Here is a 65,934-nt window from a genome sequence, read left to right on the forward strand (position 1 = left end):
CTCTGTGGTATCTCTTCGTGAAACACCTTTCAATCGACGATCAGATGTCGATAAGAAGAGACTGAAAGACATGGGACCCAAACGTCCGGATTTAAAAATGCAGCAGCAGAGCATCGACCGCGGGAGGACGTACACCCGTAGCTTCTCCTCAAGCCTGTATGCTAACCGGAGCTGGTTAGCTGGTTGTTCAGTGAGTGATGCGTTTTTTTGTTTCCCCTGCCTGTTGTTCCAAAGTCCTGGGACTGAAACAATCTGGACTGCAACGGGGATGAAGGATCTAAAGCACTTCAACGATAAATGTAAGAAGCACGAATCTTGCCGCAGCCATCTAACTAACAGCCTGAAGCTAAGCCTCTTTGGAAGACTGAGTATAGCAAAGCAGCTCGACGCAGGGTACCGAATTGGCATTCGAAAACACAATGAAGAAGTAAGGAAAAACAGACACATTCTCTCAAGAATAATAGACTGGGAAGTTCTGTGGTGCATTTGAGTTGGCCCTGCGTGGTCATGATGAGAGCAAGAACTCGGATAACCCAGGGATATTCCGTGGCTTGGTGGACGTCGTTGCCTCACTTGACAGTGCACTGAAAGAGCATCTATGTTTAAGGGAACATCCAAAACAGTCCAGAATGAACTTGACTGTATGCTGGTTGTTGTGAGGGAAAAGTTATTGAGAGATTTGCCAACTTGAAAGAGAGGAGGGCTAAATTTCTTTATAAGTAGTGGGGCCTACTCTTGTCAAACACCCAATGTAAAATGTGATATCTCTTTCTGAATCTCTTGTGCTCTAAACCTCTTTCATGTGAGGGTTTAGCGTCTGCTAAATGACTAAATGTAAATGAGGGTGTGGGCACCTGTTTTATTCTGTAAACCTCTGAAACCATTCTGCTCTGAACCTCTCATGCCCAAAGTTACAGTTTGTTGATGGTTGTTATTGGATAGTGTTGAGCACTGTGTGTTGTTGAAATTAAGCTTTTTTTTTTTTTTAAATATTCTACTCAAACTCTTTTCTTTTCATTGTGGAGTGCTATTTTAAAAGCGCCGCCCAACTGCGCCCCCCCAAGAAAAAAATTCACCAGCCGCCACTGCTTCCTACGGGATCCGGTAAAAGTTTAATGTAGCCTATCAGCTGGCCCGATGGTCATACTACGTTGCTCTGATTGGTTCTAGGTATATCCAATTGAGCGAAGAGGCATTTTTGTTTCCTGGTTCGGTTGAAACACGCCCCATAATCACAGCCCAATGGAGCAGTATCAGACTCATATTCTGACTAGAATTATGAGTATGACATCGTCAGGCTATAGGAGTGCAGCTCTATACATGCAAAACAGAAACACTTGCGCAGAAGTAGAAAAAAGAACTGCAAAAAAAAACTTTATCATGCATGCATTCAGACATGCACAATACAGTATTTTAGATTTCCTTGTGTGACTGGTTGGGGCCTACCAGTGGCCAAACCTCTCAAAAACAACAACAACAAAAAGGCAACCACAGCTTTAAGCCATAAGGAAGGTAATTAAATAGAGTCCATTGAAGTACCTGTTTGCCATTAATGTGTGGTGATCATCACACTGCCAAGGCTTGTTTACTTTGTCACTTCACCTCAGTGGCAAATATGACAGATTTTTTTAATGCTTTCCACTAGAAATTCATATATGTGATTATTTTAGATTAATTCATGCCAAATCGTGCAATTAGATCATTTTTTAATTGCTTGCCAACCTTAGTATTTCTATAGCCATCATGAACGACACAGGCCTGCATGAATAGTGGATATAGGTTTTGATTTCACATTATTTTCTTTTTCAAATAATGTACCTATTCCTATTATCTTTGGGGTCAATTTGACCCCATTCAATGTTTAACGTCTCTAAATAAATGCTTGACATCATTTTTCTGGCCTCATATTTAATGACTTTTCCTAATTGAATGGGGACAACTGGATAAACATAAAATGAACAGGATGATATGATTTCAATATCCTGTACACATGCTGTATGCATCGGTGTTCCTTGGGGTCAATTTGATTGTATAAAATATATAAGAAATATAAACATTTTAGACACATTGGGCCTCATTCTCGAACCTTTTCTTAAGTTTTTCTGAAATGTTTTCTTATGGACTTCGGAAGACCAATGTTAGAAAAAGATCTCTGCCTAATTCGTATACGCCTGAAAATGTGTTCTTACGCTGCCAAAGTGTTCTCAGCTGTGCTCCCCCGAGGATTCTTAAATTGAACGCGCTTTCTAGTGCACGTGCATACATACACGCCCCATCAGCTCCTCATAAGAGCACGCAACTGTAGTGACGTGTGCAGTCAGAATCGACCGAATCCACGTGTAAGTAACTCGAGGGCGAGTCATGTCAAAGCGGAAAGCGCACACTGGTTGAGTAAACGCAGATCTAACTTCACCGGCGCAGAGGTGGAGGTACTGTTGCAGGATGTAGATGTGTCCATTCTATTCCACTGTGCTTATTAATTTATTCACTTACATTTGCAGTGTTCGTGAAGTGCTTTCATTTATTTTAGGACGTCAAAATACCTCGTAGAGTGGCGACGCCAGAGATTTTTTTCTGCAGGTGCTATGGGGGTGCTCAGCGTTTTACCGAGGGTGCAATGAAATTAGGGTGATAGCATATGTGTCACATGGTTCTCTACTACAACACCTCTCCACCATATCGTCACATCTGTTTACATGTTTGCTCTCTGAAGCGTCTTTGTGGTCCATGAAAAGCGCCATACAAATCGATCGTATTATTATTATCATTAGGGCTGAAACACACCAAACGCGTTTTTAAAAAACGGGACGCTAGCAAATGCATTGTTTCCTATGGTACGGTGCGCCTTGCGTGTGCGCCCTTTTTTCCGCCACGCGTTGCGTCTTTCTAGCGTTTTTTAGATGCGCTTAATAGTTGAACTATTCTCAATTCTAAACCTGCGCTTAATTCAGCTCGAACCGCTTAACTTAGAAACTTCGTTCAACTTTGGCGTGTAGGTCTTGTAAAGGACAATTATGCTATGTATTTTTCACTTTTCTAAACTGTATACTTTTTAAGATATTAAAGAAAAACTAATACAAATGTTCCCATTGACTTACATTGGGCCATTATGACATCATAATAGGGTCATTAAACTGGTTTGCACCTGTGCTTCGCTGACACCTGCGCCAAGGTTCCAAAGCTCCTCTTCTCTCTGTCCCTCTCCATTCAACTGTATAACTAGGAATATTAAGAGACACCTTCCATACTCTACTTATTTTTCTCTCCATCTCTCTCTGTATCTATCTCAGTCTACTTTCTCTCACACTCCATCTCTCTGCTTCACTCCATTTTTCTCTCCTTCTTTCAATATTTTCCTTCTTCACTCTCTCTTTATCTCCTGTTCACTTTTCTTTCCTTTCTTTCAATTACACTGTCCATCAATTCCTACTCTTTTTTCAACTTTTTTGTCAGCCTTCTTTGACTACTTCCCTCTATCCTCCCTTCCATTTCCTTTACTTCCTCCATGCCATGTCTATGTCTTCCACTCAGTGTTAGAAAGTAGAAATACTTCGTTACTGTACTTAAGTCGTTTTTTTGGATATCTGTACTTTACTTTACTACTTATATTTATACTACTTATATTTCTGTTTACTTTTACTTTTACTTCTCTACATTTAGCAAAGAAAACTGATACTTTTACTCCGATACATTTCCCCTGAAACCTTCGTTACAAAATCAAATCATCTTTAGAAAAAAAAAGAATCATGAGAGTGACGAGACCAACGTCGGGGACTGTGGTAGAACACAGACTGCAAGCAGGTTTGGCGACTCAGTGGTCCTAGCGCACGTTAATGCGCTATTGACCGTTCACAAAAGCCCCGTCCCCTTAGTTACTGTTGCTACGTCTTTTGAACTCGTTCATGCACTATACTGTCTGTCAGTGTCAGTGATTCTTTTTGGAGTAATATCTCCGCAATATCCTCCAGATCAAGGCAAAATGGACTGCAATATGCAGTGGAAGGATATATCCAAAACATTAAGATCAACAACGAAGAGGACACAACAATAATCGAAGCAAAAGCACACAGGTCTCAATCAAAAAATGAGAAACCCAACGACCTCTTCATTAAATGCCACCAGCACAACCTTGTAGACTAGTCATGTTCTTTAACCGCTGTGTAAGATCTGTATATAATATTTCAAGCTAGCTAATAACCTACAAAGATTATTTATTCCATCTCTGGCGAGGTATCTAGCTAGCTAGCTAGCTAGGATGGTGTCAATATACAGTACAGTAGCGTAGCAGTGTGGAGCAAAATAGCTGCTAGTAACGTTATTATTCAAGGGATGTGTGTGCATGTTGCTGAAAGTATTTCACAGTCACTGTACCGATAACTTGCTTGTAAAACTGATGATCCTGATGTAATGCTATGGCTTTGTATCAGATCGCCAGGTTTATGGCTCTCAGGTTGTGCCTTGGGATACTCAGCAGCCCATTCACAAAATGTTACAAAGATTAAAATTAAAAAAATTCATAATGGCTTTTTGGGACGTTTTGTTTGAAGATGAACACATTTTTTTTCAGTTTCAAGTAATGACTGGGTTGTTACTTTCGGTGCTGCTTTGGTATTGCCTATTGTGTTAAAATTGTGTTCAAATAAGGCCCAGTTTATAAGTATGCTCATTCTAGTCGGAATAAACTTCATAATTCTCAAAATGCTGACCCTTTGTTTTTTTATTAACAGCATTTACTTGTACTTTTACTTTCAATACTTAAGTACATTTAATATCAGAAGTACAGTAAAGATCAGAAACTTTAAGACTTTTACTCAAGTAGTATTCTAAAAGTTTACTTTTACTTTTACTTGAGTCATTTTCCAGTAAGGTATCTTTACTTTTACTCAAGTATGGCTTTTGGGTACTTTATACACCACTGCTTCCACTTTATCTATAGATCATTCTAACATCTCCTTCCTCCAGTCCATCCTCTTTCCTATTTTCACTCAGTCCCTCTCTCTATAGAACCTCAATCCACTTGTTTTTTTCTATCCCTCTATAACTCCTCTTTCTTACACTCAATTTTCTCTTCTTCTTTCAGTATTTTCCCTCTTAACTCTCTCTTTACTGTCTTTATCCATAGCCACTCTTGTTCAGTCTTCTTTGCTTTCTTCTTCCTTTCTTAACTTTGGATTTCATGCACTGGTATTTCCTTCAGGAAATGCATTTTCTAGTATTAGTTATAATTAGTCCATAAATCTAAACAAAAAATGTCCTCCTTCAGTTGAAAACATATAATCATATAACATTATGAATCTGCAGTGGTTTAAGTGGTCACCGTGAAATGTATTAAATGATATTCATTCACTATTGCCTGTAGGTTCTCACTTAGCCATGGTTGACCACACATACTGTAAGATGTGGCTCTGCAACAAAGGATGCATTAGTCAACCCCACTGCTAACGCTGAGGCCTTTGGATTGAGTATCACGCTCAGTATCTACTACATACATCTCTCATGGACACTATCCTCTACAATTACACAACCATAAATGTATCCAAACACAACGCTTGTTCGTGAAGGAAATACCAGTGCATGAAATGCAAAAGTTAAGAAAGAAAGAAGAAAAGAAAGAAGAGTGAAAGAAGGAAAGAAGAGTGGACGAAGGAAAGAAGAAAGGAAAGAAGAGTGGAAGAAGGAAAGAAGAGTGAAAGAAGGAAAGATATATTAAAGAAAAACTAATACAATTTCTCCCATTGACTTACATTGGGCCATTATGACATCATAATAGGGTCTTTAAAGTGGCTTGCACCTGTGCTTCACTGCACTGTTCTTCTTTCCTTTTTCCACTCTTCTTTCTTTTCTTCTTTCCTTCTTCCACTCTTCTTTCCTTCTTTCACTCTTCTTTCTTCTTTCATTCTTCTTTCTTTTCTTCTTTCCTTCTTCCACTCTTCTTTCCTTCTTCCACTCTTCTTTCCTTTCTTCACTCTTCTTTCTTTTCTTCTTTACTTCTTCCACTCTTCTTTCCTTCTTTCATTCTTCTTTCTTCTTTCCTTCTTCCACTCTTCTTTCCTTCTTTCACTCTTCTTTCTTCTTTCCTTCTTTCACTCTTCTTTCTTTTCTTCTTTCCTTCTTCCACTCTTCTTTCTTTTCTTCTTTCCTTCTTTCACTCTTCTTTCTTTTCTTCTTCCTTTCTTAACTTTTGCATTTCATGCACTGGTATTTCCTTCAGGAAATGCATTTTCTAGTTATTATTACAATTATTTAAATCTGAGGATGTCTGTAGAGTTGATGCGAATGCCATCACCAACGATTTCTCACAAATTCAGCCCTTAACCCTTTTAACACGGAGCAGCCCTGTGGGGCATCCAGTGTTTGGAATTGCATTTAAGAAAACTCTGGGCGATTTACGACTGCTATTTCGTGTTCTGAAATTCTTCTGAAGAAAAAACTTTCATGAATGCTAAATAACATCGTAAGTGAAATTCAGAAGAAATTCCTTCTTAAATTCTTCTTAACTGGGTTCGAGAATGAGGTCCATTGTTACTATTCTTGATAACAGAAATCGTTTTGTTCCCCAAATATTATAGATAACAACAATATGTATTTAGAAATAATATAAAGCCATGAAAACAGCAAAAATATATCTCTTTCCAATTTTAGGTCAATCAGTGAGATTTTATGGTGATCTGCATATTTCTCGATAGACGCGTAACAGGTATTCTGGATGTATATTTATTTATTTATTTAAAGGGCTATTAAGGTAGTCAACAAACAAACATAAAGTACCTGACACATAAACTTGGGTACATTTTTTTATTATAATAATTTTCTGGAGGTTTAAATTGCTGGGGTCAAATTGACCCCAAGGGTAAAAGATGTTAGTAAATTTGAAGGTAATAGGAGGGTTAAGCATTTAGTCTATGTTATATGCATAATATGATTAACAATCTGTTCTTGGGAAATATATCTTTATTTGCTGGAGCATGCCCAGGCAGTAAACGTGCTCACAAGAGAGCAGTTCCACCAAGTGATATAGTATACTGTGAAAAAGCTGTGTAATCCTAACCCGGTGTGATTATAATCTGCCATTAAACACGTAATGCCAATTTACCAAACCACTAACAGAGTTCCCAGGAGACGGCACCAGATTGATTGAAGACAGATGCTATTCAGAGGGCTCCAGGGGTGGTAGAGTAGGGGCAGTACGGTGGTGATGGGTGCATATGGGCCGAGGGTTTCTGCAGGTAGATCGGGTGGAGAGACTATAGCGAAGATTGTCTAGACTAGGGGAGGAAGAAAGAGACAGAGTGAGTGAGTACAGTTTGGCTGTCAATATGATGATATAATATTAGTTTTGAATAGATACCACTTTTTTTCAAACCGATACGAGTACGAGTATTTTTATTTGTGTACTTGCCGATACCGAATACCGATACTGATACTTCTTAGATTTGGTCTCCATGAAAGTGCAATTAATTTGGAGGCAGATTTTATTTTATCCTATTTTATCCAAGCCTATAGTACAAAATGAACAGAAAGCTATCCCAAGCCAAAAATTAACAGAGCTTTCTGGTTTTAAGAAACAACAACAAAAAGCCTTCAAAGAGACAATGTCATCACATTAGACAAAATGCAAATATAACCAGATGAAGGCAATTCAATTTGCTACATAGTTAACAACACAGTCTGCTTAACAAGAAGTGAACCGAACAATTACTGGACTAGCACATTAGCACATTTCAGTTACAAAGGGATGAAAAGAGTCTCCTGCTCAAGTACACAAACAATAATTTAACCTATGTGGCACTATTTCTCTCTACCTCTCTCTCTCTGTGTGTGTGTTTGTGTGTGTGTGCATGGGTTTTTTTCTTTTGCAAGACGTCAGTTAAGATTGGTTGCTTCGGTCTTGCGCCACTAGCATTAGTGAACTCTGTGTACTTAGCACTATGGTGCTTCTTCAGATGTTTAATCAAATTGCTTGTGTTAAACGAAGTACTTTCCTTTCCGCCCCTCGACACCGTAGCAATGCAGATCTTACACTGTGCCTTACTCCTGTCGTCGCCATTTATCTTAAAATGAGCCCAAATTGCCGTTAAAGCAGCACAACGGAATTGCTAATCGCTAACGAGATGCCAGCGGCTAAACCTAGCGAAACCTGTTGAAATTTGCTTACTTTGACACTATGACAAACTAGTGAGTCAACAACTTTCCTAACACAGTCAAACATCAAGCAAGTGCAACACAAGACAAAGCAATACGGCAAATAAGCTACTTACTAGTCTTTGAAGTCAGGCAGGACAACAAATCACATTGCGTGTCCGCATAGCGCGACCAGTTTGATGTAGTGAAATACTGTTGAGTGGTATGGTGCTTGGTATCGACAATTCAAAAATGAGTATGAGTATTTTAACGAAGTATCGGCCCGATACCCGATACTGGTATCGGTATTGGTGCATCCCTAGTTTTGACTATAATTCCAACCATAAGTAACAGAATGTATGACTGATTTGGTTATGGTTTTCATACAATTTTTGGAATAAAACATCTAAACTCAAAAATCCTGGAAAAGAATCTTATCAAATGGGGATCCTCCCTTGTCTAATTTGTGGCAGTTTAAGGGTCCTTGATATACAAGAGTTTGAGAACCGCTGTGCTAAATAATATTTGAACATAGCAATTACAGTGCTGTTTTTTTTTTAAGTGTATTCACCTTGAACTTAAAATAAAACTGACATAAACAAATAGTGAAAGCTGGTTTCCACAATTAAACAAATGGCACTAACACAATAGACAGGGTCTGGAGGAGTTTACCTTTGATATTAACAGATGAAGCGCTAACATTATCCACGCTGCTCTTGCTTGCTTGAGATTCATAAACGTTATTGTCACTCCGTAGCGCTCAAAAACGTGACATTCCTGCAAAGTTCTTGCATGCTATATGGACAAATGTTTCTGCATAATGGTAGTATTTTCCCCCTTTCACGAAATAGACATTTTGCAAGCGTTGCATATGGCCCTGTGGTAATTTTTTTCGCCTGAAAGATAACTACACTTTTAATAACTACAACTACGCCTCTGCCTAGACTCCATGTTGGCTGCAGTTAAAACAAAATTAGCCTGCGTGCGCATGACGTCATTGCACATGCGCAAATGGCACTGACATCGATAGCGGAATTGTTAAGGACTTTGGCTAACGATTCCAAGGAATCGACCACTGGGAACCGGTTCTTAACAAGAACCGGTTCTCGATTCCCATCCCTACAGTTCACTGCAATTTATACAAAGAGGCCATGACTGCCTATAACAAAGCAATACGTCTGGCAAGAAAGGATTACTTTTCCAAGGTTATGACAGAGAATACTGGAAATTCTACAATATTATGCTCCACTGTCGACCAGCTACTCCACACTGCCCCTACAGTCCTCCGAATCAAAATGTTACGAACTCCCACTCTTCTTCAATAACAAGATAACTTCAATTCAATGTTAATTTACTCCTTGAAAAGCCTTCATTTGCGTTTGAACTTTTGACATTATTTGTCTGTGAGTAGATATTTTGTGTTCTCTGGCATTGTGCTACCTTTATGCCAGATTATTTGACGTGAAATGTATGTATCTCTTTATTTCTGTCTGTTCCAGACAGTTTTACAAAATCAAACGTCCTGTATAAATAATTGCATGCTGATAACTTCAGTAAACTCAAGAAAAACAAGACTTCACTTGAAAATTCATCATCTTTATTCTGCAAAGAAAAATGTTTCTCAATTACGCCCGAAAGTGTTAACTAGCTGTCTAATCCTGCAAGGTAGCAAACGCAGTTCAAGGACAGCGTAGAGAAAGAGAGGGCATAGGGCCAGACAGCAATTTATGTGTGTCCCCCCCCCCAAGAATTACTCTATGAAAATGTACTATGTATTGTCCCCCCCTACAAAGAAATGGGATCTCCGCCCCTGCCTGTACATACAGCATTTTTAAGCGGGTGCTTGACAGGGTTTCAAGTCATGTCCTAAAGATTATAAATACATCTCTTCAAACAGAAAACAGCTGTTGTAAAACCCTTACTAAAGAAACCCAACCTAGATGGTAATGCACTGACCAGCTTTACGCCAATATCAACTCTTCCATTCATTAGTAGAATACTTGAAAAGATTGTTTCAGTGCAAATAAACTCCTTTCTTAAAGAAAACAATATCGTAGAGGAATTTCAATCAGGCTTCAGAACATGCCACAGCAAAGTAATCAGCGACCTCAGACTAAATTTGAATGCAAATAAGGTCTCAATCCTTGTCCTCTTAGACCTAAGCGCAGCATTTGATATGATTGATCATAACATCCTAGTCAATCGTCTTTGAAAAGTTAGTTGGACTTTCTGACTCTGTGTTAAACTGGTTTAGAACATACATCAAAGGGTGACATTTTTACGTCAGGCTTTGAGATCATGTGTCTAAGAAACATCTGCTTTGGGTTGCACAAGAGATCGCCTTGGTTCATTATTATTTTCATTTTACATGCTGCCACTTGGAGACATCATTAGAGGACACAATGTATGTTTCCATAGTTATGCGGATGACACGGAACTGTACATCTCTGCTGAACCAAATGATGCTGCAGCTATAAACTCTATTACTACTTGTCTTTTAGCGATAAATAAGTGGATGAGCAATACTTTCTTAAAGTTAAACGAGGACAAAACTGAGATCCTACTAGTCGGCCCTAAAACCAAAAGAGAAATGCTATTTAATAATCTGGGGAAATTAATTCCCTGGATTAAATCTGAGGTTACAAGTCTTGGTGTTATCCTTGATTCAGATCTAATCTACAAGTCCCACGTTAACAAGGTGACGAAAACATTGTTTTTCCACCTTAGAAACATACTACTAACATTTATAAATCAAAAATATGCTGAAAAACTGATTCATGCCTCAATGGGCTAGGACCAAGTTACATTGCAAACTCCCTAGTCAATTACTTGCCCCCAAGAACACTGTGGTCATCTAATGCTGGTCTATTGGAGGTTCCCAGCAACAGCCATAAGAAAATCGGGGATGCAGCCTTTCTCAATTACGCCCGAAAGCTATGGAACACACTGTGCTCGTCTAATGAGCGTAGTTTAGAACTGCCGTCTGTGCAAGTACGGCAATCCAGACTATTCTCATTTGTAGTTCTACGTTGGTGGACAAACTGCCTATAGCACTACCAGAGCAGGGCCGTCCCTCTCTACCTTTAAGAAGCTCTTGAAGACCCTACTCTTCAGAGAGCACCTCCATTCCCAACTTGCACTTCGAATAGTACTTAACTTGCACTTACAGCAGTTACATTCCTGCACTTCTTTTTTCTATTTCTTTTGTAAAGTAGGTCTTTATTGCTCGTAGCTTGACTGTGACTGTTCTCTCCCTTGTATGAGGCTTTGGACAAACACGTCTGCTAAATGACTAAATGTAAATATAAATGTAACGGCACTTAGCCTATAACTTCTCCAGATGCGTCCGTAGCGGAAAAATATCACCCACGTCCCGGCACTGCAGCCATTGGCTCAGAACTCAGAGTGGGGCGGGGTTGTGTGGAGAGTGTGAGGGAGAAGATGAGGGGAGCAAACACTGGCAGCTTTATGTAATGACATCAAACTATATCGATATGAAAGGCATTGCCTCATCCTATATCTCTTTTGAAAAATGTATCAGTGTACCTATATGCTGATATATTACCCAGCCTTACCTCATCTTGAACTTCCAGTCCCAATGCTGTCAAGCTCGAGTCCAAGTCTGTCACAAGACCTGAAACTTTCTATGAAGCCTGCCTCTATAAGGCCCTATAAGGGCATTAATAATGTCTTATAAAGTAGCTATAAGTCATTTTATCTCTCATTATAACTATGTATAATATCTAAACAATGACTCATAACCACCTTTATGATACATTATATCAGTTATTTATAAATGGTTATAATTTAAAACAGAATAAAGCCATCACTATGGATGAGTGTGCTCTGACTGTCATGCCAACAAGCCTAGCTCCTTGGCATTGCGAGCAAGGTGCAAGTTTGGTACCCCATAATCCTGGGTTCAAGGTGGGATGACTGCTCTTTGCTACAATGCGTTTTCCACAGTTTCTATGCCTTTTTTATTTTATTTCACTGATTTAAACTTCACCAAAATTATCAAACACAAATGTACTCAAAATTGTACAAATAAATTCCAACAAGAAATGTATAAATGTGAAAACATACTGTACATCGAAATATTTTTTATATATTTTTTAATTATAGTTTTAAAACACTTTTCAGACAGAATCTTTTTGACTGAATCTTTTCAATCCTTTTGTTATTGACTATCTGGCCTGGCGGTTGGCATGTACCGGTCAACATCTGGTATGAAAATGTCTGACTTGAAACGATGAAAGACTACCAAGAACTTCAGGGCATGATGTGGTTCTTGGCAGATCTAATTGATGATAGTCCTACACATGAAATACCATGTTAGCATTTGATTACATTTTGATCATTGAAGGCTTTGAGGGAATGTTAGCTTGGATTTGAAGCTTTGATTACAATACAAGACAGCGTTGCCTCACTTTTATAACAAATGCGAAACCATGACTTGTTGGTGGTACCCATGGAGTCTCCCTACAAGAAAATATATTTGATGTGCCATTTGTGCACAGATCAAGATTAGTCTTTTCAAAGAAAAAGTAATTTAATAGAAAATGGTCCAGGACAACAGGCAATAATAATAATAATAATAATAATACAAAAATTCCAGAAACAGCAGAGTAATTGAAACCAAATGAAAAACTGTTGGAAAACGAAGCCAGGAAAAGGAAAATGGCAGGAAATTAACAAATGACAGGAAGTAAACCAATTAAGGTGAGGGATGGAGTCAAGGGCACATGGCAGGGAAAACAAAAACAAAACCATAGCAACATCCAAGCAACCAGTGCTATGTTAGCCAATTAGCACTATGTTAGCCAAAAACAACAACCCATGCAAAACATAAAACAAGTGAAACCATGCCATGCCTTTCTTGCTGATGTTACACATGGAGTTCCCCTACAAGCAAATATATTTGATGTGCATGTCATGGCATTTAAGTGTTAAGTTATGGTTGTGTATCATTTCAAACCAACTCATCTTTCTTTATATCTGTGGTCCCTAGCCAGAGCCGCGTCATGCAGGGTTTTTCTTTTTTCATTTTCACAGTAACGTCAAACCTGATCTGACTAGTTGATGATGAGATGAAAAATGAGTGACCGAAAGAATCCACCAGATGATGTGGCCTTACACCTGGCCAGTGAAGATGAAAATCATCCGTCTGGAACCCACTCAGAATGTTCACCTGCCACAAACACCTCTAACAGGTAATGTGACCACATCTGTAAAGTAGTGCACTGTAATGTAATGTAACATCTGTAATGTAACATCTCAATCCAGTAGTTTAGTTGCATTCATGTTTACTGTGCACACCTGGTTCCGGTGCATACTGTCAACATTTATCCTAGTCTGGATATGGACTACTGAGGTTGCCCCCAAAAGAAGGTTTTGCAATATGCAGATCATTATGTAATCATTATGTCATCATCATGGGTCATGCCAAAATTCAGATTTGCCTTTTCTTTATTGGCCAGCACTATACCCATATGGGAACTATTTATCAGCAGAGCCAATTGGACATTACCATGTCCGAGACTATGTTTTCCAAGAAACCTATTACATAAGACTCATACCAAAGTTATTCCTGTTTCATGATCAAACCCACTAATGACCTAATCAAGTACTTTTCAAGAGTCCGAGAAGGTCACAGATCATTCTGTGTGTGTACAACAGTGCGCCTATAATGTGTGTGTGTGTAAAAGAAAGGGAATGGAGGCTGTGTGCGTGTGTGAGGGTTCCCATACCAAGCTAAAATGATTGCTTACCACTGATGTCCTACAGTAACTCATGTTGCCAAGCAGCTACTTTACACTGATTAAAACTATAAAACAACCGTAAGTTTGTTAAGAAAAGAAAGTTCCCTCACAAAAGCAAGCGAGCGAGGTGCGTCCTGTTCCTGTTCCAGCTTCAATGAAAAACAATTGTCATCGTCCCAGTAAGATTTTAACGATTTTAAACGATTATCGTTGTCACTTGACAGAAGTAAAGAAATATTTTAAAACAGGAACCTACCTCTATAGCAGGACCGTATCAAAAGAGACAGATAGGTCAAAAGTTGAGGAGTCCCTAATGTTGGAACCAACTTACACCACCCCTGCCCCTGCTCTACTGTCTTGCCAGATGTAGGGAGGTGTAGGAAAATAGACTGTAGGTTATTGTCATTTCAACCATATAAAACTAATACAGTATACAGTGATACAAAACAACATTCCTCCAGGGCCATGGTGCTACATACAAAGACCTAACTAGGACTACACAGAATGTGAAAACTTTAAGACAGCAGGTGGGTGAAGAGTTTGCTCAAGGTCACCAAAAATGCTGGTGGCTTTGTGGATGTAAATGTACGTGATGGTGGGAAGAGACTCGGATGATGATCTCGGCTGTCTTCAATATCCGCTGCAGTATCTTGCACAATTTTCAGGCTGTGATACTTTTGATGGTCCCTCTGTAAAATGTCATGAGGATCAGGGGAGGGAGTTGGGCTTTCCTCAGCTTTCTCAGAAAATAGAGCCCCTTTCTTTACAACCTCAGGCCTCAGGTAGGTGGGCGTGTTAACAAGGAGGCTAAAACCCATGGCTGCTAGCGACTCTTAAGGTGTTGCGGCAGTATTTTGTCTAACAGTAGCAAAATAACTACCCCGAAAAACCTGCAGACACAAGCAGCAGAACAGTTGTCACTGAAAAAAGCTTGCTAGCATGTTGCATGATGTGTTTTTGTGATCTAGTTATAGGTCATAGGTTACTGAGAGAGCATTTTCTTACATGTTTTGCTCCATCCCAGCCCTGTTCTAAGCGATAACAGTTCTACAGTAAAGTACTGCACCTTTATTTATTACAAGAACAAGAGTGCAGGGATAGTACTTTTACAGCATACCACTTGGGGAGGGAGCGGGGCATTTTGTTACATTTAATTTAGGTAATTACTATGCATTGTGGGATTATTTGCTATTGTGTTAAATGGGTGTTTGTGTGATAAAATTGACAAGTTATTTGGCATACATTTCCTGAAGGGATTAATTGTGTTAATAGTCAGTGTTGTGGAGACTATGTTGTCTGGTAAGAAATGCTTAGAAGCCACTGTGGTGCATCTGATTAAAATGCCTGAGATGATGTACAATCCAAACTTGAGGTTTATTGCAAAGTTGAGATGAATGGAATGGAATTCAACATAGATGTATTTTGTATGTGTGTTATATTAACGTGTGTGTGTGTGTGTGTGGTTCTGCAAAGAAACAATACAACAGAGATACTTAGCAATCATACTAGTAGGCATCTCACAATATAATGCTAGTCATAACCTCACATTAATAATAGCAATATTCTCACATATTACTGAAGTGACACTACTTCCTACATAACTCACGTAGTCTATCACATTCTAGCTGCTAAACAGCACAGGTAATTGTTAAACATGTCACTAGTTAACTAACAAAGATTATGTCCATGTTTATAATGTAACCGCGACACCGGCATCAATTAAATATACACCCGCGATCATACAACGCATTTAAAACATCAATGCCCTGTCTAACACACACAGACTGATAACAGTATAAACTAAACATAACCAAGGAGCATTATAAATACTTACAGGTATCTGAACGCACACGATTCCAACACTCTCTCACTCTAATCTTTAAACTGAAATCTCAACACCATACTTCTGTCTCGTCAGTCCACTGATCTGCTATTCCCGCCACTGGGTACCGTCAGCGCAAGCATCCCCAGACTACACTCTGATTGGCTGTACAAGTGCAGCCATAAGGGGTGCATGCACTAACGGAATGACCCAGCAGCAGCCAAAGGGCTGTTCACGTGCACAGTCTAAACCATCAGTCCTTTGTAACAGCCGCCCCCAAAGTTGGTCCGCCAAGTTTGCCATCATCAGAAGGGCTGGATGGTTCTGAGTCCATCTCCGGGATGGCGGGAAGGGTGATGAGGCGGGCAACTGGTCTGAGGTAGTGTCTGTCCTTGACCTTGACCACCGCTGACCTGATACGACCGTCGACTCCAGGGTTCACCTTGGTGACTCGGCCCACAGGCCAGAGTGCTCTGGGTAGGAGATGATCCATCACCATGACGATGTCATCAGGTTGCAGGGCTGGCGTGTCCTTATGCCACTTTGAGCGGGTTTGTAGAGTGGGGAGGTAATGCCTGATAAAATGCATCCAGAACTGGTCTGCAAGGATCTGTGAGTGCTTCCACCGTCTTCGGCTCAGAAGCTCTGACTCTTCATAAACTGTTTGTGGAAGTGATGGGTCCAGCCGCCCCATCAACAACAGATTTGGGGTTACTGAATCTGGATCAGCCACATCACTGGACACATATCCAAGTGGCTTGGAATTAAGTATGCCTTCCACCTCAATCAAAACAGTTCGCAACACCTCTTCTTGTATTGCATGAGGTTGCACAGTGGCATACAGGGCCGCCTTCACAGACCTGATTTCTCTCTCCCAAATGCCCCCAAAATGAGGTGCATTAGGAGGGTTGAACTTGAAGCTAATCTGGTGCACAGATAGCTCCTCCTTCAGGCCAGGATGCAACGCCTGGAAAGCTTCACGGAGTTCTCTCTCTCCACCCTTGAAATTCGTGCCCTGGTCAGACAACAATTCTGCTGGTTTCCCTCTTCTCGCGATGAATCTGCGCAGGGCCATCAAAAAGGAATCAGTGTCCAGGCTTGTCAGGATATCTATGTGCACTGCACGTGTCGTCAGACACTTGAACAGTATCCCCCATCTTTTTTCATTGCGACGTCCAATCTTGATTGTGAACGGCCCAAAACAGTCCACTCCTGTGGAGAAGAAGGGGGGCTTGAACAAGCGGAGCCGCGCTTGGGGAAGGTCTGCCATTTTGGGCACCAATGGCTTGGCTCTCCACCGCTTGCAGTCCGGGCAGGAGTGTTGATGCCGTTTAACGGCCTCACGTCCATGTAAGATCCAAAACCTCCTCCGGATCTCTGCAAAGAGGCGCTCAGAGCCTGGGTGCCTCAGGTCTTTATCCACATCATGGATGAGAAGTTTTGTGACTTTGTGAGCTGGATCTAAGACAACAGGATGGATAGACTCTGCTTCCATGTGTTCGCTGCGGCGAAGGCGTCCTCCAACTCTGATTAACCTGGTGGCCTGATCGTACTCAGGGGCAAGAGTAATCAGCCTACTAGTGGTTGTAACTGGCTTGCCAGCAGCTAGGTGGGCGTAGTCTTCTGCAAAGCTATCCTGCTGAGCTTGTCGCATGATGTCCAATTCTATTTCCCTGTAGTCCTCAGCAGTTGAACCACTTTGGCTGGCGGCCGCCCCATGCCTGGAAAGTGCAATGGCATGCACCATGTCTCTTAATGAGGAGAACTGTTCTGGATCTGGAAGTGAGGCGTGTGCCACTGTTGTGGCATAGCTGCAGAAAGTGGGCTTACGCACTTCAGCCTCTTCCTCCACTTCACCCACAGTTGGCTTTGTGGGCCAGAACTCCGGTGGTTGTAATAGGAATGCTGGTCCATTTTTCCATCGGCCATCCACAGCGATCTCCAGCAGGGTTTTACCGCTCATGATGTCCTCCTTTGGTAGGTGGCTGATTGTCTCTGGAGTGTTGCTGAGCAGTGTGAGGACAGCCTCCTTTGCTGCTTGCAGCTTTGGCATGTTCTTGACTCTCAGCAACGGGGTGGCATATCGCTGAATCCCATCTACATCCATGCGCATCGTTCTCTCCTCTAGCAGGTCGATGGCATCTTTGTCCTGCCGGGAGCGGGACACCAACTTCTCGCTTCTGTGAGGCAGAACATCCAGCTGCCAGGGCTTCTCGACATGCTGGAGCAACTCTGTGGATGGTGAGAATGTGGACACATGCAGACACTGTCGTGGCTGGAGCTGCTGTTGCACAAACCTGGTTGGCCCCTGCAGAGTCCAGCCCAGCTGGGTCTTCACTGCGGCGGGTCCACCAGGGGGCCCCAGTCGCACTGGCTCGATCGGGGTGATCAGATGTGGGTAATCTGAACCGATCAGAAGGACAGGGTGGACCTGACTTAATGCTTGTAGTGGCAGCCCCTTTAAGTGGTTGTATTTCCTCTGCAGCATCTTCAGTGGATAAGAGTGTTCTGCCAGGCCTAGTTCATCTGCAGTGAATGCTCCACTGATCTTGAAGATCCTGTGTGGCTGGCAGGCAGGAGATATGGAGAATGACACACATGACCCATGAATGACTCTCATATCCTGACGCACGGTCCTCAGAGCGAGATCTTCTGGTTCTCCCTGAAGTTTCAGGGTCTGTGCAGCAGTAGCAAGCAGGATCGTGCGCACAGAGCCATCATCTAATATGGCGTATGTCTCCATGCTACGCTTACCATTGCGCAGGATCACCTTGCTCACCTTCAACATCACTGGACTGCAACCCGACCGTCGGTCCAGGTAATACACATCATTCGACTTACTGACAGGGCTTGAACTGTTCTCGGGGGCTGGCTTGGCATTAACATCATGGAGGGCTTCCAGGTGCTTCCCTTTACATTTCTTGCAGGTGGTCTTGAGTCGACACTGTGCAGCCTGGTGGGCGCGTCCACAGCGCCAACACTTCCTGTTTGTTTTCACCCACGCAGTCTTCTGCTCAGTGCTCAGCTGACTGAAGTTGGAGCACTGATTGAAGTAGTGCTGATCATTTGAGCAGTATGGGCAATATGCTTGTCTCTCACCTGGCTTACTGCTGGATGACGGGGGTGTCTCGCTGACAGTCGTACTTTCAGGCTGATCTGTTCCATGGAGAATGCTGGTAGGACGGTTGGACTTAAAATCCCTACGTTTCTCCATCTTTGTGTCTCCATCTGCTTTGTCACTCCCACTGAGAGTCTCAACAAACACAGTCTCCTGCATCTTCAGCTCGTACTCTAGCCACTCAGCAAAGTGCAGCAGAGTCGGGATGCGGATACGTTGAGGGAACAGGTACCTCTTAAATTCTGCTCTCATGTCCTGTGGGAGCTTCTGCAGCAATCTGGTCACATGTGACCCACACTGCAGCTCGATGTTGCCACTATCACCAAGCTGGTCGAGCATCCCCACCAGCGCCCGCACTCGCAGCGCAAACTTCTTGAAGGCACCAGCTTCATTGGTGCGGATGTTTGAGACTTCCATCAGTTCTGCGATGCGTCTCAGAGCCAGTTGGTGTGGTTGCCCATAGTGTTCAGTGAGGGTCGCCATAGTATCCGAATATGGCTGCCTTGAGTTAGTGTAGGAGTCGGCAATCAAGAGAGCCTCTTCAAACTTCAAATTATCCACTAATATTTGATATTTAAAGCGCTCTGTTACATCAGCAGGCAATAGGTTTTCCAGGGCTATCTTTAGCCGGGCGAACTCTCTTGGGTCAGCTTTCGTGAAGTGGGGAATATTGGGCTTAGGTCCACGATACACTCGCTCTTGCTGATAACCTCTGAAGTTCTGTTGGAGGGCCACTGACTCTCTGCGTGTGGCAGGGATGCTGAAGACAGAATTACTTTCAGAACCTTCATATGGCTCGCAGTACTCGGCTGTGGGCACTCCATGGCCATGTGGTGTTTTTCTCATCCTCTTCATGTGCTCTGTGAGCTCCTCCACCATGTTACTGTGTGCCACTGCAGCAGGTGCTGGCCTCTGCACCACATACTCTGGTGGAGGTGGCGGTGGTGGGAAGTAATCCTGTTCTTCCTTTGGCTGGCCATACTGAGGACTGGAACGCTGCAGCAGTGGTGGTGGTGGAGGTGGTGGCGGTGGCCAATCATCCTCCTCCTTTAGCACGTGATACTGCATACTTGAGTGCTGCAGCGGTGGTGGTGGTAGCAAAGGGCTTCTGTCCCTTGTGGGTGGCCTTGGTGGTGCAGAATGATGCAACACTGGTCCTGGAGCACTGGTGCTGAGCTGTCTCTGCATCTGTATGACTGTGAAGTGCAGTCTCTGGTTGTCCTCCTGGAGCTGCTTGATAGCCTCCAATATGACTGATGTGGCCTCTGGTGCTGGTGCACTAGTGGTGGCAGGAGAACTTTGATACTGTGGTCTGAATGGCACAGGCTGACTTGGATTCCTTAATGCGGCACTGGCATCTTCAGCCCACTGCTGTATAGGCGATTGTAGGGCAAGAGGGACCATCCCGGCTGACCTCTCCGCACCGTAATCCCTCTCCTGGGTTCCCACTAGGTAAGGCACTGATTGAGCAGGTGGAGGATGCTGATTGTAATTGGGGTGTGAGACAGTATAATCTGCAAACCAGGCAGGTGGCCTTCTCTCACGGCTGGGCCGGGCATCGGCGGCGTGGCTTGACTGGTCGGCGTACATCATTGTGTTATCCCAACAGCAACTTCTCTTCCCTGGTTTCGGCACCAATTTGTTGTGGAGACTATGTTGTCTGGTAAGAAATGCTTAGAAGCCACTGTGGTGCATCTGATTAAAATGCCTGAGATGATGTACAATCCAAACTTGAGGTTTATTGCAAAGTTGAGATGAATGGAATGGAATTCAACATAGATGTATTTTGTATGTGTGTTATATTAACGTGTGTGTGTGTGGTTCTGCAAAGAAACAATACAACAGAGATACTTAGCAATCATACTAGTAGGCATCTCACAATATAATGCTAGTCATAACCTCACATTAATAATAGCAATATTCTCACATATTACTGAAGTGACACTACTTCCTACATAACTCACGTAGTCTATCACATTCTAGCTGCTAAACAGCACAGGTAATTGTTAAACATGTCACTAGTTAACTAACAAAGATTATGTCCATGTTTATAATGTAACCGCGACACCGGCATCAATTAAATATACACCCGCGATCATACAACGCATTTAAAACATCAATGCCCTGTCTAACACACACAGACTGATAACAGTATAAACTAAACATAACCAAGGAGCATTATAAATACTTACAGGTATCTGAACGCACACGATTCCAACACTCTCTCACTCTAATCTTTAAACTGAAATCTCAACACCATACTTCTGTCTCGTCAGTCCACTGATCTGCTATTCCCGCCACTGGGTACCGTCAGCGCAAGCATCCCCAGACTACACTCTGATTGGCTGTACAAGTGCAGCCATAAGGGGTGCATGCACTAACGGAATGACCCAGCAGCAGCCAAAGGGCTGTTCGCGTGCACAGTCTAAACCATCAGTCCTTTGTAACAGTCAGTAATATGTATTATGCTCCCCTTTTTTCATGGTTCAGCCCTTTTAGGCCAATTTGTGCTAATAGGTAGGCCTTTTAAAGAGGGTATCTCAGTTCCCTTGTGAGAGAAGGATAGCTCTCCTGCTGTGAGGTAGAGTTGTTTCTCTAAGTAAATACGGTTACGCTACATTTTGAGATTTAATCTTGATTTTGGTTCAAAGTATTTTTGTTTTGTTATTATTATTGCTATTGCTAAATCCTGCAACTTGGACAGAGAATACATATTTTTACATTGTTTGAGTGCTCCTGCATAATCTTTCCCAGCTCCCTCACCAAGCCCACATCAGACTTGTGGTATTTCTTAAAAGTAGCATGGCCATCTATGCACGTGCATGTGCTCAAGTGAATGAGCTGGAACCGGCTAAAATAATTGCAGTCTTGGGCCGCGTTCACATTTGACTTCTTTTTTAGAAAAAAGCGCTGCCTTCAGCGCTGCCTTCAGCGCTGCCTTCAGCGCTGCCTTCAGCGCTGCCTTCAGCGCTGCCTTCAGCGCCTTTTCAGCGCCTTTTGGGCGCTTCAGAATTCATGGATACCATGTGACGTCACTGTGTTTAAGCGCCGCCATATTTGTGTCCGACACAGACACATTATGGTCAAAACCTATGGTCACAACCCACAGAAAGTTCAAAACGCTAGGGGATATGTTGTGCTGTTGAATGCGCCAACCCAGATATACAATTGTATTCTATTCCTAAAGATTTAGGGAATGACTGACCTGTTAAATGAAATGCAGCACGTTGATACAATCGTGAATAATTGCTTTGTCTTAGCACTCTACTGAGCAAGCTAGAGTGCTAATAGCTAGCGAGCTGTTTAGCCCTTTAGCTAGGGCTTTAGCTACAACTCGTTAGCCCATATTGGCACTCTTGCCTGCTCAGGAGAGTTTCTGGAGAGTTTCTGTACTCTCCGGTTTATGGGGATGGATTATGTACAAGATAAATGTAAATGTTGGGAAAAGAAAGTTGGGGCAGATGCTTTGCAAAAACACAGAGGAATTGCTAATCACTAATGGCTAGTAGCATGCTAACATTAGCTAGGTAGCTCAGACACCTCGCAAATCCTCTTACACGTAGTTTTCAGTTACAATAATGGGTTTTTTATATTGTACGGTGTCTATTTCTCGGTAACTTTCAAAAAATCTAAGCAAAAAAAAGTCAAACTAAAAACTTCTAGGTACAAATACGATGAACTACGGAGTTTGGTCCGCCATTTTTTTTAAACTAAGGCAGTAGGTTACTAGGGAAGGTACGCTGGTACCTACTCTCCTCGTCCTGATTGGTCAGCTGTCAAAAAGGCGCTTGACGTCACCCAGCGCTTTTCTGAAAAGTTGAGAAAATTGATCTCAAAAAGGCGTCGGGAGGTGCGCTTTTTTAGAAGCTTTTAAAAGGCGGCCGCTTTTTAAAAAGGCGTCCGCCTTTTGCCTTTTCCCATAGGGTTGCATGTAAAAAAGGCGCTGGCAGCTGAAAAAAGAAGTCAAGTGTGAACGCGGCCTTGTGCGTGTCTTTCAGGGGGAAAAAACATGACTATATCAGTGTTAATTTCGTTGACGAAAACTATGACGAAAAATATGCGTCAATGACCTTTTTCCCATGACTAAGACGAGACGAGACGAAAATGTTGGTGGTTGACTAAGTCACAATTATTTTTTTCTAAACTTGTATGCACATCATTGGTTGAATGTTGCCCGGTCCTGTATCTATCCATCCTCCACTCCCTGAGATGCCCAGACATGCAAGTGACGCCCTAACAAACGTTATATGATTGCTCAAGTTCAAGCACTCGGTACTGGAAGAAAAATCAGAATAGATATCTGGACAGTCTTTAATTATAACTTGACAGAAAATAAAACACAATGCACCGCAATAACGGGAGAGAAACCTTGTGGCTTCAAAATAGGTGGGAAGAACACAACAAGAGGCACCTGAAAGCGCACAAGACAACCCTGCCATTTATGCCAAGGTAAATTAGCTAGTAACTGTCAATGATAATTAGCTAATGTTAACTAGTTATTAGAATATATTAGCCAACGTTAAGTTAACTTCAAAGGGGCAGTCCGAGTGTATAGGTCAGGGGTACATAGGGTAATTAGAAACCCAAAAGGTCCACTCGCCAAATTTCCATTCAGTCCAGGGTCCGGAACAGTGACGGTCAAAATCCAAAAACATAACTCCAACAAAAACGTTCAAACTACCGTATGCACAAAAGGTTATGTGGTCTGGCCTTATTTGTGTGAAAGGTGACACTTTTTTGTGGTTTAAACTTGGCATAAAAGGTGTGATGGCCAGGCGGAGGCACTGATGTAAGTGTTCATTGGGTGTGCTTCTGTATTTGTTTTTCACCATATTCATGGTTGAAAAGGCAGACTCACAACAGTATCTCTATCCTAAACTGTTGTGTTATACTGCATATTTTCAGTTTAAGTACATTGAGAGCAACTAAACCCAGAACAAATTCCTTGTATATGAAAATGTACTTGGCCAATAAACATGATTCTGATTCTGATTCTGATGTATGTTGAGGTATGCACGCTCTTGTTGTGTGGCTGATCTAACTATTACACTGCATGTTGCTTGGTATGATTGCAGATGGTTTATTTTTCTGCCCCTTACCTCAGAGTTCTGCGGGTATTTTTGTTCGAAGTGTGCATGCTTTGTTTCATAGTGACGTTTCACGTTACCACTTTTGACAAGGGGAACCGTCTCGTTACAGATTAAACACATCGGTTTTGTGCTCCCCACAGGCAGCACAAATGCATACTTGTCAGTCCACTCTGTCTTAAATTCGCGATTTTTGGAATCAACTTTTCTCTTTTTGTCGGGTTTAAAGCACGCCATGATTTTCGTTTGCCCAGAAAAAAATACCGTTCGCATATCTATCTGCCGGCATTGTTGCCATTGACACACACAACCTGCGTGACCCACAGAGCTCGCGGCCAACATTGAGTAAGTGAGTGAGTTGTCATAGTGATGTTGTTATATTACAGCTCCTGATTGGACCTCTGGATTGGACACGGAAGATAGAAACCACATCGAGTAGGAAAAAAATATATAACGCGAAATCACGCACCAATGAAACCTCGCTTGATCATGATTAAATTAGAAAGTTGATTTTGGCTTCGGTCCAAATTTGATTGCGTCTGGGTCCGGATCCGGACCACGGTCCGCCTATTGAGTACCCCTGGTATAGGTTGTGTCAGCTTGGATAACTAGCTAGTAATTTTCGATTGAAACCTCCCGTTTGGCTTGGCAAATGAGTTCCAAAACTTTTAGCTAGCTAACATTAGCTAACTATGAGGTAGCATAGCTAAGTTATACTAGCTATCAATATGCCACGCATGACATTAATCAAGAAAAAATAAATGAATATGTGATTGGTTTACACATCCTTGTCTATATATGCAATTGTTATTATCATTGGCACCACTTTCTTCAACTCTCAAAACTATCCGTCTAGCTAAATCTGTTAGTCATCAGATTGCACAGAAATTCATATGGAGGATATGTGGTTGATTTAACTAAGGCCAGGTAGGCAGAGTAGTTGTATTGTGCGATCACATCATTTCAAAATCTAGACTTGATATTCTCTTATATTTTAATGATAATACTGTTAATTAAGTATGGCCTTAAAAGGATTATTTACATTGAATTAATTGGAATTCAGCTGTAGGCATATACTAGGAGATCTGTATCTTAGAGACTAATTGCATCCACAATTTAAGTACTGCAAGCTTGACTATTATGCAGTTGTAGACACAACACAAGGGGTCCCTGGGCCTGAGAAAGGAAGTAAAGGAGTTTAATGTGGCTATAAGATGGACTTTTAAATGTGACTAAAACTAGACTAAAATGTAATGATACTTTGTCGACTAAAACTAGACTAAAATGTTTTGAGTTTTCGTCGACGAAAACTAGACTAAAACTAAGGAGGATAAAAATGACTAAATGTGTCTAAAACTAATATGCATTTTCGTCTAAAGACTAAGACTAAATCTAAAATAGCTGCCAAAATTATCACTGGACTATATAGAGCAATGTGTAACCTGTATTGTATAGAAAAGCACATTCCACACCAGACTCGAACTCGCAACCTCAGGCATGGGAGGCAGGCATATTAACAAGGAGGCTAATGCAGTATCATATAAAGGTGCTAAGTTTGACCCCTGGGGGACACCACAGGTCATGGATGTTGATGTAAAGCTTTAGTTTACAACGGCAAAAAAAGTCAGTTGATTGTCTGTGAGAGTTCACCGTTTAGCTCCAGCAAAGGTTATTATCTCGGAGGGGTTCACACAGCAGACATCATAAAAAACACAATGCTGTTTCGAGGTGAAAGAGTTTTGATAGTATTTAAAGCAGCACATGGATTTTATGGTAATTTTTTATCTTTGAAAAGGATGTCTTGTTGAGTGTTTTGGAGGCCTGTGGATAATAACTGACCAAATATGAGCAGAACATTTAAAGCAGTGGTAAGGAGTTTTGTTTGAAATCAGTAAGCTATCAAGTAAGCTATCTGAAAGGCAAACACTAACAACAACAACACATGAATAAGAACACTATTCAGCTTGAAGCACAAGTTCTTGAAGCAAAAAGTAGAAAATACGTGTGTTAAACAGGCTTTCTGCTTGTGTAGATTCCTATGGAACATGATGGATACCCAAATAAAAACTGCCTGTCTACATGAATTTATAAAATAAGATAGACAAAACCTTTTAGCCATGACATGCCCTTCTGTACTGTTCCCTACTCATGTTGAACAACAACATGGGTTAAGGAAATGAAGCACAATATTGATCTAGAAAATGGTCTCTACCTTAAAATATATTTAGATTTCTAGGATTGCGTGCTATAAATCACTTAATCAATTGATTTAATCATTTTGACCCTGGCTGTGTAATGTAGTGGTTGATACATGACATTTTCTCTGGAAGTTGACTTAATGTAAAAGTCCAAAGAGTGTTTTAAAGATGAAATGGAATACCATTATACTGTATTAGTTCTGTAATGAAATGAAATCACCAGGTCATACATGATGGGATTAAATCAGCTGTCAATTCACCGACCTTTAACTTCACTACTTCACATTTCCAGGACACATCTGTCGAGACATCAGAACCTCTTGGATTCTCCACATCTGGAGAGAGACCAGCCACAGGACTTCTCAAATGAGTTGGCTTTGCAGCGATACCAGCTGCTAGACGTCTCAAATTCCGAAGGTCTTCAGATACATCAGGCACAGAATCGCTCAAACAGTTCTGCTTTTCCCAGTCACCAGATTCACAATCCCTTATATCCTCACATTCGACCAGACCTCTCAAATACTTTACTGCTACAGGGACACCCGCTGCAGGGACTTACACATAGCCCAGCTTTACCAAAAGATCAGCGACAGGACTTCTCAACTTCTCAAGGTCTACAGATACATCAGGCACAGAGTGACCGATATGACCCTGCATTGCACAGTTACAAGGTACATAATGTGTCACATTCTACAGTTCTGCAGAGAAAAAAACTACAAGACCTCTTGGATTCTCCAGGTCTGCAAAGAAACCAGCAACAGGGCCTCTCAATTACTCCATATGTGCAACACAATCAGGATAAGAATTTCTCAAATGTTCCAAGTCAACAGAGAGACTATCTGAAATACACCTCAGACCAACCAGGTCTAAAGAAAAACCAGCCACCGCACCTCCCAAATGATTTGGCTTTGCAGCGACACCAGCAGCTGCACCTCTCAAATACTCAGAGTATTGCCTCTACTGTGCCTCTACCGATGCATCGGGCACAGAGTGCCGCAAATTACCATGCATTGCACAGTTACCAGATACACAATGTCTCACATTCTACAGGATGGCAGAGAGAAGAACTGCAGAACCTCTTGGATTCTCCAGGTCTGACAGAACAAGATAAGAACCTCTTGGATTTTACAGGTCTGGAGACAGACCAGGGACATGGCCTCTCACAAACACCAGTGCTACCGATTGACCCGAAAGAGAACCTAATACATAAGCCATCTGTACCACAAAAACACATAGAAGATGTCAAAAATGCTCTAAGTTCTGATTGTCACCAGCTGCCTGACCTCTCAAATTCCCCACATCTAGAGAGACAACAACAGGACTTCTTACATTCTCCAGGTCTGGAGGGAGATCAGCAACAGGACTTCTCAAGTACTCAAGGCCTACAGATACATCAGGCACAGAGTGGCCGATATAACCCTGCATTGCACCCATACACGGTACATAATGTGTCACATTCTACAGTTCTGCAGAGAGAACAACTACAAGACCTCTTGGATTCTCCAGGTCTGCAAAGAAACCAGCAACAGGGCCTCTCAAATACTCCATATGTGCAACACCATCAGGATCAGAATTTCTCAAATGTTCCAAGTCAACAGAGAGACTATCTGAAATACACCTCAGACCAACCAGGTCTTCAGAGAAACCAGCCACCTGACCTCTCAAATGTTTTGGCTTTGCAGCGACACCAGCTGCTGCACCTCTCAAATACTCAGAGTATTGCCTCTACTGTGCCTCTACAGATGCATCAGGCACAGAGTGCCGCAAATAACCATGCATTGCACAGTTACCAGATACACAATGTCTCACATTCTACATTACCACAGAGAGAAGAACTGCAGAACCTCTTGGATTCTCCAGGTCTGACAGAACAAGATAAGAACCTCTTGGATTCTCCAGGTCTGGAGACAGACCAGGGACATGGCCTCTCACAAACACCAGTGCTACCGATTGACCCGAAAGAGAACCTAATACATAAGCCATCTGTACCACAAAAACACATAGAAGATGTCAAAAATGCTCTAAGTTCTGATTGTCACCAGCTGCCTGACCTCTCAAATTCCCCACATCTAGAGAGACAACAACAGGACTTCTTACATTCTCCAGGTCTGGAGGGAGATCAGCAACAGGACTTCTTACATTCTCCAGGTCTGGAGGGAGATCAGCAACAGGACTTCTCAAGTACTCAAGGCCTACAGATACATCAGGCACAGAGTGGCCGATATAACCCTGCATTGCACCCATACACGGTACATAATGTGTCACATTCTACAGTTCTGCAGAGAGAACAACTACAAGACCTCTTGGATTCTCCAGGTCTGCAAAGAAACCAGCAACAGGGCCTCTCAAATACTCCATATGTACAACGCCATCAGGATCAGAACTTTTCAAATGTTCCAAGTCAACAGAGAAACTATCTGAAAAACTCCTCAGACCAACCAGGTCTACAGAGAACCCAGCCGCAGGACCTCTTCAATTGCCCAGGTCAACAGAGGCTTCAGTTACAAAACCAGGGACTCTGTCCACAGCATCATAGAGAGCTGGAATTTTACTGCAGGACTGACAACACTGTAATCTGCTCACAGTGCTCCATTCAAGTTCATAGAGGACATGATATAGTCAATTTATATCAAGAATCAGGTCAGGTATGTATTAAGCCCTTTGTCAGGAAAAGTATCAGTAAAAGTTTTAGATAATGTAATTTGGTTGACCATTCTTTTGTTTGTCTAATAACCTTTTGAAATCCTCTTCTCTTTTGTATTGTGCAGAGTTTTCAGTGCAGGCAGCCCACATCACCCCTAAAAGAAGGTATACTTTAGCTTTTGGTTATAAATGTATAATTCTACATATGATGCCTTGTTTTAATTCGAAATTTGGCATTTCCCAACAACCTTCAAATGCCCTTCCCAGGTGTTCCTCCACCTCGGTGGGTCAACTTCTCCTCGGTGCGGGCTGACTCCATCACATTGAAGTGGTCACCACCAGAGGGAGCTCCTGGAAACTACAGATACAGAGTCAACTGGAGTGGAGGCCAAGAGTTGGTGGTGGGTTTGGGTCTGGAGGTGACCAGGCTTCTTCCAGGAGAGAAGTACCACTTTACTGTGGCCACCCTCAGTGAAGATGGTCGCCAGAGCCCATGCGTTGGGGGATATGTAATAACAGGTGGGATGTCATTCACAACCACTGATCAAGAGTCAATTACAGAGCTTTTCTTCAGTCACATCTGTGTTGTATACCTGTGATTTAAAACTCATCATGTCATGATCGGACACTGCAGGTATTTTAGAGTATTGTCACAACAACTGTTTATAACACCGTCAAAGCACCTTGATCTGTGATGGCATACAGCTCTATTTCTGTGATGGGAGTGCTTGCAGTCTTGCAGTTTTTCACAGTTGCTTTGACACAGATCAGAATTTTAAATCTCTAAATTACTTGTTCAACCGTCACACCACCTAATCATGTGTGCACATCATGAGAGCAATTTTCTCATTTTGTGAAACAAATTTCAAATGCCTTGGGCACATTTATGCAAAAGCGTATGTAAATAAAAAATATACCCGGTGCAAAGTGTCGATGCAAGGGTCTTTGCTAGTTTCAGACTGGCAATGTTGACCTTTTCCCATCCAGCGCCCACGTTGTTTTAATAGCAGATGCACCCATCAGTGCCCATGGGTGTGTTCATCTTAAAATTAGGTGTGTTCAGGCACATTGCTCAGACAGCGGAAAGCAATTGACCAACAAAAACCTGGTCTGAAGTCAATGGCGCTGTAATTCACTGTTATTTTAAGGGCTCATTATCAAGATAGTAATATTACGTCTTTGTAGGTGGGTGCACAACTGCTTGTTACACATACAGGGACGCACAGTTTTTCCCCCGCCATTAAACTAGCAAAAGTGGGATCGAACTGTAAAAGCAATCGTGCCACATGCTTCAGACCGTGCGCTTAGATCGTTAAAATGAAGCCCACAGTCTCCCAAGCTACCCACCTCACTTGTGCCATACCTGTGAACAAGTTCCTATTTACCATATAGCCGACTGATACCTTATGTCCCAGACTACCTTACAGTAATCACTAATGGGCTCTAATCTATTATATGCAGAAAACAGAAGTGCATAGAGCTATGGTATGGTCATTTCATAACATGAGCTATCTTGATGACTAGGGCACATTCATTTGGTAGTTTCATAACCTGCGCACAGACCACTTTGCAAAAGGTAGGTGTTTCATGTAAGGCCACGTTTACACGAAGCCTGGATTGCCTGAATCCGGATTCATTTTTGGATCCGGTACTTTTTTTATTGCATATACACAGGGCCGTGTCAAGAAAAAATGCGTTTACACAAACGGAGCGGATCGGATGAATCCGCTGTAGTATATCTCCCAGGCCTGTTTACACTAACATGTGTTTGTGTGCAGGGCAAGGGTATGGAGTCCCAGAGGCATCCACAGTGAGATCTGCGAGCGCTGCACCTCTGGTCCCCAGCTTGGCTCATCCCTCTCTGATAGATTGGACTCAACCAGGACTCCCAGGTTTCCAGAGTGAGGGGACTGGGCCCAAGTTTCACAGCACAGCTGGCAGAGGCCAGACTCCAGCGCCAGAGTTTCAACATGGAGAAAGGACTCCTCCTTCTTCAGTCACCAAAGGTATGCAGATAGTTACAACATACAATATATTGAATGCACAGTAGTGGAATTCTATGCCAGTCTAACTGTAGTGGATTGCATCTATCACAGGCAACAGACAATATAACACAGCAGTGTCTTCTAATGTTGTCTGTTTCATTTTGTTAGTGGGACTATACTATGATATAAAATGTCAGATGTATCACTGTCAAGCACGTCATGCAGCACCAGGAGTTCTGTAAGCATACCACACTAGAGAATGACATTTCAGCAGAGCATCTAACCCATGGGGCGGGGGGGGGGGCTTTCTTGGGTCCTGCTGCTAGGGGGTCCATAGTCCATGGAGGACAACAATATATATATTTCTATTCTCTTCTGATCCCCTAGCATCTGTGCAAGTCCATCTGTGTCATGTCACGTCCATGTGTTTGTCTGTCTCTGCATTATCATGGGGTTAGGGTAGGTTGGTGGGAGGGAGATTCACTTCATATATTAAATCTGCACTTGAGATATTGAAAAAAAAAATACAACCACAAAGAATTGCTATATAATTGTTCTAACTGAACTGTATGTTTTTATACATTTTTCCTATTTGTAAAATGTTCCTAGAAATCTTTGCATTTAAGAAAACAATTATACATAATGAATAGCTATATCATAAAACAGATCATGTTCAATATTGTTGTGGAATCTGTGTTTGAAGTTATGGTAAACATGGAGGAAGAGTAATCGGTGTCAAAAACAGATTTGTCTGTGGAGGGCTTTATATAAAACATGTTTTGTTGTATTTGAAGTGCCTACACTGTGAGGTGGCTGGTTAGCCTGATACTGGACGGGCATAGCCATTTCAATATTGATAATAACTAGACTATATATATATATCAATATCATCATACTATCACTGAAAAACCTTGGGTGTTTTTTCATAATTATTTCTTTTTTTTTTATTTGCAGAGGCTACCAGATCAACACTTCCAGAGATTCCAGTCCCAGAGCGTCTGACTATGAGCTCCATTACTGCATCATCTGCTAGCCTCAGTTGGCTGGTGTCTCCTGAGATGAAGCAGACTCCACACAGCTTCCTGATCTCTTACCAGAGTGAAGGGACTGAGCCAAAGTCCATCTCTACTGGGTCATGCAGCGCAGACATCACAGGCCTGAAACCAGTAACTCACTACACTGTTAGAGTCTACACTGAGCTCCAACATGGAGGAAAGAGCCAGCCTGCTTCTGTTCATATGAAGACAGGTGAGATATCAGGAAGGGGAGAATGATTCCCTGAAGAGTAATTTTTGATTGATCTGTGATATTCATGATAGATCTGTGTTATTCATGATTGATATGTGTTATTCATGATTGATCTGTGTTATTTATGATTGATCTGTGTTGTTGAAGCTTTTTTAGGCACAGCACTAGTCTGTACAGTTGGCAGCAATACTCTGATCTAGAGAAGGAGAGTCCACAGGCCAAAGTGTAGTAAATATGGCGGACAGAGGCCCATACTGAGGCAACACGTAAACATGATTAGGTCACAATAATTCACTCTTGGCCTAGAAATAAATGTGGATACCCACTTAATCTGTCAATCGTCACGTGAATTCAGCAAAGAGATTAAATACGATATTGCATCAAAACATCTACAATTTCCACAGAGACCTTTCAGGAGGTGTCCATACAGCAGTTAGCAAAATGATCATACATTTTATCAATTTATTTAACAACAAACATTTAAAATCATCCAGAGATTCCAGTCCCAGAGCGTCTGGCTGTGAGCTCCATCACTGCATCATCTGCTAGCCTCTGCTGGCTGGTGTCTCCTGAGATGAAGCAGACTCCACACAGCTTCCTGGTCTCTTACCAGAGTGAAGGGACTGAGCCAAAGTCTATCTTTACTGAGTCATGCAGCACAGACATCACAGACCTGAAACCAGGAACTGACTACACTGTTAGAGTCTACACTGAGCTCCAACATGGAGGAAAGAGCCAGCCTGCTTCTGTTCATATGAAGACAGGTGAGATAGCAGGAAGGGGAGAATGATTCCCTGAAGAGTAATTTATGATTGATCTGTGTTAATCATGATAGATCTGTGTTATTCATGATTGATATGTGTTATTTATGACTGATCTGCGTTATTTATGATTGATCTGCGTTGTTGAAGCTTTTTGAGGCACAGCACTAGTCGGTACAGTTGGCTGCAATAATATGATCTAGAGAAGGAGTGTCCACTGGCCAAAGTGTAGTAAATATGGTGGACAGAGGCCCATACTGAGGCAACATGTACACATGATTAGGTCACAATAATTCACTCCTGCTCTAGAAAATAAATGTGGATCCACACTTTATCTGTCAATCAACACATACATTCAGCATAGTGATTAATTATGATATTGCATCAAAACATCTACAATTTTCACAGAGACCTTTCAGGAGGTCTTCATTCAGCAATTAGTGTAATTATTATTAATTCATTTCATGACAAACTTTTTAATCCATCCAGAGATTCCAGCCCCAGAGCATCTGGCTGTGAGCTCCATCAATGCATCATCTACTAGCCTCAGCTGGCTGGTGTCTCCTGAGATGAAGCAGACTCCACACAGCTTCCTGGTCTCTTACCAGAGTGAACAGACTGAGCCAAAGTTCATCTCTACTGAGTCATGCAGCACAGTCATCACAGGCCTGAAACCAGGAACTGACTACACTGTTAGAGTCTACACTGAACTCCAACATGGAGGAAAGAGCCAGCCTGCTTCTGCTCAGATGAAGACAGGTGAGATCATGGACGGATTATGAAACCATAGGCCCCTGGGCCTGGACATGTTAAAGGCCCCCCGCAAAACACGCACACGCACACACAAACACCAGTAGGCATTTTTATATATTTGACCAACAATGTGTTGGATTTTACGGTCGATTTAGATACTTTGGCTATTGTATTGGGAAAAAGAGGTCAAAGAGAAAGCTGACAGAAACATGGATAGAGCTCTGACACGCGGTAACGTAAACAGACGGTCAAAGTGCTGAAGCGTTCTTCAAAACACTGATGAAAGGCATGATTTGGTATGGCGGGACACACAGCAGCTTAACATACATACACAATGAAACAGGCGCTTGGCGGCGACCTGACTCCTTAATTATAACAACCTGTTAAATAGGGGCATGGCAGCTTGAATGATAGCAGTTGTGTAGGAAACGTTATTGCTATGTCCCAGTTGTAGTGGTCATCAGCTCGCAGGCGATGATGAGCTATATGACAAGGCTAAATGTCTGTCTGACCACTACAACAGGGACATAGCTATAACGTTTCCAAAACAACTCCTATCATTCAGGGCCTGTTTTAGAGCAGAGATTGCTCAGCAGTCCTCTCTCCCCCAATTTGCCAAGACGCTGATTGTGGATTATCACTCCGTAACATCCACCTTCGTTGAGGTGTGCACTGCCCTGCTTTTGTTTCTGACATTCCATGTGACAGGGCAACAGCCGAGTGATCCTTTTCCAAATTGACCTGGTTGAAGCGCTTAGATCAGTTTAAAGATGATTACCGTCAGCGGGATAAAGTCCATACATGTCTTGCTTTCGTTAAACAGTTCTCCATTTATTGTACGATTGTCCATTAAAACGCAGAGCAACGACATGTTACTCGCTCAAACCTTCGCGGTATAGCGGTCAAAGCCATTTGCCCTTCCGGGGTCAACACCTGACCACAACAGTAGGCTTCTTACCTATATGCCTAAAAACACCTGTGCAATGAACAGCAACACCCAGTGTACAACAGGGACATTACACATTGAGTGACAAACACATTTAGCTGTAGCAACCCATTTGGCTGCTATACTGTGCATTGAAAAAGCAAATCATGCATTACCACTTTTATGTTTGAAAGGCGTCGTTCGACTTGCAGGTGTGCTGTGCCTCTGGCTGTGCTCAGACAGCTTGTCGGTCTTGACGTTCAGATTTTGCACCTAAACTAGCTATATCGTATCATCTCGTCACATGATCAAATAGAGACTTGACATTGGACAACAAGATAAATATTGCCAAGCAATCATCATTGCATATCTGTATATAACAAAAATAACAAAGAAAATAAGAAATTATTAATTTAATTGATTTGTTTTTTTAATAGTTTCTATAGGTTATTTTAGGATAAGCATATAATTGTGTTATAGATTGCTACTGACGATTTCCCCCCCAAAAATAGCCATTTCAAGGGCATATATACCATAAGGTACTCTTGTAACCACAAATAAGAGATACATAACAGCGACTTCACGCAGAGGCTCTGGCTTAGGGGCCCCCTGAGCTCATGGGCCCCTGGGCCTGGGCCCGTACGGTAATCCATCCCTGGGTGAGATATCAGGAAGGGGAGAATGATTCCCTGAAGTGTTATTTATGATTGATCTGTTATTCATGATTGATCTGTTATTCATGATAGATCTGTGTTATTCATGATTGATCTGTGTTATTCATGATGGATCTGTGTTATTCATGATTGATCTGTGTTGTTGAAGTTTTTGAGGCACAGCACTAGTCTGTACAGTTGGAGGCAAAACGTCACGGTTACTTACGTAACCTCGGTTCCTTAAGCAGGAACCAGATATAAAAGTATGGTACATGATACAGATCTCTGTCTTGGAATGAAAACTGAGCAAGAAAATCAAACCAAGGTCACACTGTACACGCCAACTTTGTTATATCTGGTACCTGCTTAAGGAACAGAGGTTACGTAAGTAACCGAGGTTCAGCCACATCTAACATATACTGTAGAACCTAATGAAAGTGTGGCAAGAACTCCAGCTTGCAGCTTTGCAAATATCTTCCACTGAGACGCCCTTTAGCAAGGCCCAGGAAGACGAGACCCCCCGCGTAGAGTGCGCATGCAACTTCTCCGGGGGATCTAAAGACAAGCTCTTATAAGACAACACGATAGCCTCTACTATCCAACGGGAGAGGCTCGGTTTTGATAGAGGTCTGCCTTTTGCACGTGTGCCTAAGCACACAAATAGCTGATCTGACTGTCTGAAAGCTTTAGTGCGCTCTGCGTAACAGCGGAGAGCACGCACTGGACAGAGCTTATTCAAACGTTCCTCCTCTGCTGACTCAAAAGGAGGAGGCGAGAAAACTGCTAATTCAATCACCTGATTGCGGCATGGGGTTACCACCACTTTAGGTGTGTAAGCAGCATTAGGTCGCATAACCACTCTGTCACCAGCGATCGAGAACTGAATGCACGATGGGCTGACTGACAGGGCTTGCATGTCACCAACGCGCTTTGCTGACGTTAACGCCAGCAGCAGCGCAGTCTTTAAAGAGACAAACTTTACGTCAACTGTCTCCAGGGGCTCGAATGGAGGCCCTGTGAGAGCACGTAACACCACTAGCAGATCCCAAGAGGGTATGAGGTGTCTCTCTGGCACCCTGAGCCGTCTCACCCCCGCCATAAAGCGTGACGCTAGCGGGTGACTGCCAGGAGAACTGCCATTAATGCCTGCGTGGCAGGCTGAAATGGCAGCCATGTACACTTTGAGAGTGGAAGCCGCCTTCCCCTCATCAAACAACTGCTGTAGGAATTCTAGAATAATACCCAGCGCGCAGTTAATGGGGTCATGCTGACGCGCAGCACACCACCGCTCAAAACTGCGCCACTTCAGCGTATACAGAGCCCGTGTCGACACGGCTCGGGCACTCTGTATTGTAGCCACCACCGCATCCGACAAGCCTGACGCTATGAGCCTGCACCTCTCAGGTGCCAGGCTCTGAGACGCCACCACTCCGGATGGGTGTGCCACACTGTCCTGTTCGCCTGCGTTAGGAGGTCTCTCCGCAGAGGCAGCTCCCAAGGCTGCTGCACTGACATATTGACTAGATCTGCCGCCCATGGCTGATTGGGCCAGTGGGGGGCTATCAATATCAATTCTCTGCCCTCGTCCGCTACCCTGCACAGCACTTGCTGGAGGAGCGGGATCGGGGGAAAAGCATATAGGCGTAGTGCTGGCCACTGGTGGCCCAGCGCGTCTATGCCTAGTGGGGGGTTGTCGCCCCCTAGCGAGAACCAGAGCGGGCAGCAGGTGTTCCGCCTGTTTTCGAACAGGTCCGATAGTGGCTGACGCCATCATTCCTAACAGGCATTGGCAGCACAGCGACGAGACTGACTGTCCCAGTCGGAACTGGCGCACGCATGTTTTGATGGCATTTATTCGTTCTTGAGACAGCCTGACCTCCATGGAGGTGGAGTCTAGAATCATGCCTAGGAAATGTGTAATTTGCTTTGGGCACAGAACGCTTTTTTCCCTGTTTATCACAAAGCCCAGTCGATACAGGTGCGCCACCACTAGATGGCCGTCCTGCACCGCTGCGGCCTCTGAATGAGCAGCTATTAACCAGTCGTCCAAATAATTGTATACGCGTAAGCCGCGTAGACGTAATGGGGCGATGGCTGCTTCTACGCACTTTGTGAATACCCTCGGCGCTAGAGCTAGGCCGAATGGGAGTACGTTGAATTGGTACGCTATTCCTCCGAATGCAAACCTCAGATATCTCCGATGTCTGTGGTGGATCGGAACGTGGAAATATGCGTCTTTTAAGTCTATCGTGATAAACCAATCGTTTGGCCTTAAAAACTGCACAAGCCGGCGTGGGGTCAGCATTCTGAACCGTAGCGGCATGAGTGCTTTGTTTAACACACGTAGGCTCTGAGACGCCACCACTCCGGATGGGGGTGCCACACTGTCCTGTGCGCCTGCGTTAGGAGGTCTCTCCGCAGAGGCAGCTCCTAAGGCTGCTGCACTGACATATTGACTAGATCTGCCGCCCATGGCTGATTGGGCCAGTGGGGGGCTATCAATATCAATTCTCTGCCCTCGTCCGCTACCCTGCACAGCACTTGCTGGAGGAGCGGGATCGGGGGAAAAGCATATAGGCGTAGAGCTGGCCACTGGTGGCCCAGCGCGTCTATGCCTAGTGGGGGGTTGTCGCCCCCTAGCGAGAACCAGAGCGGGCAGCAGGTGTTCCGCCTGTTTTCGAACAGGTCTGATAGTGGCTGACGCCATCATTCCTAACAGGCGTTGGCAGCACAGCGACGAGACTGACTGTCCCAGTCGGAACTGGCGCACGCATGTTTTGATGGCATTTATTCGTTCTTGAGACAGCCTGACCTCCATGGAGGTGGAGTCTAGAATCATGCCTAGGAAATGTGTGATTTGCTTTGGGCACAGAATGCTTTTTTCCCTGTTTATCACAAAGCCCAGTCGATACAGGTGCGCCACCACTAGATGGCCGTCCTGCACCGCTGCAGCCTCTGAATGAGCAGCTATTAACCAGTCGTCCAAATAATTGTATACGCCTAAGCCGCGTAGACGTAATGGGGCGATGGCTGCTTCTACGCACTTTGTGAATATCCTCGGCGCTAGAGCTAGGCCGAATGGGAGTGCGTTGAATTGGTACGCTATTCCTCCGAATGCAAACCTCAGATATCTCCGATGTCTGTGGTGGATCGGAATGTGGAAATATGCGTCTTTTAAGTCTATCGTGATAAACCAATCGTTTGGCCTTATAAACTGCACAAGCCGGCGTGGGGTCAGCATTCTGAACCGTAGCGGCATGAGTGCTTTGTTTAACACACGTAGATCTAATATTGGCCGATAATTCCCGTCCTTTTTTGGGACCAGGAAGTAACGGCTGTAGAAGCCTGAAGCTTCCTCCTCGGGAGGAACTATGCTTATCGCTTCTTTTCTGAGCAGGGAGACTATCTCTTCCCGTAAGAAGTGAGACTGCTCTCGCTGCACCACAGATTGGATCACTCCGCTGAATGGCGGAGGGGGACGGGCGAATTGCAGCCCGTAACCCTTTGTGATCGTTCTTAGCACCCATGGTGAGACTGCGCATGCGTGCCAACTCGCCGCACAACCAGCCAGGTTGATTTCTGTGGAGGCGGTGTGGGCTCCACCGCTCCCCCCTGTGTGACCATTGGCTGAATGTCACCATCAGGAAGCCTGAGGCTTACCTCTGCCCCGCCCGCGGCGAGCGGAGTGCTGTCGCGGGGCCTGGGCTGCGCCCTGGGCAGGGCGCGCAGCTGGCTGCTGCTGTGCTGCAGGCTGAGCTGGAGGGCGGAAGGGGTGTCTCTGCCAGCCTCGCCTGGTGGGCACCTTCGCTGGAGGAGCTGGCGAGCGGAACCCGCTTCGCTTCAGGCTCAGTGCGGGTGTGGTGTGTCCTGAGGAGGACGTCTCCCCGGGCGAGGCATCCAAGCCTGGAATACCTCTCTGCTCTTTTGCTGCTCCTCGAACCTGGCAGCCATTGTGACCACTGCTTCACCGAAGACGCCCTGGACAGAGACCGGGGCGTCGAGGAGTGGTGCTTTCTCTCTGTCTGAGAGCTTAGCCAGTGATAGCCACAGAGACCTCTGGGTAGCCACCGCGGTACCTATCACCCTCGCCAGTGCCTGTGAGGTGCACCGAGTAGGGGGTCGCCCATGTCGCCTGCAGTTCCTCGTGCACCTCCTCAAAGAAGGGGATGCAGCTGGGAACTGGCGCGGCGGGGCCAGCATAAAACTCCCCGTCCAGCAGCGAGGACCGCACACTGGGAGGGGGAGGGAGAGGGAGCCCGAGGCAGCTGGCTGCTCTCAGCGCAACCTCGTGGAGTTGCTGGCCCAGAATCCGTGACGAAGTAGGGGGTGTATCCACCCGCGTCTTAACGTCCTGGCTTGTCTGCATTGCCTCTGCGATTGAGCTGTGCTCATCGGAGTAGTCCAGCAGACTATCATCATCCAGGCTGATGTCCAGCTCGAGTTCGGGCAGGACACCGCCCGGTGGAAGCTCCTCCGCTTCGCAGCCCGCAGCCCCAGGGCTGGCAGGCGGCGGTGACGGGGAGAGGCCCAAGAGTGGAGCTGCAGCTGCAAGGCGGCTGCTCTCACTCACAGAGCCCACGGCTGGAGGCGCACTCGGTCCTACAGGGGCGTTAGCCCCGGATGGAGCCGGTGCAGCCCCCTCGGCGTCCTTGCGCTTCCAGAGCGCAAGGCGCCTGGTAGCCTTAGCTAGCGTGAGGCTAGCACAGATGGCACAGACAGGGTCATCGCCCGAGAGCGCGACCACTGCGTGGTCCCTGCCGAGGCAGGTCACGCACCGACGGTGGCGGTCACCCTTGACACGGGTGTGCCCGCAGTCGGGGTAGTGTCTGGACATCTTTTTTAATCTGAAAGTAGAAGAAAGTATTAAAACACAAGCACACTATCAGCAACGAACACGTTGTTAGCAAGCTAGCAGGCTAGTCAGAAACTTAGGCAGCTAGGATAGCAGCTACTACTTCCAAAATTAAGTTGAGCCAACGAATTTTGCAGCGTCCTGAGCTAGTGAGGGTTAAAGAACCCGGATAACTCACCAACCCGTAGAGAGCAAAAGCACAAAAAACTCTTTGACTTTTGGTAGCGTAGAGGATACACTCGGATCTGGCACTTCGTTTCTTGCGAAGTTTTCAAAGAGACAGAGATCTGATGCGCAATCTAAGATATAGACTCCTGAGGGGGCGGGCTCAGGAGTGCGCACTGACAGATCTCGCGGCCTTTTAGGCGTGAATGGATAAATGCTTCGATTTAGGCTCATGACCAGTGTCATGTACCATACTGTTATATCGCAGTGAACTGCGATAAGGAACTCTGATCTAGAGAAGGAGTGTCCACAGGCCAAAGTGTAGTAAATATGGTGGACAACGGCCCAAACTGAGGCAACATGTAAACATGATTAGGTCACATTAATTCACTCTTGGCCTAGAAATACATTTGGATACCCACTTTATCTGTCAATCGTCATGTGAATTCAGCATAGAGATTAAATACGATATTGCATCAAAACATCTACAATTTCCACAGAGACCTTTCAGGATGTGTCCATACAGCAGTTAGCAAAATTATCGTACATTTTATCAATTTCTTTAACAACAAACATTTTAATCCATCCAGAGATACCAGTCCCAGAGCGTCTGACTTTGAGCTCCATCACTGCATCATCTGCTAGCCTCTGCCTGATACTGGACGGGCATAGCCATTTCAATATTGATAATAACTAGACTATATATATATATCAATATCATCATACTATCACTGAAAAACCTTGGGTGTTTTTTCATAATTTTTTTTTTTTTATTATTTGCAGAGGCTACCAGATCAACACTTCCAGAGATTCCAGTCCCAGAGCGTCTGACTATGAGCTCCATTACTGCATCATCTGCTAGCCTCAGTTGGCTGGTGTCTCCTGAGATGAAGCAGACTCCACACAGCTTCCTGATCTCTTACCAGAGTGAAGGGACTGAGCCAAAGTCCATCTCTACTGGGTCATGCAGCGCAGACATCACAGGCCTGAAACCAGGAACTGACTACACTGTTAGAGTCCACACTGAGCTCCAACATGGAAGAAAGAGCCAGCCTGCTTCTGTTCAGATGAAGACAGGTGAGGTATCAGGAAGGGGAGAATGATTCCTTGAAGTGTTATTTATGATCAGTGGCGGCTCTTGAAAAAATTCTCAGGGGGGGCAATTTTTTTGATAATGATTAAGGCGACCCATTCAGTAGGTACATTAAGTTAGCTGATTAACTCATACAGCAATACCTTTTTGTCCACTATTGGCAGCACACAACAGTAATATGTCCCCTCTTGCTACATAGCTAGAGTAGCAAGTTACAGGTGGAAAGCTATGGAAGAAAGTTGCATCCAGGAGCCTTCATAAGCAAACATGATGTGGCTCCACATTAAATTATCCCACTTTTTCATTATCCACGTGTCTCAAATGTTGTATGATGTAACATAGCTTAACAGGACACATGATATGTCCAGTAACATCATAAAGAAGGGGTAACATAAGTCAAAAACAACAATATTTATTGACTGATCTTGAAAGTATTGGCTTACAAAAGCAAAATAAGTCATCACATAAAAAATCATTCAGTGTTAGTGCAAGAAGCGAACTGTGAAACACACTGTGATACCTATGAAAAGTGACAGAGTGGTATATGAAATACAGACCGCGTTAGCCACTTCACGACCGCAATTTCTTTCGTTCCAATTCTTGGATGTAGGATTTCCCTCCCTTTGTAGAAACCTGTTGAATGGATACATTTGGTCTAGGAAGTCCTAATTGTTTTTTTTGTCAATTTACACCGACTAAAAAGGAGTTTCTGTCAAAGAGCGAATCCAGTTATTGCACTGAACAGGGCAGCCATCTTGACAGAATATGCCTCCGTCGAAACTGTATGACGTTCGTATAGGCTTTTACGTCCATTACTTATGACACGACATGGAGGGGCGAGCCCTCCCGGAAGCCATAGAGAATGCATTGAGAGCTCTGTTTTGTGAAAAAAATGGATTTAACATGGGAGTCAATGGGAGAGGTCTGGGGCGATTTTCATTTCGCCCCAAATCGCCCCAGAAGGGGCGGGGCCATTTGAAGCACCACTTTTGCCTGACTGTTACCTGATTCGACAATGACATACAGAGGCAGATCAGACGGTCTAGTGGTAGAATCCGACAGAAAAAAAATTATTACATTTAAATTTACATGTCATTTCGCGACTTACAAGGATATTGCGTTTATACATCAGGAGGTTTTTTTTTTTCTTTCTTTCTTTTCCCCTAGGCAGTGCGTCGCCCCAATTGCCCTTATGGACAAGTCGCCCCTGTTTATGATTGATCTGTGTTATTTATGATTGATCTGCGTTGTTGAAGCTTTTTGAGGCACAGCACTAGTCGGTACAGTTGGCTGCAATAATATGATCTAGAGAAGGAGAGTCCACAGGCCAAAGTGTAGTAAATATGGTGGACAGCGGCCCATACTGAGGCAACATGTACACATGATTAGGTCACATTAATTCACTCCTGCTCTAGAAAATGGATGTGGATCCATACTTTATCTGTCAATCAACACATACATTCAGCATAGTGATTAAATATGATGTTGCAACCAAACATCTTCAATTTTCACAGAGACCTTTCAGGAGGTCTTCGTACAGCAATTAGCACAATTTGCGTGATTGTTATTTATTTATTTCATGACAAACCTTTTTATCCATCCAGAGATTCCAGTCCCACAGCGTCTGGCTGTGAGCTCCATCACTGCATCATCTGCTAGCCTCAGCTGGCTGGTGTCTCCTGAGATGAAGCAGACTCCACACAGCTTCCTGGTCTCTTACCAGAGTGAAGGGACTGAGCCAAAGTCCATCTCTACTGGGTCATGCAGCGCAGACATCACAGGCCTGAAACCAGGAACTGACTACACTGTTAGAGTCTACACTGAGCTCCAACATGGAGGAAAGAGCCAGTCTGCTACTGTTCAGATGAAAACAGGTGAGATATCAGGAAGGGGAGAATGATTCCCTGAAGTGTTATTTATGATTGATCTGTTATTCATGATTGATCTGTGTTATTCATGATTGATCTGTGTTATTTATGATTGATCTGTGTTGTTGAAGCTTTTTGAGGCACAGCAATAATCTGATCTAGAGAAGGAGTGTCACGTCTTTCAAAGAGCGAATCGAGTTGTTGCACTGAACGCACAGAATATGACTTGATCAAAGCCGTATGACGTCCTTATACGCAATTACGTACTGTATGACAAAAGCACGGTGGGGCGAGCCCTCCCGGAAGCCATAAAGTTTGCCTTGAGAGCCCTGTTTTGTGAAAACATGAGTCACACAGCTGCTGCCTGCAAAAATATATATATATACACATAGGCGGAGATCCCGGGGGGGACGGGGGGGAACCTGTCAGGGGCAGGTTAATGCTAGTTAATAAACGTACGTCTACATCTCAGTGCCTCTCCAGATTAGTTAAATTAACTGAAGGTAAATTAATTTAATCTTTCCCTGCGGTGCATGAACAATGCTGGTATTGGATATATTTATCTACAATCGTGATGACCGTGAGATGAGGCTTCTCCCTCTTGTATTGTGTAATCTGTAAATTCTCGCCTAAAATGTAAGCTTGTTATCCACCATATCTAGTTTTAAATGTTATGCATATCCCTCCATTGCCGTATGAAGGCCCTTTTGATGGCTTCTAGACGAAATCAGGTTATTTTGTCTCCAAAAGTTGTCTAGAGCCTCTTGTGATATCGTTTTGACACTGATAGCTGCCATTGTAAACTCCAGTCAGCTCTGATAACTTGTCCGAGTTAGGAACAGTAAATATTGGCGGGGCTTATTGATAGGTCAAATTGAACTGTTTTAGAACTTATTTTGAGCATCAAGTTCTCTTGAACTTTTGACATTATTTGTCTGTGAGTAGATATTTTATGTTAGTACATTTAATGCCGTTTAGAGGATTTCAAAATGACTTCGAATTTCTGTTTGTAAATGTTATTGAGAATTCGATATTTAGCAGCTAAGTTATGCTAGCTCTCGTGAAAGCAATTTTTTCATGTCCCGTCCCCCCCCCCCCCCCCCCCGGAATTACTCTCTGAAATTTTACCATGTATTGTCCCCCCCTACAATGAAATGGGATCTCCGCCCCTGTATATACATAATCAATCAAGTTGTTGTCTTTTAATAGCTTTGCTTAGTTACACTGCCATTCTGTGACTGTTCTTCCTTTTTGTGGGGTTCACCAGAGCTTTGTGTACATTATATAGCCCCAGGGGCGTAACTATAGGGGGTGCAGCAGTCTGGTCGCACCTGGGCCCATGGGTCTAGGGGGCCCGTAGCCGGGCCCATAGACATATTTATGTCAATCTAAATAGTCTGAATAGCCAAGTCGCATTGCCAAAAATACTGATGTATACCCATATTCAGCAATGTTTGGGAACCACTGCCTTACGCCACTGACAAGGGCCCGTCATAATAGCCTGCACCTGGGCCCGTGGTAACTACGTTACGCCACTGTATAGCCCAAACCTGAATGCTCTGCTATACCAAATTGTGAGAAAACGGAAAATCCAGAAAAAGTATTTCCTATATTTTAAATACAAAATACATGTATTGTATTTTGTAAAATTTTCTGGCACCAGTATTTTGTATTTTATTTTAATACATTTATTTGAGGGGTATTTTGCATTTTGTATCAAAATACATTTTGATGTATTTTTTCCCATCTCTGACTGGGGGTAGCTTGCGCTCGAGAGGCTATAACGAGAGGGGCAGGAGTGGTGTAACAATTGTCATTTATTGTTAGTGTGGACGGCAAACATTTGGAAAACGATATGAAAACGGTACTGTGGACAGAGATTGGGCCTCATTCTCGAACGCAGTTGAGAAGAATTTAAGAAGGAATGTCTTCTGAACTCCTCTTCCGGTGGATTTAGGAAAACATTTGGCATTCATGAAAGTTTTCTCATCTGGGATTTCTTCTGAACTTCAGAAGACTTTCAGAGCGCGAAATAGCAGTCGTAAATCGGCCAGAGTTTTCTGAAATGCGATTCCTTAAAAAAGTGTTAGAAGGGTAAATGGCTGAATTCGTGAGAAATCTTTGGTGATTGCGTTCACATCAACTCTACAGACATCATCGGATTAAAATAATTATATTATATAATAAATACGAGAATATTTGTATCATGAGCAAAGTCGTTTCACATTTATAGTCATGATTCTACGAGGCATCGTGATGTCTGTGCAAGTACGGCAATCCAGACTATTCTCATTTGTAGATCCACGTTGGTGGAACGAAATGCCTAGCACTACCAGAGCAGGCGCGTCCTTCTCTACCTTTAAGAAGCTTTTGAAGACCCAACTCTTCAAAGAGCACCTCCCTTCCTAACTGCCACTTCGACTATTGCTTTACTTGCACTTACAGCAGTTGCATTCCTGCTCTTCTTTTTTGCTTTTCTACCTCGTTTTTCTATTTCTAATCCGAACCTTAGAAGATGTTGTCCAAAAAACACTGGTTTCTGAACAGGTGGAGGGTGTTGAGGGGGGTATCGATACTGCAGAGCCCTCTGTTCAAGATATGAGAATGAGAATAGTCTGGATTGCCATGCTTGCACAGACGGCAGTGCCAAACGACTCTCACTAGACGAGCGCAGCATCCTGGCTGTAACATTTGCCCTTACAAGAGCATTTAGGTAGGTGGGAGCAGAACCAGCAAGCACTCTGTAAATTGTTTTGGCTATTATGCCCATTTATTTTTCTTATCACAAAGTATTTGTTTTTCGCTCTTTTGTTTTGTTTAATATTTTCATTATTAATTCTGCCCTTTCGGGCCTTCGTTTGGGAAAATAAAAATTCTCATCATATCAAACTTCATCTCCGTCATCCTGAGAGTTTTTTCTATCAAGCTCAACCGGTCGTCTACATCTACCTTTAACACCTTGCCATGACACGTTGAACGAGGACCCAGTGAGGTGCGCCTGGCCAGAAAAGCCCATACTTGACAGTATGGACAGAAGGATGCGGTGGTTGTATCAAACGCAGCTGATAAGTCAAGCAGGACGAGAGCCGAGGATTGAGCTGCTGCTCTAGCTGTTTTTAAGGCCTCCGTTACAGACAACAGGGCTGTTTCGGTGGAGTGACCGCTTTTGAATCCAGACTGGTTCGGATCGAGGAGATTGTTCTTTGACAGGAACTCGGTGACCTGTTTGGAAGCTGCCCTCTCAATGGTTTTAGATAGGAGCGTGAGAAGTGAGACCGGTCGATAGTTTTCCACCTGAGTGGGATCGAGAGACGGCTTCTTGAGCAGCGGCGTTACCCGAGCCACTTTGAAAAGAGAAGGAAATGTTCCAGAATTAAATGAAGCATTAATCACCTGTGTTATTGCCGGTAAGACGGCAGGCGATATGGCTTGAAGGATGTTGGATGGGATGGGGTCCAGCGGGCATGTAGTTGGACGGCTACCTGTTAGGATTTTGGAGACCTCATCTCGCTGAGAGGGATGAAAGAAGGAAATGATGAGCCATTGACGGTTGCACCCTTAGGGGGGGGAGACAGTTGGTCAAACTGTTTCCCGATGGCTGCCACTTTCTCTGTGAAAAAGGAAGCAAAGTTATCAGCAGTGAGGTTAGTAGCTGGGGGAGGAGGAGGAGGGTAGAGCAGAGTTTTGAAGGTGGAGAATAGTTTCCGAGCGTCAGTTGCACCGTTGATTTTGTCATTGAAAAAAGTCTTTTTAACAGCAGTGATGCTGGATGAGAAGGAGGCCAGCAGTGTCTGGTAGCTTGCAAGATCGTCCAGTGCGGCAAATTTGTGCCACTTTCTCTCAGCCGCTCTGAGATTGGAGCGCTGCGTTCGGAGGGTATCACTCAGCCACGAATGAGACTGGGTAGATCGAGCAGGTCTGGTGGAAAGTGGACACAAGCTGTCCAAGCATGAGCTCAGAGTGGAGCAGAGAGCTTCTGTGACAGTTCAACGTCCACTATGCAACCATTTGACGCTTTTTGAGGTATGGTTTTATAGGCAACTAGTTTTTGGTACCATCCTCAAATAAATTTTAATAGCATATGGTCATGTGAAGGAAAGATAAACACCAGTGTCTTCCCCACTAGCCATCCAGGATATGCCCTATCTAGTTCTGTGTATCGGGCTGGAACACCCTAGCCTGACGATACCATACTCATAATTCTAGTCAGAATATGAGTCTGATACCGGTCCATTGGGCTGTGATTATGGGGCGTGTTTCAACCGAACCAGGAGAAAAAATGCCTCTTCACTCAATTGGTTACCTACAACCAATCAGAACAACGTAGTATGTGACCAGGGCCAGCTGATAAATTAAACTTTTACCGGATCCCGTAGGAAGGAAGGCAAAAACATCTTTTCGATTGACAAATGCCTTGATCGCGTTTGTCTGTTCCTCTTTCAAAATGAATGCACTGTCAATGTCTAAATGGACTCGAATCTATACATTTCAGCTCTCCAGCGGCTGCCATGTTTGTTGAAAACGAATTCAACCCGTGTGTTGATGACGTGGTTGATTACGTTACTGTTGATCATCTGTCCATCATCGTATAAAGCCCGCCTTGATAATTTGATTGGTCCGGACATTTCTGTCCGGAGATAATTTCTCCCCAATGGAGTAATGCCAGACCGAACTTCCCGACTTCAAATGTTGTGTTGGCTAAGTTCGGTCTGGTATCCAGGCTAGGAACACCCTACAAAATGGAAGAAAATCTTTCACACGCATGACATTGCCAGCTTTACTTTCAAAAGACTTGGTTCGTGTGTTGGCAAGCTTCTGTCAGTTTTAACTTGGCTGTTGGTGATGATTTCAAGGTTTTGCATGCCTTTTAAGTAGTAAGCTTACTAGTTTTGGAACAGAACTCCGTATTGCTGCTTTAAACCACTCCAGGTGGACCAGGACAGCTTGCGTGTCGCACTCGGGATCGGTGAAGGCACCCCTACACAGTACAACATACACTGCCTGTAGCCAAAAGCCTGAAAAACAAATTACAACCTACAATCTGAGCAGTAGGAATTATATGAATGGTTAATGAATAAACAGTGTATACAATAAACAGTAAGCTATATAGCTAAATAATTACACTATAATTTAGAATATATTTCAAAAGTTGTTCATATTTAGATTTTTTTTAACTTGGATAACTTGTCAGAAGTTTGATATGATGATGTCAGCTTTCTCAGACTTTAAAGTCCTCTATCCTCCCTTCCATCCTTTTCCTATTTTCTTCCTGCCATGTCTGTCTTCCACTCTATTCATCAATCATTCTAACCATCTCCTCCCTCCCCCTGTCCTTTCTCTTTCCTACTCTCACTCATTCTCTCTCCAGAACTTCCCTCCACTCATATTTTCTATCTATCCATCCCTCTCCAACTCCTCTCTCACATTGTTCATCTCTCTGTATCATTCCATTTTCTCTCCTTTCCAACTACTCTCTTCACTCTTTTATCCCTCCATCCCTCTATGTTGTAACATCTCTCCTTTTTTGTAACTCTCATATATGACAATCTATGACAATATATAACAATTCCCAGCATCCTGTAGTGTACAGGATGCTGGGAATTATCTGTGCATGTGATCGAATTGGGTTGGAATTCAACTGAATTTGCATTAAATCTGGTTGTTTTAACCAAGATCATGCTGCAAGATTTAGAATAGCTAACGTTAGCCACTTTGCAGTTAGACAATTTTGTTCCTGTAAATTATAAATACAGTCAACTGTTTGTGTTGTCAATCGATAATGGATACAGCGCGCTTTCTCGGACAAGAGGACTTTGGACTTTGATTTGACGCATTTGATATTGACGGGATCCATTTATTCTTTAAATTTGGTTTACAATAGTTAATAATAATGGTAACAATATAAATGTAACAAGTAATCAATATGCTAGGTAATGACAAAGATGTTCAAAAACAACAGAAACTCATAGGTTTACGTTTCTGGCAGACAATGTTCCCAACTAGCTGCATCCAGGGTCCAGCTGATCTAGGCTTGCCTAGTCTTGTTTTCAACTACATTTAAGTTGAGTTAAGTTAAATTAAGTTACATTTAAGTAACTTTTGCAAAAAATAAATGGTCAAAATTTCCAAAATTCCCGAGATTAATTTCCCATGGAATGTTTCCGGAAAGTTTCCACCCCTTTGCAACCCTAATCTCTATTTTATTTTCCTTCTTCACGCTTTATTCCATCTACCGTAATTTCCGGACTATAAGCCGCTACTTTTTTCCCACGCTTTGAACCTCGCGGCTTAAACAATGACGCGGCTAATTTATGGATTGATACCTGTGACTGTATACGGTGGCTTTGTGGAGCTAGGATGGAGCCGCATGGATGCTTAGCTCCACGCGATTTCTCAGTATCTCTCAATAACTTAACTAATGTCAAAATAACCACAGTCTACCGGCGTAGACAGAACACAACTCAAAACACTTTAGAAAATAAAATGTACAATACAAATCCAGTCTTCAAGTTCTTTAGCTCACTGGTTTCAAACTAGCGTCTGTCTTCAATCTAACGTTCTACCTGAACAGGAAGAACTACCTTATTTCTGATTGACTCTTGCAACTGTGCCCTCTTAAAGCAACAGTGCACTTATCGTAACTGGCAAAACTAATAATATGCATCACTATTGTATTACTTTTGATATTCATTTTAGCCTGTTCAAAGTTAATTTGTTCCAATGTACCGGTAGGCACCTGCAGCTTATAGACATGTGCGGCTTATTTATGTTAAAAATAAGTATTTTTTAAAAATTCAGTGGGTGAGGCTTATATTTAGGTGCGCTCAATAGTCCGGAAATTACGGTATTCACTTTTTCTCCAAATAATCTTAAACATATATGCTTTTGTGGCACTCAGCAACCAGAATGACTACCCTAGCAATGTTCTAGCAACCAGCTTAGCAACCACTTCTATTACCATTGTACCACCTCAATTACTATAGCAACAACCAAGCCTAACCTAGCAACACCCTAGCAACCACTTATATTACTCTAACTACATCCTAGCAACCACTACGATAATGACTATCTAGCCACCACAATGAATACCCTAGCAGCCAGCATGGCAACCACTTCAATTACCACAGCAACCACCTAAATTACCCTAGCAACAAGTACTGTAGTACCCGAGCAACCTCTATAGCAACCATCATCACTATCCTAGGAACGCCCTAGCAACCGGGATAGCAACCACTTCAATTACCAAAGCAACCACCATGACTACTCTAGCAAGTACCCTAGCAAGTACCTCAAGTACCCTAGCAACCAATGCTATAATTTCAACCTAGCAACCACCATAGCAGCAATCGTCACTACCCTAGTAACGCCCTTGCAAATAGTATAGCAACAACTTCAATTACTACAGCAACATCCTAGCAACCACTACTATAATGACGACTGAGCAACGACCATGACTATTTATACCCTAGCAGCCAGCATAGCAACCACTTCAATTACCATAACAACCACCATTACTACCCTAACAGCATCCTAGCAACCACCTCAATTACCCTAGCAATATCCTAGCAACCACTACTTTAATGCCAATCTAGCAACCCATAGCAACGACCATGACTACCCTAGCAACGCCATAGCGACCACTTCAATTACCATAGCACCCACCCTGAGTACCCTAGCAGCTACCTAGCAACCAACTAAACTATCCTAACAACATCCTAGCAACAACTACCATGGTCACAGCCTAGCAACCACCACAGCAACCACCTTGATTATCATAACACCCTAGCAATGCTAAACCACCAATAGCAACACCTTATTACCCTTCTACCTTCCAGAGATTCCAGTGTCAGAGATTCCAGTCCCACAGCATCTGACTGTGAGCGCCATTACTGCATCATCTGCTAGCCTCAGCTGGCTGGTGTCTCCTGAGATGGAGCAGACTCCACACAGCTTCCTGGTCTCTTACCACAGTGAAGGGACTGACCCAAAGTCCATCTCTACTGAGTCATACAGCACAGTCATCACAGGCCTGAAACCAGGAATTGATTACACTGTTAGAGTCTACACTGTGTCCGGGAGGAAAAAGAGCCAACCTGCTTCTGTTCAGATGATGACAGGTAATATACAATTCATTTTATAATATATACATGGACCTATCCACCAAACCTTCTGTTAATTTTGCTTGTGTGCAATTAGACAATGCACAATGACGTAATGAATCAGACAATAGTGATAGCAACCTTATTGGATTTGAGATGTGTCCAAGCTATCTGACTGATTTGTGTTCCCCAAACATCTGGCATATACGGCAGTAAAAGTTGGAAAATATCTTCAGTGACAACTACATCAATATTTGTCCTTAATACACATTTCAATGCAAATGCTGCATTACCACTTCTGTATAGATTGTAACAAGGCTGCAAACAAACAAAGAAAATCAGAAAATCAAATACATTTTCTGCAAAAACAGTCTATCAAAATCTACATTGATCTACCTATTGTTTAGTAGAACAAAGACATAAATCAATGCAATCCAGTAACCCAGTACAAACTATGCCAAATATGTTTAACCCCCAGAACACCTCCTTCCTAAGCTGCTGTCAACCTTGGGCCTGGGGGATCTTCATGGAGGGAAACTCACACTCAGCTCAGTCCTGGAGATCAACAGTAATACAGTGGCTGACAAACCAGCACAAAGTCTGGAGCAGCTACCAAGGACATTCTTAAGGAAACTGATGATGTCCAATTTAAATGCAAGAAATATCAAATGTGCACAAGACCAGCCAATGTATGATTATAGTTTGACTGATGCTAATGATGATTCTGATGCCATAAATCCTCTAGATTTGATCACTGCTCTTTTCCACTGCTCAGATCCTTTCCTCCAGCAGGAAATGGTCTCCAAAATGTCCATGTGCCAGTTTGCTGTTCCTTTGCTTTTGCCAAACTGTGACACACAGCAGAGCACTCTGATGCTGTGGGCCATGAGAGACCTGGTGAAAAAGTTTAGACCTCACTCTCTAGCAGGTGACAGGACATTTGTAGAGGGCAGGATCGTAGAAACGGACATCCCCATGGTGTCTTTTGTTAGACTAGGAGAGAGCAGTCTGCCCAAATCTCAAACTCTGAACAAGTTGCTCAGTAATCGTCATCAGCACAACGACACATTTGTTCACCATAACATGGAGTGTGGTGATGTGCCCAGGAAAATCTCAGATGGTCTGGTTGAAGTCAGCTGGTATCTACCCTGTGGGAACACAAACATTGACATGTTCCCACAGCCAGTGGCCATAGCCAATCTGAGAGGAGATGGCAGGTTGTTTAAGACCCAGATGTCCTTCCTGTGTCAGACTTCAGCTGCAGTTTTCATCTTTAGTGATGACCTAGAGGGAGACCTCAGCACTCTGAACAACAGAGAGAGCAGAGCTGAGCTGTTCCTGGTCACTAACTCTCAGAGTAAGACCTTCAACACGAAGACACTCAGGGATACATGCAGAAAACACAAGGTGAAGGAGACCAATGTGATCATCAAGAAAAAACAGAATGATGCCGAGTTTGTAAAAACTTTCCATTTCCATGTGAATGGTGTCATTGGAAATAATCCAATTAAAATGAAAGTGGAAGCCATGGCTGCTGTTGCTCGTCATGGTATGGTGGTTGATGAGGACTGCACTGAGTGTGCAAATGGCAGAAGAAATGCTGAAGGCATCACTAGAAGCATTCAGGATGTTGTGGAATTCAAGAAAGACCAGTTGCCTTTACATGGTGAAATCTGGAAGGAAATCAGTCAATTAGAAAAGGAGAGATGCAGAATGCGAAAAGCAGGCAAAGACATAGAGGGTTACAAGAGTTCACTCAAGATTAAAGAAGAAACCCTCAGAAAGAAACAACAACAGAAGGCCTTCTCAGAAGCCATGGGGAAATTCACTGCTGGAATATCAGAGTCAGGAACACAGCGTCTCTACTTCCTGAAGTGGCTGAAGATTCAGCTAGACACCCTCTCCAGACATAACCTCTCCACACTGAGAGAGAAATACAAAGACTGCTGTAGAAACACACCACAGAATAATAAGATGATTGCAGAATTAGATGAGCAAATCTCCAACTGCTCATTGGGTCCTGAGCACTTCTTCCGTGAGCTCGGCCAGCTTTATGAGTGTGCTTGCTCCCTTCCAGAAAACAACCCAGCCCGACAACAAGTCCAGCACCTACCTGCTCTGTGCGCTCAGATGCTGCTGGACGGGTTCCCAGTTGAGCTGGTCGATGGAGACGCATCAAACATCCCAATGAAGTGGATAGAAGAGGTCCTGACTCAGCTTCATCAGCGGGTGGACACCAAGAGTAAGATCCTGGTGTTGACTGTGCTGGGAGTGCAAAGCACTGGGAAGTCCACCCTTCTCAACACCATGTTTGGAGTGCAGTTTGCAGTCAGCAGTGGAAGATGCACCAGAGGAGCCTTCATGCTGTTGATTAAAGTCTCTGAAGAACTCAGATCTGAGCTCAAGTGTGACTTCATTATGATCATTGACACAGAGGGCTTAAAATCACCTGAGCTGGCAGCATTGGACACAAGCTACGAACACGACAACGAATTAGCAACACTGGTTATAGGGCTCAGTGACATCACCATCATCAATATTGCCATGGAGAACAACACAGAGATGAAGGACATTCTGCAGATTGTGGTCCATGCCTTTCTCAGGATGAAGGAGGTTGGGAAGAAGCCCAGATGTCTGTTTGTGCATCAGAATGTGTCAGACATGTCTGCTCATGACAGCAACATGAGAGACAGGAAGAAGCTGATGGAGCAGCTGGATGAGATGACCAGAGCAGCAGCTAAAATGGAGAAGAAAGTACGTTATGCAAAGTTCACTGATGTGATGGAATACGATCCTGACAAAGATAGCCACTACATCCCTGGACTTTGGCATGGAACTCCCCCAATGGCCCCAGTGAATACTGGCTACAGTGAAGCTGTCTATGAACTCAGGAATACTTTGATTGACTCCTTGCAAACATCTGATAACAGCGCCAGAATTAATGCAGAGGGGTTTCTGAAGTGGACTAATTGTTTGTGGGAAGCTGTGAAATATGAAAAGTTCATCTTCAGCTTCAGGAACAGTTTGGTGGCTGACGCATACACAAATTTATGCTCTGAGTATAATAAATGGGAGTGGTCTTGTCAAAAAGAGATGAACTCTTGGCTTTTGCAAAAGGAAACGATAATATCCAACTTTGGAATGACAGGTGCAGATGACCAGAAGACTCATCTGAGAGACCATCTTAGAGAGATGAACACTGAAGCATCAGGGAAACTGGATGAGGAGGAGAAGAAAATCCATCAAAACCTAGAGGGGTACTTTAAGACTAAGAACAGTAGTGTTGCTTTAGTGGTGAAATATAAAGAAGACTTCAAGATCAGTGTCAGCACACTGAGACGAGAGACTGAGAGCTCCCTGAAATCCTCTCTGCTGAAGGCAGTTGAAATTAAAGAAGGATTGGAACAAGTCAACATGATCAAGAATACAACGACTGAGAAAATCGAGAAAAAGGTTCAGGATCTTGTCCAAACCTGTCGAAAGAAAAGGGAAAATTTATCCGATGATAATCTCAACAGAGAATTTGAGAAAATGTGGAAGAAGTTGGTAGCAGAACTGTCTTTAGTAGAGTTTCAAAAGCTGGATGCTGTGAAGGAGGTCCTCCATGAGTTAAACTCCCACTTTAAGACAAAATCAGGAAATGTCCATAAGAAGCTGACTGAAACTCATTTCAAAACAGCTGGACAAAAGCCATTTAAAGTACAGAGTAGTTGGTTTTCTTCAATAAAAAATGTCTTGACCTGGAAGAATAACCCACAGCTTTTTTTTGAATCCATCATCAAAGATTGTGAGAGCTTCGTCTCTGATACAGTAAAGAGCAACAAAACCTACCATAAGACATATATCAAAGAAGTCCTCAACATGATTGATGATAAATTAAAAGATAAACAAGTCTCTCCAAATGAGGAATGTGAATGTGAGCTGAAGTTCCATATCTGCTGGAAAGCAGCAGTTGAATTTCAGAAAATGCATGATGGGTTCATCATGGACAGTGACCCTAAGATATGCCTAGAACAGTCCAAGAAAAGGTTACTGGAGGAGTTCATGGATGTGTTCCATGACACAGATCAGTGCCTGAAGAAAGCTGCAGAATTCACACAGGACTGTTTGACACCAGCAGTTAAGGACTACATCACCAAAAGGCTCGGTTCAGATATTGCAGATGCAATGGTGACTGGAGATGAAGGACTGGACTACAGCACAAGGACTCACTTCCAGTTTGCCCTTTTAAAACAGCTGCTTCAAGATGAGTCTTTTGAACAATTCAAAGAATACACACATAATTACAAAACATTTGTTAACAGCTGGATCTTGGACAGAATCATTGGAACATTTTCCCTGAATGATAAGTGGCAAAGAATGAACATGAAGCATCTCTCTGACGTAGTGCAGAAAGTGACTGATGCAATCACTCATGCCAAAGAGGAGACTGAGGAGAACACAGAGATGAAAATGTTCATACAGAAAATACGTGCTCATCTTAAAGACCAACTAGCCTTCCAAGAAGACACTTTCTTCCTCACTTTAAAGAATGCCAACACAGAGCAGTTTGCTAGGAACCTCATAGACTCCCTCTCAGACATGGAACTGTCCTTAAGTGATGAGTTCAAGTCCCAGGAAGACCTTCGAGAAGCTACCAGACAGCTGCCCTCTAAACCCCATGAGCTGATTTTCTCCAGACTGTGTGGATGTGGGGAACAGTGCCCATTCTGTGGGACACCCTGTGAAGCAGGAGGTCAGGACCACAAAACACACTTCTCCAGCATGCACCGATCTAAAGGACTTGGCAGATACAGGTTTGAGGGCTCCCAAAAGTTGGTAACTGATATCTGCACAACTGCTGTGATCAGTGATGGGACATTTAAGAGTTTAGAAACCAAAGGAAAGTATCACGCCTACAAGCAGTACAAGGAAATCTACCCCGATTGGGAGATAGCGGGAGACTCAAGCATGGAGGCCTCAGACTACTGGAAATATGTTCTGATGAAATATAATGACGAATTTGCTAAACATGATGATGCTTTGCCTGCAGACATTCCACCTGCCTGGAAAGAGTTGACGCCAACCCATGCCAGAATAGGCTTGAGGAAATCATTCAACATGGGGTCAGGCAAATCTCAAGCAGACTGAGAAGTGTGTCTGAAGAACTCACTCCAGGTGTTCCAGATGTTGCAGATGAAATTATGACATTTAGACAGTTAGACTTCCATCATAAGGAGTGCACTTAGAATGACTTATCATTTGGTATTAGCTAAATTAATAAATACAGCTGACATGGCTTCAAGGAATATCACTCAGACATGGAGCTTTTTTTATTCCATGCAACAACTCCTGGTATCTATTTTAGTGAAAAGATTCAACTATGTCCCTTTGTGATGAGAAAACATTCAAGGAATACACACATAATTACAAAAAAAGCTGGATATTGGACAAAATCATTGAAACATTTCCCCTGGATGACCAGTGGCAAAAACTAAAGATGAAGCATCTCTCTGAAGTAGTGAAGAAAGTGACTGATGCAATCACTCGTGCCGAAGAGGAGACACAGATGTAAAATGTTTATAGAGAACATATGAGCTCATCTTAAAGACCAACTAGCCTTCCAAGAAGACACTTTCTTCCTCACTTTGAAGAATGCTACTGCATAAGCTGCTACTGCATAAGGACTTGGCCCATACACGCAGCAGTCCCAAAATTCCTGGCACAAGAAACCGAACAACAGAAAATCTGTATTTGTAGAGCTGTAGATCAAGGCTAAGTAATGATATCATATATATATTCAGAAAAGTGACAAACATTTTTTCAATGCAACTCCTGATCTATTTTAGTGAAAAAATAGATATCTCCCTTTGTGATGAGAAAGCATTCCTGCTTTCCTATTTCCTAAATATCCTGTATTCCTATTATTCCTAATGAGAAGGTTGCTTATTAACATGTTTGCAGTTGATGAATAATAATAATTTGCAGACTGGAGATGAACAGTAACATTTTCTCTTTGTATGTTTTAAATTATTATTAGGGACCAAACAGATAAGAAGAGATTATACCTCTTGTGTTTCTTTTTCCTTAAAAGTGTCAGATGTTGGGGAAATTATTCAATATGATTGTCAAATCGAACAACAAGAGTTAGTATGAGATTATGTGTTTGTTATGATAATATCAGAGTATGTGTTTTACATTCACCAAACTGGGGGTGAACATGGTAGAAGGGTTATTATTATTATTGAAGGAGATTATTCGTTATTCAAATCCAACATTATGTCTGATGCGTTCCAGGTCAAAATGGTGTAAATGTCAGATTCTTGTCTGCAAAACTAATGTGTATCAGTGACCAGTGCGTTAATATTTTTTGCTTTTTTTTATTGTTCATTTATTTTATTCATTAACATTAGCTTTTACCAAATCTGTTTCGGGACCCTTTAGGTTAAATGACCAACTTGATTCTTCTGGTCTTTATTGTCTTTAAGATGTTGAATAATGAAATGTGTTTTCCTTCATTACTCTTGGGGGATTTTGAGAAAATTGTTGACTTTGTTCAGTTGCTTGCAGTTAGTAGTTCAGTACCACACACACTGCACATACATACACACACACACACACACACACACACACACACATACATATATATACACACACACACACTGCACATACAAACACACACATGCACTGTAGTCAGTAGTTCAGTACCTAATTATTTTCTCTTCTGTTCAAGTGGTTTCATCATGAAGTGAATAAATCAGCTTTTAGACATTTTCACTTTTTTTATACATGTTAGAAATTATCTTAATTTTGGTTTGAGGTTGCTAGTTTTTGGTTTGATTTATTATTGTTACGTTGTTATTATGTTATCACGTTTTCAAATGGGTGAATTTGGATCTTTGTTTAGGTTGAGTGACCACCTTTCATTATGAAATTAATACATTTCTGATTTAACCACTGCAATGGCCTTCAATCAACCCAATTACATATACATATTGTGTAATTGGCTCCAAGTATGCATATTACCTTCATAGATACTAATGTGTTTCTTTCTTTATGTGTTAGGGGCTTATTATGGGATGGGATTGCAGTTTAACCATATGGTGTTAGGATAGCAGTTTAAGCGTGTGTTTCTAGCTAGCGGAATGAGAGGTTATACAGACAGAACTCTTTATTCTTTAAAATCTCCAGCTTTCTATTCCACTCCATTCATATTACAAAGCTGATTAATCTGCAGTGGTATATGTTTTAATGACTCAGTTAACAAGCGTGTTCACTGATATGTATTCAATAAATGGCACACCAATCATATTTGTGTGATGACTATATTTTTCTTTGCTTTGTTTTGAATAGACAACATATGTATGTGTTTCTCTCTTAAACAAATAATACCTGGCTGTTGAATGTACATGGCTAATGTATCATTGATCAGATTTCAGCACAAGGACTACTATAAGGACTGAAGTTGTGTGTGACAGATTTGTAGTCGAGGATGCAATGGTTAGTGTTAGCAGGGCTATTAAGATGCAGTAGCGTGTATTACAAGTTACAAGTCTTTTATTGTCAGATGCACAGAATGACACAGGGTCAGACTGGGCACTGAAATTCTTAGGACAAGGCACCGCACAGCAACATACCATAACATAACATAACATAGTATAACAAAACATAACAAACATGACATACACTCTGTACAAGTACTCTGAACATTTACACGTATTAAACATAATAACCTTACTAAATATACAAGATAAATATACAATACAGTATGCTAAACCTATAATAACCTATACATATAATCAGTGGCGGCTCCGGAAATAATTCTCAGAGGGGGCAATTTTTTTTTATAATGATTAAGGCGACCCATTCAGTAAGTACATTAAGTTAGCTGATTAACTCATACAGCAATACCTTTTTGTCCACTATTGGCAGCACACAACAGTAATATGTCCCCTCTTGCTACATAGCTAGAGTAGCAAGTTACAGGTGGAAAGCTATAGAAGAAAGTTGCATCCAGGAGCCTTCATAAGCAAACATGATGTGGCTCCACATTAAATTATCCCACTTTTTCATTATCCACGTGTCTCAAATGTTGTATGATGTAACATAGCTTAACAGGACACATGATATGTCCAGTAACATCATAAAGAAGGGGTAACATAAGTCAAAAACAACAATATTTATTGACTGATCTTGAAAGTATTGGCTTACAAAAGCAAAATAAGTCATCACATAAAAAATTATTCAGTGTTAGTGCAAGAAGCGAACTGTGAAACACACTGTAAAACCTATGAAAAGTGACAGTGGTATATGAAATACAGACCGCATTAGCCACGCGATTTTCTTTTGTTCCAATTCTTGGATGTAGGATTTCCCTCCCTTTGTAGAAACCTGTTGAATGGATACATTTGGTCTAGGAAGTCCTAATTGTTTTGTTGTCAATTTATCTTCATTAGTACGCCGACTAAAAAGGAGTTTCTGTCAAAGAGCGAATCGAGTTATTGCACTGGACAGGGCAGCCATCTTGACAGAATATGCCTCCGTCGAAGCTGTATGACGTTCGTATAGGCTTTTACGTCCACTACTTATGACAAGACCAGGAGGGGCGAGCCCTCCCGGAAGCCATAGAGAATGCATTGAGAGCTCTGTTTTGTGAAAAAAATGGATTTAACATGGGAGTCAATGGGAGAGGTCTGGGGCGATTTTCATTTCGCCCCAAATCGCCCCAGAAGGGGTGGGGCCATTTGAAGCACGACTTTAGGCTGACTGAACGACTGTTACCTGATTCGACAATGACATACAGAGACAGATCAGACGGTCTAGTGGTAGAATCCGACAGAAAAAATCAACCCAATATTACATTTAAATGTACGTGTCATTTACGCGACTTACAAGGATATTGCGTTTATACATAAGGATTTTTTTTTAATTTTTTTTTTCCTTTTCCCCTAGGCAGTGCGTCGCCCCAATCGCCCTTATGGACGAGCCGCCCCTGGTTGGAAGAATGCACATTGTACCTCATATCATCTAACACATGACATGGTCTGTACCCCTCACCCCCCTTCCAGACAGATTTAGTTGGTTTATGTCATTCTGGCCAAGTGACTATTATCACCTGATGTTAGACATATTAGATATTAGACTGACACCTCAGCTACACCTCAGCTACAGGGCCTCTCAAATACTTAATTTCAGGAGACACACCAACTACAGAATCTCTAGGTCTGGGGAGAAACCAGCCGCAGGACCTCTTAAATTATTCAGCTTTGCAGAGACATCTGCTGCTGGACGTCTCAAGTACTCAAGGTCTACAGATCACGCACAGAGTGACGGAAATAAGCATGCATTGCACAGTTACACAATGTCTCACATTCTACAGTTCTGCAGAGAGACCAGCAACAGGACCTATCAAATAGTTCAAAGCTACAGGTATGCCAGCAGCAGGAAGTCACAAATAGTCCAAGTGTATGGCTAAACTGTCTACAGGGCTTCTCAAATACTCCATATGTGCAACTCCATTAGGATCAGAACTCCTCAAATGTTCCAAGTCAACAGAGAAACTATCTGAAAAACTTCTCAGACCAATTAAGTCTACAGAGAACCGAGACGCAAGACCCGTTAAGTTCCCCAGGTCAACAGAGGCTTCAGGTACAAGACCAGGGGCTCTGTCCACAGCATCAATTTTACTGAAGGACTGACAACACTAGTCTGCTCATGGTGAGTCCTTCAAGATCATAGAGGACATGATATACTTGATTTACAGTATATAAAGAAGCGGGCCAGGTATGTATTAAGCCCTTTCTCAGGTAAATTATCAAAACATGTTTCAGAAAAAAGCTTTTTAGATTAAAAAAAAGGTCTGTGAGAGACCAAGGCGGTCACCCCACATTTTTGGGATGTGGCGACTGGACTTGGTGGTGAAGTTGGGAAGAAGGGTGCAGGAGATGGTGGCTTTCTTATAAAAAATATATATTTACCAGGGGGGACTCTCTGGTATCAGCCCCCAAAACATGTGCCCACAAAATAAACAAACATAAATCACAACACAAACAAAGTTCTCAAGCAACTAGGCACCTGCTTGGCACGTTCTAGGCACAAGCTAGGCACAAAACGAGGCACAGAAACTAGGCACAAAAACTATATCCACACATCTAGATATATTTCCACTTCACCTCACAGCAGGTAAATGTTTTTGCTCTTAGGCTTTTCATGGCCTCTCATGCCTGTCTCTCCACTCACTCCTCAAGGAATGAGGCACCCTTTTAGGGCATCCCATTGGGCTAAATTGGTCCAATTAGGTTTAACCATTGACGCGGGGGAGCCCAGAACCAACCATTGTAGAGGGGGAGATTAAATCTCTTGCAGGGCGACATGAGTCTTTCTTTCCACGGTGGGGATTTCACCTTATCACATTCCTCTCGCCACAGGGGTGGCTGGAAAAGAAGTCGGCCCCACTGTGGAATGGTGGTTCCGGACCAGACCAGGAGAGCCTTTGCACACTGCGGAATTGACACACGATTTATTATTGATGGCTAAGTGTATCATTACATTCGGGACACTAATTTTCCAGAGGGAAGCAGAATACCAGTTCACCCATTTGGGCCAATATAGGAGTAACTGTATAAAACTGTATAACTGTAAACATTCTTCCATACTTTAGTTCAGCCTTTGTGCACTGCTGAGTTTTCACAAGGTTTATTATTGATGACAAAGTGTATTGTTACATTTGTCACGACTGCCTGGCTCAAGGCAGCCCTGACATAAAATGGGTAGACCACACCGTAGCGATTCAAGAATAAATACATAAATCGACGAGGACGACGAGGACGGAGGGAGTAGCTGGCATGGAGTTAGGCAGTCGGAAAGGCTCTCACCACTGGAGCCACAGACTGAACGGAGCAGGAAAGCACGAGCAAGAGAGCAAAAGAGAGGCCGTCCATGGCAAACCCCAGCACTTTATAGCCCATTATCTCCTAGGCGCCACCCCTGCACTCAGCACCCTGCAGGGGAGACAGACAGGCAACAGATATAGCACAGAGGGGCGGAGCCCCAGGCCAGATCAGTAGGGTCATAACACATTTAGCAGGCCTAATCTACAGGGCAAATAAATGATTACTAAGGCTGCCCAGTTAGTTCAAGTGTCAATTACACAGGAAAGACCCATAAATAGTCTCCTCACTGTCGAATGGCTCACGATCCTAGACTTCCTTTTCAATTATCAACTGGTCTGATCTGCCATATGGGTCATTCCACGCCAAACTTAACAATTTAAGGAAAATTCCCCACTCGACCATCTCAGATTTGGCTGAAAAATTCAAGGTTGTTCATACACTTCTTAATATGAATAGTCCCAAATATTAGCTCTCTACTCCCAATAGTTTTGTCACAATAGGATGTTTTAAGGGGAAGGGGGTGGCCGTACTTGAGACGTTTTTTTAGCAGCGTTTTCTGAAGAGCCATTTTCAAATTGCTATTACTAGAAAAGTATTTAAGCTAGCTCCTTCAAACTTTCTAGGCTTAAAATCTGATACCATAACTTGAATAATTTGGATTTCCAAGGGTGTGGCCTGGGTGATCATAGTATTCTGGGTGCTTGAATTTGCTCGAAATTTTTACTCTCGCTCTGTTGCAGCATCTTTGAAGGCCTGTGGAAAGCTTAATGTTAAAGCTAGAGATACCCCCTCCCCCTCCCCCCTAAAACATCTTTTTGTGACAAAACTATTGGGAGTAGAGAGTATATTTTTGACTATACCTATTAAGAAGTGTTAGCCTGGATACCAGACCGAACTTAGCCCTGCCCACAACATTTGAAGTCGACCCTTAAATTACATGTGTGTGATTTATAAACAAAAAATAAAAACTCAAGTTTAAAATAGAACACCACAGTGATAGTCCATATCTTTTTTAACTGCAGTTTAATAATTAACACAATACAACACATGTCAGTGTGATAACATGTGACTTTTGACACCTCACTCAAATTAAAACATTTCCAATTGTAATATGTGAATATATGTACATATGTTTCAAAATATCTGATTTCTTTCATTATGTAGGCAAATTATTTCTGCAGACCACGCATGGAATGTCTTGCCTGTCCATTTTTAACCTGAACTTCAGGATCAAAGTCTGTGTGTAATCCACTGATCTGGGGTCAGTTTCTGGCAGGTAAAGTCCACACCCACACCTGGGACTTTGAACTGAACTTCAGGATCAAAACCTGTGTGTAATCCACTGATCTGGGGTCAGTCTCTGTGTCTGGCAGGTACAGTCCGCACCCACAACTGGGACTTTGTGTAATCCACTGATCTGGGGTCAGTTTCTGGCAGGTAAAGTCCACACCCACACCTGGGACTTTGAACTGAACTTCAGGATCAAAACCTGTGTGTAATCCACTGATCTGGGGTCAGTCTCTGTGTCTGGCAGGTACAGTCCGCACCCACAACTGGGACTTTGAACTGACCTCCAGAGGAGTCATTGGCAGCAGTGATGGGGGAACTGGTCTGTTATCTACGGCCGACCAATCAGAATCTTTCTTCACCATAGTCCCGCCCTCTGACTGATTGGCCCCAGAGGAAGAAGTCCAGTTGACTGCAGGTCGATTCTCCGTCCTCCACTAGACGCTGTCATGTTCATGATAGATATTTCTATTAGAACCTTTTGTAAAAACTGTGTTTAGACTTAAGAGGAAAAGAGTTTGGGTGAAGTTCTTGTGGATCAAAGTTTGAAACAGGGAAGACTCGGAGTTAGGGACTGACTCGACTTCTAAGACTCCTGAAAGTGAGAGCAAAGCTGGTCAAACAGCTTTCAGAAAAGGACAGTGTAGTGTAAAGACAAAATGGCTTCTAAACTTGAAGAGGATCTCTGCTGTCCTGTGTGCTGTGACTTCTTCAAGGATCCTGTCATTTTGACCTGTTCTCACAGTGTGTGTAAAGCCTGTCTGCAGCAGTTCTGGGAGAGCAACGGATCCAGAGAGTGTCCCTACTGCAGGAGAAAGTGCTCAAAGGAATCCTATCCTCCTAACATGGCGTTAAGGAACCTGTGTGAGACCTTCTTACAGGAGAGAAGTCAGAGAGCTTCAGCAGGGTCTGAGGTGCTCTGCAGTCTGCACAGGGAGAAACAAGCTCTTCTGTCTGGAGGATAAAAAGCCTGTGTGTCTGGTGTGTCGAGACTCCAAAAAACACACTGGCCATAAGTTCCATCCTACAGATGAAGCAGCACTTGACCGCAAGGTAAGAATTTATTTCCTCATGATTATGATGATGGGATTTAAGGACACCACCTGATTGACAGGGAGATGAATTAAGAACAACACTAGAGCAGGAATACAGAGATGCTGCCGTCTACAGAGAAATCTGTCATCTATTCCAGGAGGAGCTCAAGATCACACTGCAGCCCTTACAGAGGAAACTGAAGACCTTTGAGAAGGCTAAACTCACCTGTGATAAAACAGCAAAACACTTCAGGGTGAGTTCAAGTTCGTGTTGCACAACACATCAGCTGTAAATCATGTCAGATGAAAACTGATGTCTTCTCAATATCATGGATAAGCAACATTGCTGCTTTTTGACCAATGTGTTTGTGGGTAACTAGTTTCTATATCATTCTAAAATCCGTGTTGATGGTATATGGCCATGTGAAGGACAGATAAACCCAGCTGTCACTCCCACTAGTAGCAACATAGTTTAGTGCTCCAGGGTGGAAACCCCTGACAACAACATTTACAGCACATCGTTGTGAAATGTGTCATCAAATATATATATATATATATATATATATATATATATATCTTGCTTTTAGTGGTGTTGAGTGCTTTTCTGGTGTTTGCATGGCAGGTTCTTTGGGGGGGAAACCCCTCCTCTGTGATGCTTCAAATCAAACCTTTGTCACGTTCCAGTGCACTTCTGCCTTTACTCTGCACTATCCTTGGCACTTCCTGTATGTCAGGTTGATTGAGATTGAATAATGCTGTGCTTGTTCTCCATGGCTTCTCCTGACCTACTGTTGCTTGCTTTGCATTCTGCCTCACCTGTAGGTTGTGTTTGATAAAAGCATCTGCTAAATGAATAAACATCAATTGGTTTTATCCAGACTCAGACCCTAAACACAGAGAGGCAGATCAAGGAGGAGTTTGAGGAGCTTCACCAGTTTCTACAAGATGAAGAGGCAGCCAGGTTAGCTGCACTGAGGGAGGAAGAGGAGGAGAAGAGTCAGATGATGAAGGAGACGATTGAGAAGATGAGCAGAGAGATCTCATCTCTTTCAGACACAATCAGAACCATAGAAGGGGCGATGGGAGCTGATGACATCACATTCCTGCAGGTATTCTTGTTAGTGAATCTTGAAAGTATAAAGTCTGATTTGAAAGACCAACTCCGTGGATGATACACTGTGTCTATTAAAAAGCACATGGGTCACTACTTCAATCAACACCACAACTGTCTATTTTATGAGTACTATTTTACTGTTATAAAAAACATACACACGCACACACACACATACACACACACAAACACACACACACACACACACACACACACACACACACGTGCACACACATACACACACACACACACACACACACACACACACACACACACACACACACACACACACACACACAACACACTTGTTCTCATCATTGTCTGGTTACTGACTGACCAAACTTCAGGATGACATTGTATCTATGAGAAGTGGGTCACTACTCCACATATGCTAGCTATTGACTTTTGTGATTATTATCTTATTGTTGTAGCATACACACCAAGGACATGTCATCCTTATGGACAGGGTAAGCTGTAC

At 43.0% G+C, this 65,934-nt stretch overlaps 1 protein-coding gene across 1 annotated transcript; it reads left to right on the forward strand.

Moving 5' to 3' along the window:
* Positions 1-28,364: 28,364 nt before the first annotated feature.
* Positions 28,365-56,283, forward strand: LOC122129275 (interferon-induced very large GTPase 1-like). The gene is made up of 5 exons (XM_042704266.1): positions 28,365-28,424; positions 28,877-28,916; positions 29,019-29,248; positions 30,620-30,757; positions 51,649-56,283. Exons 1-5 carry the CDS (start codon positions 28,365-28,367, stop codon positions 56,281-56,283), a joined length of 5,103 nt encoding a protein of 1,700 aa, XP_042560200.1.
* The last annotated feature ends 9,651 nt before the right edge of the window (positions 56,284-65,934 follow it).

The sequence above is a fragment of the Clupea harengus genome, unplaced genomic scaffold (assembly GCF_900700415.2).
Source record: "Clupea harengus unplaced genomic scaffold, Ch_v2.0.2, whole genome shotgun sequence".
Classification (NCBI taxonomy): domain Eukaryota; kingdom Metazoa; phylum Chordata; class Actinopteri; order Clupeiformes; family Clupeidae; genus Clupea; species Clupea harengus.

Excerpts from the sequence above, each read along its gene's own strand:
- LOC122129275 (XM_042704266.1), top strand. The coding sequence starts at position 28,365 with ATGTGTCACATTCTACAGTTCTGCAGAGAGAACAACTACAAGACCTCT. Across the intron at positions 29,249-30,619 it reads ATGGTCGCCAGAGCCCATGC|ATTGGACTCAACCAGGACTC; the intron begins GTTGGGGGATAT and ends CCTCTCTGATAG. Across the intron at positions 30,758-51,648 it reads TCCTTCTTCAGTCACCAAAG|CTGCTGTCAACCTTGGGCCT; the intron begins GTATGCAGATAG and ends CTCCTTCCTAAG.